Source organism: Thalassophryne amazonica, chromosome 12 (genome assembly GCF_902500255.1).
Source record: "Thalassophryne amazonica chromosome 12, fThaAma1.1, whole genome shotgun sequence".
Lineage (NCBI taxonomy): Eukaryota > Metazoa > Chordata > Actinopteri > Batrachoidiformes > Batrachoididae > Thalassophryne > Thalassophryne amazonica.
Genome location: NC_047114.1, coordinates 6,529,035 through 6,601,123, shown reverse-complemented (window position 1 = coordinate 6,601,123; position 72,089 = coordinate 6,529,035). Strand labels below are relative to the sequence as shown.

General features: G+C 42.9%; 2 protein-coding genes across 3 annotated transcripts; both read left to right on the top strand.

Moving 5' to 3' along the window:
• The first annotated feature begins 9,779 nt into the window (after positions 1 to 9,779).
• LOC117521899 (E3 ubiquitin/ISG15 ligase TRIM25-like) lies at positions 9,780 to 11,695 on the top strand. Its single transcript, XM_034183258.1, is given in 2 exon segments — positions 9,780 to 10,565; positions 10,567 to 11,695. Coding segments are annotated over 2 exon segments (1,650 nt in total). The 5' UTR covers positions 9,780 to 9,792; the 3' UTR covers positions 11,444 to 11,695.
• Positions 11,696 to 29,613: 17,918 nt separating this feature from the next.
• lactb2 (lactamase, beta 2) lies at positions 29,614 to 71,731 on the top strand. Of its 2 annotated transcripts, none has more exons than XM_034183692.1 (8): positions 29,614 to 29,812; positions 51,161 to 51,321; positions 54,452 to 54,572; positions 57,035 to 57,213; positions 57,315 to 57,463; positions 57,852 to 57,939; positions 71,535 to 71,607; positions 71,651 to 71,731. In XM_034183692.1, exons 1-7 carry the CDS (start codon positions 29,691 to 29,693, stop codon positions 71,573 to 71,575), a joined length of 861 nt encoding a protein of 286 aa, XP_034039583.1. In that variant the 5' UTR covers positions 29,614 to 29,690; the 3' UTR covers positions 71,576 to 71,607; positions 71,651 to 71,731. The 2 variants fall into 2 exon arrangements, with proteins under 2 accessions (XP_034039583.1, XP_034039584.1); XM_034183693.1 differs by having other exon boundaries at positions 71,535 to 71,604; positions 71,652 to 71,717.
• The last annotated feature ends 358 nt before the right edge of the window (positions 71,732 to 72,089 follow it).

Here is a 72,089-nt window from a genome sequence, read left to right as displayed (position 1 = left end):
ATGTGATTCAACTAAATAACACTGGAGCTGACACAACAGACGCAGTAGCTATCATTACCCGGGGAAACGGGGCTATGACTGTAACACAGGAAGCACCGCGACCCGTGCCACAGAGCTCCGCCGTGCGCGTTCACCCATTACAGACCCACTCCTGCAGCTCCCGTTCAAACCTCTTATCCGGTCGAAGTGCGACGCGAAGCCGTCGCCAGTCACACTCCACCACGACCCACGGATAAGGCACAAACACAGGAACACGGCTGCAAGAGAGCACGAATCAGTATTCAGTAATGGGTTCTCAAACACGCACCATCCGGGCGGAGAGCACCCGCAACTGATCCGGATAACTTCTGAACGTCTGCTGCCGCCTTCCCGGCGCGTTACCGTCTCTGCTACCGCTGGGTCCGTGATGTTTGGCCAGAGACTACTGTTATGTGTCGGACGCAGCCCGGAGAACCGACCAGCGTTTGAAGGACCCAGTATAAAATAAGCAGAGCACGGTACAAAGGATAGCAGAATTTAATGAACATAACAGTGCTGTGATAAATATAAAAGTGCGCGGTCTGGCGTGGCGGATTTGCGGTGTGCTCCCAGCAGCACAAAACGGTCCGGAGCCAGAACCAGTTCGGACCCAAGGACCCCGCCGACACCCCCCAGGTGGCCGCGACAAACCGAGTCTGTGAAAGAAGAAATCATCATGTGAGTCCACACTCAAAACACAGAGGGACCGCTCAAAGGTGTACAAACAGCAAACACTTCCTGGCTTAATTACTAATCAGCTTCCCACCCTGCAGGCATAGAACACCCTGTTCACAAAACTCCACAGCAGTGGAAGCTGATTAAACGACTACATACAGCTCAATATAATAAGGTGTGAGGGACACCATATTTACTGACTGTATAAATGTTAGTCACAAAATCTAACGTACCTCAGGAAGTGTGCTGACGAGCGTGAGACCTCACCCCCTCCTCTTTCACAGACCATGCATCAAACCTGGACGTTCTCTGCATCCACTGATGATGAGATGGCTCTTGAGACGACGATCTCACCCGTCTGGTCACAAGGTCGAGTCTCTGGCAAATACACACTGTGTACTCCAGTCTTAAATGCCACCATGTTCCAATCCATGTAGATGCACCACAGCTGTGAGTCCTGACGAGCCGCAGGTGATCAGCCTCAGGTGATCAGGGTGAGGTCCTGATAAACTCAGCTACACAGCCACTCAGTCCCAAATGCAAGCCACCTGGAAGGAAAAACAAAAGACAGAAACAAAAAGGCAGCCAGGCCCCCCCAGCCATACAACACACACAGGGGGTCGTTTTGACCGTTGGGGTTTTACATAATTATTGTATGGCCTTGCCTTACAATATAAAGCGCCTTGGGGCAACTGTTTGTTGTGATTTGGCGCTATATAAAAAAAAAATTGATTGAATTGATTGATTATATTGTGCGCACTTTTGATTATATTGTCTGCACATTTTGTTATATTGTGCGCACGTATTATTATATTGTCCGCACATTTTATTATATTGTCTGCACATTTTGTTATATTGTCTGCTCATTTTATTATATTGTGCGCACATTTTGTTATATTGTGTGCACGTTTTATTATATTGTGCGCACATTTTGTTATATTGTCTGCTCATTTTGTTATATTGTTCTCATGTTTTATTATATTGTCCTCTCAATTTGTTATGTTGTGCGCACGTTTTATTATATTGTGCGCACATTTTATTATATTGTGCGCACGTTTTATTATATTGTCCACTCATTTTATTACATTGTCCACTCATTTTGTTAAATTGTGCGCACATTTTATTATATTGTGCACTCATTTTGTTATATTGTGCGCACATTTTATTATATTGTGTGCTCATTTTGTTATATTGTGCACACGTTTTATTATATTGTCCTCTCATTTTATTATATTGTGTGCACATTTTATTATATTGTCCACTCATTTTATTATATTGTCTGCTCATTTTGTTATATTGTGCTCTCATTTTATTACATTGTCCAATCATTTTGTTAAATTGTGCGCACATTTTATTATATTGTCCGCTCATTTTGTTATATTGTGTGCACGTTTTTTTATATTGTGCGCACTTTTGATTATATTGTCTGCACATTTTGTTATATTGTGCACACGTTTTATTATATTGTGCACTCATTTTATTATATTGTCCACACATTTTATTATATTGTCCACTCATTTTATTATATTGTCTGCTCATTTTGTTATATTGTGCGCTCATTTTATTACATTGTCCACTCATTTTGTTAAATTGTGCGCACATTTTGTTATATTGTGTGCACGTTTTATTATATTGTGCATTTTATTATTTTGTTATATTATATAATAACAAAACGTGCACACAATATAACAAAATGAGCGGACAATATAATAAAATGTGCGCATAATTTAACAAAATGAGTGGACAATGTAATAAAATGAGTGCACAATATAACAAAATGTGCGCACAATATAACAAATTGAGAGGACAATATAATAAAACGTGAGAACAATATAACAAAATGAGCAGACAATATAACAAAATGTGCGCACAATATAATAAAACGTGCACACAATATAACTAAATGTGCGCACAATATAATAAAATGTGCGGACAATATAATAAAACGTGCGCACAATATAACAAAATGTGCAGACAATATAATCAAAAGTGCGCACAATATAACAAAACGTGCACACAATATAACAAAATGAGCGGACAATATAATAAAATGTGCGCACAATTTAACAAAATGAGTGGACAATGTAATAAAATGAGCGCACAATATAACAAAATGAGCAGACAGTATAATAAAATGAGTGGACAATATAATAAAATGTGTGGACAATATAATAAAATGAGTGCACAATATAATAAAACGTGTGCACAATATAACAAAATGAGCATACAATATAATAAAATGTGCGCACAATATAACAAAATGAGTGCACAATATAATAAAATGTGCGCACAATTTAACAAAATGAGTGGACAATGTAATAAAATGAGACCACAATATAACAAAATGAGCAGACAATATAATAAAATGAGTGGACAATATAATAAAATGTGCACACAATATAATAAAATGAGCAGACAATATAATAAAACGTGAGAACAATATAACAAAATGAGCGGACAATATAATAAAATGTGAGAACAATATAACAAAATGAGCGGACAATATAATAAAATGAGCGGACAATATAATCAAAAGTGCGCACAATATAACAAAACGTGCACACAATATAACAAAATGAGCGGACAATATAATAAAATGTGCGCACAATTTAACAAAATGAGTGGACAGTATAATAAAATGAGCGCACAATATAACAAAATGTGCGCACAATATAATAAAATGTGCGGACAATATAATAAAACGTGCGCACAATATAACAAAATGAGCGGACAATATAATAAAATGAGCGGATAATATAATAAAATGTGCGAACAATATAATAAAATGTGCGCACAATATAACAAAATGAGCGGACAATATAATAAAATAAGCGGACAATATAATAAAACGTGCGCACAATATAACAAAATGTGCGGACAATATAATCAAATGTGCGCACAATATAACTAAACGTGCACACAATATAACAAAATGAGCAGACAATATAATAAAATGTGCGCACAATATAACTAAATGAGCGGACAATATAATAAAATGAGCGGACAATATAATAAAACGTGCGCACAATATAACAAAATGTGCGGACAATATAATCAAATGTGCGCACAATATAACTAAACGTGCACACAATATAACAAAATGAGAGGACAATATAATAAACGTGAGAACAATATAACAAAATGAGCAGACAATATAACAAAATGTGCGCACAATATAATAAAACGTGCACACAATATAACAAAATGTGCGCACAATATAATAAAATGAGCAGACAATATAACAAAATGTGCAGACAATATAATAAAATGTGCGGACAATATAATAAAACGTGCGAACAATATAACAAAATGAGCAGACAATATAATAAAATGTGCGCACAATATAACAAAATGAGCAGACAATATAATAAAACGTGAGAACAATATAACAAAATGAGCAGACAATATAATAAAATGAGCAGACAATATAATAAAATGTGCGCACAATATAACAAAATGTGTGGACAATATAATCAAATTTGCGCACAATATAACAAAACATGGACACAATATAATAAAATGAGCAGACAATATAATAAAATGTGCGCACAATATAATAAAATGTGCGCACAATATAACAAAATGAGAGGACAATATAATAAAACGTGAGAACAATATAATAAAATGTGCACACAATATAATAAAATGAGCAGACAATATAATAAAATGTGAGAACAATATAACAAAATGAGCGGACAATATAATAAAACGTGAGAACAATATAACAAAATGAGTGGACAATATAATAAAATGAGCAGACAATATAATAAAATGTGCGCACAATATAACAAAATGTGTGGACAATATAATCAAATTTGCGCACAATATAACAAAACATGGACACAATATAATAAAATGAGCAGACAATATAATAAAATGTGCGCACAATATAATAAAACATGCACACAATATAACAAAATGAGAGGACAATATAATAAAACGTGAGAACATTATAACAAAATGAGTGGACAATATAATAAAATGAGCAGACAATATAATAAAATGTGCGCACAATATAACAAAATGTGCGGACAATATAATCAAATTTGCGCACAATATAACAAAACATGCGCACAATATAATAAAATGAGCAGACAATATAACAAAATGAGCAGACAATATAATAAAATGAGTGGACAATATAATAAAACGTGCGCACAATATAATAAAATGTGCGCACAATATAATAAAACGTGCGCACAACATAACAAATTGAGAGGACAGTATAATAAAACGTGAGAACAATATAACAAAATGAGCAGACAATATAACAAAATGTGCGCACAATATAATAAAACGTGCACACAATATAACAAAATGTGCGCACAATATAATAAAATGAGCAGACAATATAACAAAATGTGCAGACAATATAATAAAATGTGCGCACAATTTAACAAAATGAGTGGACAATGTAATAAAATGAGCGCACAATATAACAAAATGAGCAGACAATATAACAAAATGAGTGGACAATATAATAAAATGTGTGCACAATATAATATAATGTGCGCACAATATAATAAAACGTGCGCACAATATAACAAAATGAGCGCACAATATAACAAAATGAGCAGACAATATAACAAAATGAGTGGACAATATAATAAAATGTGTGCACAATATAATATAATGTGCGCACAATATAACAAAATGAGCAGACAATATAATAAAATGTGCACACAATATAACAAAATGATTGCACAATATAACAAAATGTGCGCACAATATAATAAAACGTGCACACAATATAACAAAATGTGCGCACAATATAATAAAATGAGCAGACAATATAACAAAATGTGCAGACAATATAATAAAATGTGCGCACAATATAATAAAATGAGCGCACAATATAATAAAATGTGCGCACAATTTAACAAAATGAGTGGACAATGTAATAAAATGAGCGCACAATATAACAAAATGAGCAGACAATATAACAAAATGAGTGGACAATATAATAAAATGTGTGCACAATATAATATAATGTGCGCACAATATAATAAAACGTGCGCACAATATAATAAAACGTGCGCACAATATAACAAAATGAGCGCACAATATAACAAAATGAGCAGACAATATAACAAAATGAGTGGACAATATAATAAAATGAGCGGACAATATAATAAAATGTGCGCACAATATAATAAAACGTGCGCACAATATAATAAAACGTGCGCACAATATAACAAAATGAGCGCACAATATAACAAAATGAGCAGACAATATAACAAAATGAGTGGACAATATAATAAAATGTGTGCACAATATAATATAATGTGCGCACAATATAATAAAACGTGCGCACAATATAACAAAATGAGCAGACAATATAATAAAATGTGCACACAATATAACAAAATGATTGCACAATATAATTAAATGTGTGCACAGTATAATAAATATATGGTCAATATTCCTTAAAAATGAATGATCATAATCACACACGTGTGTGTGGTTTTTTTTTTTAAACTGATGTGGTCAAACTGCAGTAATGTTCAGAAGCAGAAATCACATGAAGCAGCTGAGAACTCTGAACTTTACCAGGCTGTTATTTTCCAAAGAGATTTATTTTAAATGGCTTAATGTAGTTGTTTTATGTTCAAGCATAAAACGTGACTGAGAAGACGAAAAACAGATTAAATGAACTCTATGTTGTGTGGGCCGCTGAAGAGGAGGTACTGCTGGCCCACCACCACCAGTCGGCGCCCTGCTTGGAGTGCGGGCTTCAAGCATGAGAGGGCGCCGAGACAGAGTGACAGCTGTCACTCGTTTACACCAGCTGTCACCAATCACCACCATCTCTACAAAAGCCGGATCATTACTCCACCTCCTCGCCGAGAAATCAACTACCGTCGAAGGTAATTCTCTGCATTTCATACTTTCTGAAGACTAATTGTTGTTCTGTGTGCAGCCGTATTCCTGAAGTCTGTAATTGGATTGGCGTGCAGTGAGAGTCTGCGACGTCTTCGCCTCTCACTCCATCCAAGGAGCTACTGTCAGGAGCTGCACGGGTGATTCTGTATCGGAGGTGGAGGTTTTCCCTCCGGGAAGATCTGTAGAAGAAGGATTACTGGGTGTGTGGATACACACTCACCATAACTGTTTTGTCATCTTCTGCCAGCAGTACCAGGGTCTGCAACCGAAGACGGTGACCACCTGGGGACTCAGGACTTGGCGGCTCCGGTGTTCTTCAGGCCGTTGGTGGTGGAAGCTGTGTGGGTCCCGGCTCTCCGATCGCCAGAGGTCTCCTATCTTCGAGCCTGCCCGCACGTCACCTTGTGTACAATTGGCATTATCTGTATTTAGTTGTGCGATTCACAACATTAAATTGTTACTCTTTGTCTTATCCATTGTCCGTTCATTTGCGCCCCCTGTTGCGGGTCCGTGTTACGACCCTCTCCCAACACTCTAGTCAGAATAAAAATACAAGCTGGTGATTTTTATTTTTCAAAGTTATTAGGCTGCAGCTCTGTTTCATTTGTTTCAAAATAACTTACCTCTTATTAATTTCAAAAAATCCTGACAGTCAAATCAGTCTGCATTGTTCAGTTTTTCCTGCACGTTGGTATATTTTTTCCTTCTTTATGAGAGTTTAGTGTTTGTTCTACAAAGTTTGACAAAATAATAAAATGTTAACACTTTTCTTTATAGCAGTTCAGTAATTTCAGAAATGCAAATGAAAACAGCCACAAATCAGAAGCAAGTTGGGACTGTATGTAAAATGAAGATAAAAATGTTGCACTATTTCCAGTTTCTCCACTCAAACCCACGGAAGCCAAAAGTTCTTCCAGAGTTTTGTCTTGGTGGCTTCCCTCACTTGTCTGCTTCCAGCATGATCATTTTGTTTTTGAGAACTGCCTCCCTGACACAGATTTACCATAAAGTACCACACTGTTTGTATTTCTAAATGATTGATATAAATGGAAATATTCATCATGTTTTCATCCTCTGACATTTCTCAAGAAAACTGGCTGTAAAAATTATTCATTAATTCTTACATTTAGAATAAACTGCCCTGTCCCAATGTTTTTTTCTTGGAAAATGCTGCAGGCCTTAAATGTAGTAATGGATATATATTAACAAAATAAATTTAAAAAAAAGCTGATCACACAAAACATGAAATATGTTGGTTTCATACAGTCTGCAGTTACAGAAATAGAAGACAAAGTAAATATCAGGATCATTATGTATCCAACACCACCACATTTTGAAAAAGTATAAGACCACAGGCCTATTTATGTTTTGTGTCGTTTAGTGAAGTTTTTTTCATTGGATTTAGGCAATAAGTGCCTCCCTATATTACCACAGATGAACTGTTCCTGTTGCCATATCTTTTGAAATAAAACTGCAGAACACAAAGTAATCAAAAAAAGAATGGGGAGAAAATCAAATCAAATGCAGTCTATTGCCTAAAAACTAAAAGAAGGAAAAAAAAATGGGAGCGGTACAGGAGGTATTTCTTCGCTCCTCTTGGATTCACCTGACCACACCTCCCTTCTGGAACTTTCATCCATTGTTAACCTAATTACCTCACCTGTGTATTTAAGGCCTTCACTTTCTCCACTCCTCTGCCAGTTTGTCGCGATGCATGTATCCACACTCCAGCCTCCTGATTCTGTCTTCTTTTTGCCTCGGTGTGCTTTGACCTTGCTTTGCTTACTGGACCTTGTTTTTGCCTCTGCCTTTGATAGAGTATCTCACCGTGTTTTTGAACCCAGCCTGCCTCTTGACCACGTTTTTGCCTGGCATTTATCTGTACCTCTGCTTCACTGCCTGTCACCCTGTGTACGGTACCTCTGCCTGTGAAAACAATAAAGCTTATTTTCTACTGATAACACCTTGTGTTCCAGACTGCATTTTGTGCCCTCCCACCTTCTCTGTCTTGCATCCTCGAGCCTTGACATATATATATATATATATATATATATATATATATATATATACACACACACACACCAGGGTTATAACAGCGTGCCTGAAAAAAATGACGCTGCAGTTGAGTCGCTATGCTGTTTTTGAGGGTATGTAACGGAAAGTGATCATTTCTCTACATTGATTGTGGGCTGGTTCTGATTTAGAAGCAGCGTCTCCATAATTTATTCATCAACCTCTGTCAAAGCCATTTAAAGATGTCAGTCATGACAACCGGGACTCTTGTCTGTTGTTGTGGGCAACAAAACAGAATCATCCACCATTTAATTTGTTTTTTTTCTTTTGGTCCTCATAATGTGCCATTTCCATGGAACAGCACACGAAGGTTCTTTGCAGGAGAAAAGTGTGTGTCGCTACGCAGGTGTGCATTTTGTAGGGGAGAACGGGGCCATTCTCCCCTGGAAAATTTCTCTAACTCTCTGAAACACTCTTTCCTGCATTTTGAGGGCCAAATTTTGTGAAGTAGTATTCAATCAAGTAACAGCTCAAAAAACAGTTTTAATAACACTAACCCAAGTCGATATCGAATCACATGAAATCAAATCGAGTTGAATCGAAATAATCAATTATAAATCTTAAGAATCGGAATTGAATTGATTGTCGAAATTTTAATCAATTCCCCGCCCTACTGCCTGATACAGTAAAAAAACCAAAAAAAAAAAAGGTTTTGCTGTTTATTGATAACTTCCCCCTGTAATGGTGGAGGTGAATTCATTTCTAATTTCTCAGTTCAAAATGATTTAAGCCATAAATTTATGCATTAATTAGGGGTGAGGTCGCTCTGAGTGACAAAGCCCGACTCTGTTCTACCAGTAGATGGTGGACGTACTCACAGTCAGAGCTGTGCATATATTTACATACATGTCTAAATAGAACCACAGTTTGATCAACTTCATACCTTGAATACGTATGTTCATAATCTCGATTTAAGCGTAAATCTGTGCGTACAAACAGTTGATAAATGAGGCCCTGGTGCTTTTGGTCACATGCTCTGAATATTCCTGCTGTCTTGTCTGAGCATGTTTTTATTTACTGTAACTGTCTGATAAGACACTGGAGGTCAGAAAGTGAACAAACAGGAAAGATCAGTGCTGTCTGACGTCAGAGCTCAGACTGAAGTTTCAGAGAAACTGAAAGTATTTGACACTGAGAGCTGAAATGGCGCAGCAACATCAGCTACCCCAAGGACAGCTCTGCTGTTCCATCTGCATGGATCTCCTGAAGGATCCAGTTTCTATTCCCTGTGGACACAACTACTGTAGGACCTGTATTCAAAGGTTCTGGGATGTAGAAGATCAGAAGATAGTCCCCAGCTGTCCTCAGTGCAGACAGACCTTCATACCGAGGCCTGTCCTGGGGAAAAACACCATGTTAGCAGATTTAGTGGAGGAGCTGAAGAAGACTGGACTCCAAGCTGCTCCTGCTGATCCCTGCTATGCCGGACCTGAAGATGTGACCTGTGATTTGTGCACTGGGAGAAAACTGAAAGCCCTCAAGTCCTGTCTGGTGTGTTTGGCCTCTTATTGTGAGAAACACCTCCAGCCTCACTATGATGCAGCTCCTTTAAAGAGACACAAGCTGGTCGAACCCTCCAAGAAGCTTCAGGAGAACATCTGCTCTGCTCATGATGAGGTGATGAAGATGTTCTGCTGTACTGATCAGCAGTGTATCTGTTATCTCTGCTCTGTGGATCATCATAAAGACCACGACACAGTGTCAGCTGTAGCAGAAAGGACCGAGAGACAGAGAGAGCTGGAGGGGAGCCGACAACAAATCCAGCAGAGGATCCAGGTCAGAGACAAAGAGGTGAAGGTGCTTCAGCAGGAGGAGGAAGCCATCAATCAGTCTGCTGATAAAGCAGTGGAGGACAGTCAGGAGACCTTCAGTCAGATGATCCGTCTGATTGAGAAGAGAAGCTCTGATGTGAAGCAGCAGATCTGAAGTGAGTCGAGTCAAAGAGCTTCAGGAGAAGCTGGAGCAGGAGATCACTGATCTGAGGAGCAAAGATGCTGATCTGGATCAGCTCTCACACACACAGGATCACATCCAGTTTCTACAAAATTACCCCTCAGTGCCACGTCTCAGTCAGTCTACAGACTCGTCCAGCATCAGAATCCGTCCTCTGAAGCACTTTGAGGACGTGACGGCGGCCGTGTCAAAGGTCAGAGAGGAACTACACAACATTCTGAGTGATGAATGGATGAACATCTCACAGACCATCACTGAAGTGGACGTTTTACTGTCAGAACCAGAACCAAAGACCAGAACTGAATTCTTAAAATATTCACGTAAAATCACACTGGATCCAAATTCAGCAAACAGACGTCTGATTTTATCTGAAGGAAACAGAAAAGCAACAAAAGTGAATCAGGATCAGTTTTATTCTGATCATCCAGACAGATTAACTGGATGTTCTCAGGTCCTGAGTGCAGAGAGTCTGACTGGACGTTGTTACTGGGAGGTGAAGTGGAGCGGAGACGTTTCTGTATCAGTCACATACAAGAACAATAAGAGAACAGGGAGCAGAGAGGAATGTAGATTTGGACTCAATGACAAGTCTTGGGCTTTAGATTGTTACTCGTGTGAGTTTTCCTTCCTTCATAACAATATCAGATCTCTAGTCCCTGGTCCTCGGTCGTCCACAGTTGGAGTGCATCTGGATCAGCGTGCAGGTGTTCTGTCCTTCTACAGTGTCTCTGACACCATGACTCTCCTCCACAGAGTCCAGACCACGTTCACTCAGCCGCTACATGCTGGACTTTGTTTTTTTTATTTTGAATCTTCTGCTGAGATCTTTGAGCTCAAATAGACTGAGATCATGTCACATTAGATTCTGTATTTATTATTTCAGTATTTTCTCTTTCAGAGATGATCTGTTTCTTCATGTGTTTTTTGAGGACGTCTGTATCAGGGAAAAGCTGATCACATTATATTGAGCTTTAAGCCCCGGTCACACGGCACTAACAAAGGACAACGAAGCCCAAACGAAACAAGAAATCTGGACTTTTTTTGACTTTCTGAGGCATCATTTAATCTTTGTTCCTGCAGCTGGTGCTTCGTCAGAATTTTTAAACTGCTGAAAATGTTGGGAAAGTGTAGGAACACGGACCCACAACAGGGGGCGCAAATGAACGGACAATGGAGGAAGTCAAATAACAACACTTTACTGTTGTGAATGAGCACAACAAACACAGCAGATTACAATAGTCAATTCACAAAAATGTGTTGCGTGGGTAGGCTTGAAGATAAGAGACGTCTGTCCAAAGCAGAACCGGAACCACACGATTTCCTCCACCACCGAACCCCGGGAATACTGGAGCCGCCAAGTCCCGAACTCCCAGGTGGCCACTGCCTCTGCTTGTCGGATCTGGTACTGCTGGCGAGGAACAAAAACAGTTAGATGTGGGTGCGTCTGCACCCAGCAACACGTATGGTGGAAAACCACCTCCACCTCTCGTCGAAAAAAGAAACAGAATATCTGCTGTCCAACACACACAAGCAACAGATATTCACAGTCAGCTGAGAACGTTACCTCCTCGGTAGAGCGATATCTCGGCAAAGAGGTGGAGATGTCGTCCTGCTGATATACCACTGCTGATCAGATGATTGGTGACAGCTGTTGTAAGTGATAAGTGACAGCTGTCACCCCGGCTGCTCCTGTGAGGCGGCAGCGCCCTCTGATGCCTGGAGCCCGCACTCCAGACAGGGCACCCTCTGGTGGTGGTGGGCCAGCAGTACCTCCTCTTCAGCGGCCCACACAACAGGACCCCCCCCTCAACGGGCGCCTCCTGGCGCCCGACCAGGCTTGTCCCGGTGGCGGCGGTAGAAATCGGCCAGGAGGGCCGGGTCCAGGATGAAACTCCTCTTCACCCAGGAGCGTTCTTCCGGTCCGTACCCCTCCCAGTCCACCAAATACTGGAAGCCCCGGCCCATCCTACGGACATCCAAGAGCCGGCGCACAGTCCAAGCCGGCTCGCCATCGGGGCAGGAGGCGGCACCGGACCCGGAGCACAGAGGGGTGATGTGTGATGCGGCTTTATCCGGGACACATGGAAAACAGGATGGATCCGCAGTGAGGCCGGAAGCTGAAGCCTCACTGCGGCTGGACTGATGACCTTAAGGATTTTGAAGGGGCCGATGTAACGGTCCTGTAGTTTGGGGGAGTCCACTTTGAGGGGAATGTCCTTTGTGGACAACCACACCTCCTGCCCTGGCCAATACGCAGGGGCCGGGGTCCGCCGACGGTCTGCATGGGCTTTTGCCCTCGTCCGGGCCTTTAGCAAAGCAGAACGGGCGGCGCGCCACACCCGACGGCACTTCCGCAGGTGGGCCTGGACCGAGGGCACACCGACCTCTCCCTCAACCACCGGAAACAACGGGGGCTGATACCCCAGACACACTTCAAAAGGGGAGAGGCCGGTGGCTGAAGACACCTGGCTGTTATGGGCATACTCGATCCAGGCCAAATGGGTACTCCAGGCCGCCGGGTGCGCGGCCGTCACGCAGCGCAAGGCCTGTTCCACCTCCTGATTTACCCGTTCTGCTTGCCCGTTGGTCTGAGGATGATACCCGGACGAGAGACTCACCGTGGCCCCCAGTTCCCGGCAGAAGCTCCTCCAGACTTGCGAGGAGAACTGGGGACCGCGATCGGAGACGATGTCTGTTGGAATCCCATGCAGCCGGACGACGTGGTGGACCAGGAGGTCCGCTGTCTCCTGGGCAGTCGGAAGCTTCGGGAGGGCCACGAAGTGGGCCGCCTTGGAGAATCGGTCCACTATCGTGAGGATGGTGGTGTTGCCCTGGGACGGCAGGAGGCCCGTGACAAAATCCAGGCCGATGTGGGACCAGGGGCGATGAGGCACAGGCAGCGGCTGGAGCAGTCCCGATGCCCTGCGGTGGTCAGCCTTGCCCCTGGCGCAGGTGGTGCAGGCCTGGATATAATCCCGGATGTCGGCCTCCAGGGACGCCCACCAGAAGCGCTGCCGGACAACTGCCACGGTCCTACGCACCCCTGGATGACAGGAGAACTTGAAGCCGTGACAGAAGTCCAGGACTGCAGCCCTGGCCTCTGGTGGGACATAAAGTCTGTTCTTCGGCCCAGTTCCGGGATCCGGGCTCCGTGCCAGGGCCTCCCGGACGGTTTTCTCTACGTCCCAGGTGAGGGTGGCCATGATAGCGGACTCCGGGATGATAGGTTCCGGTGGATCCGGCAACTCCGTTTTGACTTCGTCTTCATGCACCCGGGACAAGGCATCCGATCTCTGGTTTTTGGTCCCGGGGCGGTAGGTGATCCGGAAGTCAAAACGGCCGAAGAACAGTGACCAGCGGGCTTGCCTGGGGTTCAGCCGCTTGGCGGTCCTGATATACTCCAGGTTCCGGTGGTCAGTGAAAACCGTGAATGGCACGGACGTTCCCTCCAACAGATGTCTCCACTCTTCAAGAGCCTCTTTCACCGCAAGGAGTTCTCGATTGCCGACGTCATAGTTCCGTTCAGCCGGGGTCAACCTGCGTGAAAAGTAGGCACACGGGTGGAGTACCTTATCGGTCTCTCCGCTCTGGGACAGCACGGCTCCTATCCCTGAGTCAGAGGCGTCCACCTCAACCATGAACTGGCGGCTAGGGTCGGGCTGCACCAAAACTGGCGCAGTAGAGAACCGTCGTTTCAACTCCTTGAACGCGGCTTCGCACCGATCCGACCAGGTGAAGGGGACTTTTGGAGAGGTCAGGGCTGTCAGGGGGCTAACTACCTGACTGTAGCCCTTAATGAACCTCCTATAGAAATTAGCGAAGCCGAGGAACTGTTGCAGCTTCCTACGGCTTGTTGGTTGGGGCCAATCTCTCACCGCCGCAACCTTGGCCGGATCAGGGGCAACGGAGTTAGAGGAGATGATAAACCCCAGGAAGGACAAAGACGTGCGGTGAAACTCGCACTTCTCGCCCTTCACAAACAGTAAATTCAGATCAAAAAATTCTGGCCAACACTTTGGCCAGAAGACTTAATGTATTTATGTGCAAGCTGATTCACCCAGACCCAGACCACACGTCTTTCATTAAAAAAATCTCCTTTAACAGTGGAATATCCGGATAAAATGCTGAAACCGACTTCTTCTGAAACTTCTCTGTTCTCTCACGACGTCCTGGATCAATAGAGCCTGAAATGTGGAGGTTTTCAGCTTGAAACAGGCTGACGACGGCGCCTGGGAGTGCTGCACGACATCCAGCACCGTGGGAAGTCCTTAAAGCGACAGTATCACCTCAAAATCTCTCATCAGCCATTAAAATTTTCACCGAAAACCAGCTTAATTTTTCGAACCGTGTCCACGTCGATGTGCCTCACAGGTTTAGAAAAAATTTTGATCAAACAAAGCACCAGTCTCTCAGCAACTTCTCAGACAAAGGAATTCCGACGAGGGGCTGGACGACTCCTCCCACAAGGAGTGCTCACAGGCGAATGACGTCACCGACAGGCGTGGAAAAACTCACGCATGCGCACGAGGGTTCAAGCATGTCTGACGTAAAAAACATATGAATGAAATCCATATAGTTTTTGAAAAAAAATAAAAAGGACCTATACTTTATTGACAGACCTCGTATATTCTAAATTAACTAATGTTTATTTTCAACTTGCTGGCCATCCTGGAGCTGACCTCTAATGAGCTACAGGGGTCAATAAAGAATTACACAGGGGTTAAAATTTTAAAATGCTCCAATCATGTTGAAAACTATACCACATTATTTGTCTGATCATAACAATTCCAAAAAGGTATAGTTTGGACTATCTATCACTGAATGTTCTGGAGTTATGAGGTAAAAAAGTCAAAAATGGTAACAAAGGTCAGTTTCAGTTTGTACAGGGGTCAAAAGTTAAAGTTGCTCCAGTTTTGGTAAAAAATGATGTGAGAGATATGAGAGATATTACGAGGACGGCTTTCTTCCACCTGCAAAACATAGAGAAGATTCATCCCATCCTGTCTATGGGTTAGGGTTAAGGGTATTTATTGATTTATTCCTAGATAGAGTGAATTGCAGTAGTCCAGACATGACGAGATAAAAGCATGCAAGACGCGCTCAAAATCTGAGATGGATAAAATCGATTTAATTTTGGCTAAAAGACAAAGATGATAAAAACTAGATTTAACAACCGCGTTGACCTGCTTGTCAGGTTTAAAATCAAAGTCCATAATGGTGCCAATTTTGGTGGCTGTGGGTTTTGTGTGTTGGTTCAGAGGGTCCAGGTCTAAAGGAGGTGTAGAACTGACACTGGGCCCAAACACAATCACCTCAGTTTTGGTTTCATTCAAATTAAGAAAATTTTGTGCCAACCAAACCTTGACGTCATTAAAGCACTTGAGCAAGGGTGTCAGGGGGCAGCTGCTGTTCTTTTAAATTGGCAAATAAATTTGGGTGTCATCTGCATAAAAATGATAAGAAATGCCATGTCTTTTCAGCACCTGACCAAGAGGAAGAAGATACAGGGTAAAAAGAACAGGCCCAGAAATAGAACCCTGGTACACTCCACAGTTCAAGGGGGAGAGGACAAGGTGGAGACCCCCAACCTGACAGTAAACGAGTGGTCTGTCAGCTATGAGCGGAACAGTCCAGGGCTGTCCCACTGACACCCACACAATTTTCGTAGAGAGATAAAAGAGTTGCATGGTCAACCATGTCAAAAGCAGCAGTCAAGTCTAAAAGCACTAAAATGGCAGAATCACCAGAATCAGTGATTAAAACAGGTCATTAAAAAAACCTTTAAAAGTGTAGACTCAGTGCTATGAAAGGATTTATATCCTGACTGGAAAGTATCCAAAATGCTGTTTGAATGTAAAAACACTTGTAATTGTGCAAGAACAGTTTTTTCCAAAATGTTCGACCTAAAGGGAAGCTTAGAAATAGGCCTGTACTTTGAAAGAACAGAGCTATCAAGTCGTGCTTTTTTAAAAAGAGGCTCAGTTATTGCCTGCTTACAGAATACAGGGACCTTTCCTGAGGCACGGCTGCTATTGATAAGGGCAACAACATCAGGACCAGTAGTTCCCCAGACCTCTTTAGAGTCGTGAGGGGACACAGTCTGAGGGACAAAAAGAAGGTTTGAACTGTTAATCTTTGTAAGATATAAAAGAGATACGGGTTCAAACCGGTCTAGCACAGAAGAACAGGTGTGTGCTACAACTGAGAGGGCTGACAATGATCACATGGATCATGTGATCTCATCAGTAATGAGCATTGATTCAGGTTCCTCTGTCTTGTTCTCACCATAGTGTTCCTCCATGTAATGTATCAAAGCAGTCTTATTAGTCTTAGCAAGGGATCCATTTGTTGTTTTGAGTGGGTAGGAGACTGGCACAAATGAATGTGAAAGGACAGTCTTCATGTTGATGTTGCTGTTTCTTCCAATAATCAGGAGACAAACAAACAATTTTATGTCACTCTGTATTTCTTTACCTCACTTTCTTGTCTTGAGCTTCAATTGCTCAGAACAGGTTTGTAGCTTCATCTTGGGGATTGGCTCATGGAAGTCAACTTTTGTGGATTGGATGCCCCACATTCTTGTGCATCCAGGAGATCTTTTGCAACAGCAGGTATAGCAACGATCCCAGAGCTACTATTGACGAGTTCACGTCTGTCAGATGTGAAAGGATGTTGCATCTGATCAATGCACTCAGTCACACTTTGGGCCGCTGTTTCATTCAAGCACCGTGCTGTTTGGTCAAGGTCCATAACGATCTACCATCGTTATGGAGGCCTGACATCTTCTCACATTCACAGGCAATGGCAGCACGCTCATTTTGCCTTATGGTTTAAAGTAATAGCAGTTTTGGAGTCACAATTACATATTTGTTCTATGACTTGATCACAAGCTGTGGCTGAAAATATGTATCATGTTTGCTGTTGCACCCTTCACTCTCCAGACATCACAAAATGGTTACAGTGGTATATAAAAGTTTGGACAACCCTGATGATTTCCATGATATTCCTTTATAAAATATAACTCCCATCCCAGAGATGGCAGTTGTATTTGTGTTGGCGACCCTCCTGTCCTGTGCGCCAACAGCATTTCTTGTATATTCATCCATGAATTGTTCTGTGAATTGTTCTGTAATTTATGTTTGTAGCATGGCCCAAACAGAGGGTCACCCCTTTGAGTCTGGTCTGCTTGAGGTTTCTTCCTCAGAGGGAGTTTTTCTTTACCACTGTTGCTCTGGGGTTTGGTAAGGTTAGACCTTACCTGTGTGAAGCGCCTTGAGGCAACTCTGTTGTGATTTGGCGCTATATAAATGAAAACAAATTGAAAAATTGAAATTATAAATCATTGGTTGTTTGGATCAGCCATTTCAGTTAAATATATCATATAGCAGATGAACACAGTGATATTTGAGAAGTGAAATGAAGTTTCTAGTATTTACAGAAAGTGTGCAATAATTCTTTAAACAAAATTAGGCAGGTGCATAAATTTGGGCAACCCAACAGAAAAAAATACATCAATATTTAGTAGATCCTCCTTTTGCAGAGATAACAGCCGCTAAACGCTTCCTATAGCTTCCAATGAGAGTCTGGATTCTGGTTGAAGGTATTTTGGACCATTCTTCTTTACAAAACATCTCAGGTTTGTTGGTTTCTGAGCATGGTCAGCCTGCTTAAAATCACACCACAGATTGTCAATAATATTCAGGTCTGGGGACTGAGATGGCCATTCCAGAACATTGTACTTGTTCCTCTGCATGAATGCATTTGTAGATTTTGAGCAGTGTTTAGGGTCGTTGTCTTGTTGAAAGAACCAGCCCCCAACTTCAACTTTGTCATGGATTCATGAACATTGTTCTCAGGGAATCTGCTGATATTTACTGGAATCCATGTGACCCTCAACTTTAACAAGATTCCCAGTACCTGCACTGGCCACACAGCCCCACAGCATGATGGAACCACCTCCAAATTTTACTGTAGGTAGCAAGTGTTTTTCTTGGAATGCTGTGTTCTTTTTCAGCCATGCATACCGTCCCTTGTTATGTCCAAATAACTCAGTTTTAGTTTAATCAGTCCACAGCACCTTATTCCAAAATGAAGCTGGCTTGTCCAAATGTGCTTTAGCATACCTCGAGTGACTCCGTTTGTGGTGTGTACACAGAAAAGGCTTCTTCTGCATCACAGCATCATACAGCATCTCTTTGTTCAAAGTGCACTGTATAGTTGAACGATGCACAGAAACACTATCTGCAGCAAGATCATGTTGTAGGTCTTTGGAGCACGTCTGTGGGTTGACTATGACTGTTCTCACCATCTTTCGCTTCAGCTTTTCTGAGATTTTTCTTGACCTGCCACTTCGGGCCTTAACTAGAACTGTGCCTGTGGTCTTCCATTTCCTCACTATGTTCCTCACAGTGGAAACTGACAGTTGAAATCTCTGAGATAGCTTTTTGTATCCTTCCCCCTAAACCATGATGTAGAACAAGCTTTGTTTTCAGGTCATTTGAGAGTGGTTTAGAGGCTCCCATGTTGCCACTCATTAGAAGAGATGCAAAGAGGAGAAACATTTGCAAATGGCCACCTTAAATACCCTTTCTCAGGATTGGATTCACCTGTGTAAGGAGGTCAAGGGTTAGGCCAATTTTGTGTTCCAATAATTAGTGCTAAATGTATTCAAGCCAATAAAAAGACAAGGGTGCCCAAATTTATGCACCTGTCCAATTTTGTTTAAATAATTATTGCACACTTCTGTAAATACTAGAAACTTCATTTCACTTCTCAAATATCAGTGTGTTTGTCTGCTATATGATATATTTAACTGAAATTGCTGATCCAAACAACCAATGATTTATAAATTAAAATCATGTAAATCATCAGGGTTGCCCAGACTTTTACATACCACTGTAAAGTTATCAGTGTTGGGAAAGTGTAGTGACACGGACCCACGACAGGGAGCATAAATGAACGGACAATAGATGAGCCAAAAATACAACACTTTACTGTTGTGAAATGTGCACAACGAAATACAGACAAATGCAGAATTTGGATTATAGTCAAATGTACAAAGGTGATGTGTGGCCAGGCTCGAGGATAGGAGACGTCCGTCCAGAGAAGAGCCGGATCCCACACGATTTCTACTGCCACCGAACCCGGAGGATTCTGGAGCCGCCAAGTCCAGAATCCCCAGGTGACCACCGTCTCCGGCTGTCGGATCTGGTACTGCTGGCAGGAAACAAAAACAGAAAATGAGGTGAGTGTGGTGACACTCAGCAACTCCTCGCACACAGTTCAGATAATGCAGGTGGGAATTACACCTCCACCTCTGCAAATACGAACACAGTCTTTCTACGGATCTGATACAGACGCTTGTCTTCACGGGTCGGGAAGGGTGCGGCTTGTCACCCTGTCGTCCACGACCAGCTCAGCCTCCAGCTGACACAAGCTACCAGGAACTCCTGTAGAGAATCAGACAACGATTTCGTGCGATACAGCACAGATTAAGGCTGAGGAAATTACCTCCAATGGTAGGCGATATCTCGGCAGCGGGGTGGAGATGTCGTCCGGCCTTTATGGAATGGTTGAGGATGTGGAGATAGGTGACAGCTGTCATGGGTTGATGAGTGACAGCTGTCACTCCCGGCTGTTCCTGTGATATGACAGCGCCCTCTCGTGCCTGAAGCCCGCACTTCAGGCAGGGCGCCCTCTGGTGGTGGGCCAGCAGTACCTCCTCTTCAGCGGCCCACACAACAGGACCCCCCCCCCCCCTCAACGGGCGCCTCCTGGAGCCCGACCAGGCTTGTCGGGGTGTCGTGTGTAGAAGTCGGCCAGGAGGGCCGGGTCCAGGATGAAGCTCCTCTTCACCCAGGAGCATTCCTCAGGTCCATACCCCTCCCAGTCCACCACGTACTGGAACCCCCGGCCCTTTCGACGGACGTCCAGCAGCCGGCGCACCGTCCAAACCGGCTCCCCGTCGATGATCCGGGCAGGAGGCGGCGCCGGTCCGGGAGCACAGAGGGGTGAGATGTGGTGTGGTTTGAGTCTGGAGACGTGGAATACTGGGTGGATCCGCAGTGAAGCGCCAACTCCCAGCTTCACTGCCGGACTGAGGACTTTGAGGATCTTGAAGGGGCCAATGTACCTGTCCTTCAGTTTCGGGGAGTCCACCTGGAGAGGAATGTCCTTTGTAGATAACCACACCTCCTGCCCGGGCTGGTATGCAGGGGCCGGGGAACGCCGGCGGTCTGCATGGGCCTTAGCCCTTGTCCGGGCCTTCAGCAAGGCAGATCGGGCGGTGCGCCACACCCAACAGCATCTTCGCAGGTGGGCCTGGACCGAGGGCACACCGACCTCTCCCTCCACCATGGGGAACAATGGGGGCTGGTACCCCAGACACACCTCAAACGGGGAGAGGCTGGTGGCAGAAGACACCTGGCTGTTATGTGCGTACTCGAACCAGGCCAGATGGTCATTCCAGGCCGTCGGGTGCGCAGATGTCACACAGCGAAGGGTCTGTTCAAGTTCCTGGTTGGCCCGCTCTGCCTGTCCATTCGTCTGTGGGTGATACCCGGACGAGAGGCTCACGGTGGCCCCCAGTTCTCTGTAGAAACTCCTCCAGACCTGTGAGGAGAACTGAGGACCACAATCCGAGACAATGTCAGTTGGTATCCCATGCAGACGCACGACGTGGTGGACCAGGAGGTCAGCTGTCTCCTGGGCTGTTGGGAGCTTTGGGAGGGCCACGAACTGGGCCGCCTTGGAGAATCGGTCCACTACCGTGAGGATGGTCATCATGCCCTGGGACAGTGGGAGGCCCGTGACAAAGTCCAGGCTGATGTGGGACCAGGGGCGATGAGGCACAGGTAACGGCTGGAGGAGTCCTTGTGCTCTGTGATGATCGGCCTTGCCCCTGGCGCAGATGGTACAGGCCTGGACATAATCCCGGATGTCAGCTTCCATAGACGCCCACCAGAAGTGCTGCCGGACCACTGCCACGGTCCTTCGCACCCCTGGGTGACAGGAGAGCTTGGAACCGTGACAGAAGTCCAGGACTGCAGCTCTGGCCTCTGGTGGGACGTAGAGGCGGTTCTTCGGGCCCGTTCCTGGGTCCGGGCTCCGTGCCAGGGCCTCCCGGACAGTCTTCACCACGTCCCAGGTGAGGATGGCCACGATAGTGGACTCAGGAATGATGGACTCCGGTGGATCCGACAGCTCCGTTTTGACTTCGTCTTCGTGAACCCGGGACAAGGCGTCCGATCTTTGATTCTTGGTCCCGGGGCGGTAGGTGATCCGGAAGTCAAAACACCCGAAGAACAATGACCAGCGGGCTTGCCTGGGGTTCAGCTGCTTGGCGGTCCTGATATACTCCAGGTTCCGATGGTCTGTGAAAACCGTGAATGGTACCGCAGCTCCCTCCAACAGATGTCTCCACTCCTCAAGAGCCTCTTTCACCATGAGGAGTTCCCGATTGCCCACGTCATAGTTCCGTTCAGCCGGGGTTAACCTGCGTGAAAAATAGGCACATGGGTAGAGAACCTTGTCGGACTCCCCACTCTGGGACAGCAGGGCTCCTATCCCTGAGTCAGAAGCATCCACTTCAACCACAAACTGGCGGCTAGGATCGGGCTGGACCAGAACTGGTGCAGTCAAAAACCGACGTTTCAACTCCCGAAACGCGGTCTCGCACCAATCCGACCAGGTGATGGGGACTTTAGAGGAGGTCAGGGCTGTCAGAGGACTAACTACCTGACTATAGCCCTTAATGAACCTCCTATAAAAGTTTGCAAAGCTGAGGAACTGTTGCAGCTTCCTACGGCTTGTGGGTTGGGGTCAATCTCTCACCGCCGCAACCTTGGCCAGATCAGGGGTGACGGAGTTGGAGGAGATGATAAACCCCAGGAAGGACAAAGAAGTGCGGTGGAATTTGCACTTCTCGCCCTTCACAAACAGCCAGTTCTCCAACAACCGCTGCAGGACCTGACATGCTGGACATGGGTCTCAGGATCCGGGGAAAAGATGAGTATAGCGTCTAGATACACGAAGACGAATCAGTGCAGGAAGTCCCGCAAGACATCATTTACCAAAGCCTGAAACGTTGCAGGGGCGTTAGTGAGGCCGAACGGCATGACCAGGTACTCAAAAAGGTTGAATGCCGTCTTCCACTCGTCTCCCTTCTGGATCCGAACCAAGTGATACGCGTTCCTAAGATCACGTTTGGTGAAGATTTGGGCTCCATGCAGGGGCGTGAACACTGAATCCAACAGGGGCAGAGGGTATCGGTTGCGAACCTTGATCTCGTTCAGCCCCAAAAAAGAAACCGGCACCCATGGGGGAGGTGGAGTTCTGGATCAGCCCGGCAGCTAACGAGTCCCGGATGTAGGTCTCCATTGATTCGCATTCAGGACATGAGAGGTTGTATAGCCTGCTGGACGGGTATTCAACGCCCGGGATCAAATCAATGGCACAATCGTATGGCCGGTGAGGGGGAAGAGTGAGTGCCAGATCTTTGCTGAAAACGTCAGCAAGATCGTGGTACTCTTCAGGCACCGCCGTCAGATTGGGGGGGACTTTAACCTGCTCATTAGCAGTCAAACCGGGGGGAACCGAGGATCCTAAACACTCCCGGTGGCAGGTTTCGCTCCACTGAGCCACAACCCCAGACGGCCAATCAATCCAGGGATTGTGTTTTATCATCCATGGGAAGCCCAAAATTACGCGGGAGGTAGAAAGAGTTACATAAAACTCTATCTCCTCCCGATGATTCCCAGGCACTACCAGACACTACCACTCCCAAAGAGAATCTCAACATCTCCAGCTCTGCCTCCTGTTTTTTTTTTTTTTTGTTAGTGCCACCGTCTCTAAGCTGTACTTTGCCCTTCACTCTTGTTGATATTCTTCAGTCACAAATCACTCCTGCCACCTTTCTCCTCCCACTCCACCCTGCCTGCACTCTCTTCTTCACCTCTCTACCACACTCTCCATTACTTTGAACAGTTTACCCCAAGTATTTAAACTCATCTACTTTCACCACTTCTACTCCTTGCAAGCCAACCTGGTCTCATGGAAAGTCATGATTCAGCAGCATGAAATATACATGAATCTAATGGTTTGTGATATTGTGATGAAAAGTGCCTCATTTTTGTCACGGCAGCACAAATTAATTCTAATTCATTCTGTGATGGCTGCACGAAATTAAAAGTGATGCGGGGGGGGGGGGTCGTTGTGGTTATGGTTAGGGTGGGGGGAAGGGGGTAGGAGTAGGGTTAGGAATAGTAAGTTAAAAAACACCCCGTCACGAAAATTTGACTCATGTCGTCACGGGAGCACGAAAAAAAAAAAAACGTGAGACTGGGTTGTGTAACCGCACTATTCCACTGGGCTCACTCTCATTCACACACATGTACTCAGTCTTGCTCCTACTGTCCATCACCATTGCGAACAAGAAAAGACTCAGAGCTGATCCTTGGTGTAATCCCACCTCTACCTTGAATGAGTCTGTCATTCCTACCGTGTATCTCACCGCTGTCACACTATTCTTGTACATGTCCTGCACTACCCTAACATACTTCTCTGCCACTCCAGACTTCCTCATACAATAACACAGCTCTTCTCTTGGCACCCTATCATAAGCTTTTTCTAAATCCACAAACACACAATATAACTCTTTCAGGCCTTCTCTGTACTTCTCCAACAGTATTCTCAGAGCAAACATCAAGTTCAAGTTCAATTGGATTTGCCATTTGCAGTATTAAAACCACATTGGAAAAATGGTGCAAAAGTGTTGTCTTGTGTTGGAAGTCTCACAGGACATTTCTCGGATACTCACTCGACTGAAAAGCCACCAAAAGCCGCCTGAATCTTCCGAATGGTTTCCAACATGGAAGTGCTTTTTGTTGTGCACCATGAGCAGCTCCATCCCGACGTGCGAATTCCTCCGCACGTCTTTCATTACAAAATCTCCTGTAACAGTGGAATGTGCCGCAAAAGTGCTGATATACACCTCTTCCACAATTTTTCTGGTAGTCAGATGATGTCCCGGATCAACACAGCCTTCACTTTGGAAATGATCTGGTCGTTTCAGCCTGTCGATGGCCGCTCAGAGCGCGGCATACCCTGCGCCGTTGTGGGCCGTCTTTAATCCGGTTGTAATGACCCTTAATCTGTGTGACGCCCAGAGTATCTTCACCGAAAGCCATCTGAATCTTCCGAATGGTTTTCACCTGGCTGTCTCTCACAGTTTCTGGAAAAATTTGATTCAGCGCTGCTCCAATCGCTCAGCCATTTTCTTGACAATGAAAATCCAACGAGAGGGGTGGAGCAGTGCTCACTCAAAGCCTGCCCACAGGCGAATGATGCAACCGACAGGCGTGAAAAAACTCACGCATGCGCACGAAGGTTCAAGCTTGGCTGATGCAAGCGCACATGATTCAAATCCATATAGTTTTTTAAAAAAATAAAAAGGTCGGATAGTTTTCTAACAGACCTCGTATGTAACTTCCGATCAGACTGACTGGTTGCAGGGATGAAAAGAAGTATCGTGCACCTGTTTTGTTGAATGATCTCCCTGCGTCAATAAAACAGTCAGATTCTGTAGAGACTTAAGATGCATCTGTTCTCCCTCTCATATGGCTAACATAATGGCATAGTGTGGTACCAGGCTTCCTATCCTTTATAAATTAATTTTATTAGCAACGCTGCCATACAAGGCACTCACTACACACCGGGAGCAATAGGGGATTAAAGACCTTGCCCAAGGGCCCTTAGTGATTTTCCAGTCAGGCGTGGATTTGAACCGAGTATATTCTGGTCTCAAGCCCGACACCTTAACCACTAGACCAGGGGTATTCAACTCCAGTCTTCAAGGGCCGGTGTTTGCACCTTTTAGATGTGTCCCTGGTCCAACACACCTGAATCAAATAGCTGAATTACCTCCTCAGTATGCAGTCACGTTCTCCAGAGTGCTACTAATGACCTCATAAATTGACTCAGGTGTGTTGAAGCAGAGACACATCTAAAATGTGCAAGACACCGGCCCTCAAGGACTGGAGTTGAAGAGCCCTGCACTAGACCATCACCTCCCCAGGTCTTGGGACAGGCCTGGAACAGGTCTCGGCCTCAACTCTATCTAAATTTTGGGTCTGTTCAGTGAAAGCTTAGGGCTAGCGGCCGGCGACCACCTTAGTAATTTCTCTGTTTTCCTGTTGATTTACTGCTGATGAATTACACCTTAGGTGTAGTTTTTTTTTTTTCCAGCTGACTGATTCTGCTCTTTTTCTCTCTGTCTGAGGTATGAATGACAGATTCAAACTGAAGGGCCCAGATGGACTGTGCAGTGGAAGGCCTGTGGCGGCACTGGCAGGCGCTGCATGCTGCAGTCTGCATTTGTGTGGATGATCAGTGGAAACAGGAAACAGCTTCATGGAAAAGGCTGTGAGTACTTATGTGCATCTTATTTCTTAGTTTTTATTTTTAATAAGTTTGCAAAAATCTCAAATAAAAGTTTTCTCACATTGTTTGAAATTTGAAATGTTCAGTTTTAACACACAAACAAAGCCACAGATGTCACAAGTTTTGAGGGAGCGTGCAATTGGCATGCTGACTGCAGGAATGTGCACCAGAGCTGTTGCCCGTGAACTGAATGTTCATTTCTCAACCATAAGCCGTCTCCAAAGGTGTTTCAGAGAATTTGGCAGTACATCCAACTGGCCTCACAACCACAGACCACATGTAACCACACCAGCCCAGGACCTCCACATCCAGCACGTTCACCTCCAAGACCAGAGGTGTCAAGTAACGAAGTACAAATACTTCGTTACTGTACTTAAGTACACTTTTTAGGTATCTATACTTTATTCCATTACTTATTTTTCTGCCTACTTCTGACTTCTACTTATTACATTTTCACACAAGTATCTGTACTTTCTATTCCTTACATTTTTAAAACAGCCACATCCACCGGCGCGGCTCCACCTGAAGCCCGAGGCGCCAGCGCAGTTCCACCGGCGTGGCTTTACCGAGGTGCCAGCGCGGATTTATCTGACCATGGGTCCGAAGAAGGCACTGACGGCGGAGGAGGGAGACGATATCAAGAAGTCCCTGGACTTTTTGTCTGAGGAAATCTCTGTTGTTAAAATGCAGCAGAAATCCATTATGGAGCTGGTGGAAGAAGTGAAGGCTCTCTGGATCCAGAATGCCAAGAAAGACCGGCATCTGGTGCAACTGGAGAACCGTGTTGCGGAGTTGGAACAGTACACAAGGATGAACGACGTTATTATTACAGGAATTCATATTAAACCTCGATCCTACGCACGGGCGGTGTCAGAAGACAGCGGAGGGGAGGCCAGCAGTGGTTCGTGGATTGAAGCAATGCTTCGACCTATTGTTTCATCTATTCTTTCTTTCTTTCGCTTAATTTTCCCCCGCTAAAACCCTAAAGAGCATACTTCTGTGAATATTATTTACCTTTTCTATGTTAAACCGACCTGTTATGGTCTTCTGAAACAGTTGATAGAGGTATTTTATAACTTAAAAACGGGAGCGACGCTAACGTGTTAGCATGTCTATGGCATTTTCAATGTTAAAAGTTAGCATGAAGCAGTTCCAGCTGTCTTCACGTTCGGGTGCTTTTGTTTTCAAATTGGAATATTTCTTAAATTTATTTTTGTTTATATATTAATAATCTAATGATTATTATATACAATTTCAGAGAAAGAGACAAGAAGAACCTGAATAGAAACACAACAGAAAATAAAATATAAAAGCAACTAACAATGAACATACATACATACATACAGAAATAAATGTGTTTCCTGTGAACACCTAGTGACTCTTCCACCTCCATTTCATCCCTGTTTTATTTAAGTTTAATGACAGTTTGTTTCGGTCAAACCATATTTTCAATGTGTTAATTTCTTCAGTGATTTCCTCCAGAACTATCTGACAAACTAGAAAACTGCTGCATCCTAGTAAGAGCAGAATACTACTGGAATGAATCTGAATAAGGAAAGTTGTTTTTTTTTCTCACTAAATGGATGCTGCACTCACTGCAGTTTATTGTCTGGAATAGTCTCAGATTGCATTTCAGAGCTTCTAGAATTGAAACATTTTCGTGCAGGTGATGTTGGGGGTAATTTTGGGTTTTGGGTCTTGGGCCACATGTAGAACGAATCAGTTTTTAAATTAAGCTTTCAATTCATATAGTGGCATCTACTTTTTTTTTTTTTTTAAAGGTTACTTTATACTTTTATACTTTAAGTAGGTTTTGGAGCACATACTTTTCCACTTTTACTTGAGTAAAGAGGTGAAGTTGATACTTCAACTTTTACCAGTGTTTTTAAACTGCAGTATTTATACTTCTACTTAAGTAACAAATGTGTGTACTTTTGACACCACTGTCCAAGACCGTCTGAGACCAGCCACTCGGACAGCTGATGCAACAATCGGTTTGCAGAACCAAAGAGTTTCTGCACAAACTCAGAATCCATCTCAGGGAAGCTCATCTGCATGCTCGTTGTCCTTATCGGGGTCTCGACCTGACTGCAGTTCGTCCTCGTAACTGACTTGAGTGGGAAAATGCTCACATTCGATGGTGTCTGTCTGCTGATCAGCTCTATGTGAAGGAGATGTGCTGCACTGTGTGAGGCAAATGGTCACACCAGATACTGACTGGTTTTCTGACCCCCCCCCCCCCCCCCCCCCCCCCAATAAAGCAAAACTGCACATTTCAGAGTGGCAATAATCTGTGCAATAATCATGCTGTCTAATCAGCATCTTGATATGCCACACCTGTGAGGTGGGACAGATTACCTCAGCAGTGCTCACTAATTTAGACAGCTTTGTGAACAATATTTGAAAGAAATAGGTCTTTTGTGTATATAGAAAATGTTTTAGATGTTTGATTTCAGCTTATGAAAAATGGGAGCAAAAATAAAAGTGTTGCATTTATATTTTTGTTCAGTATATAATGTTTAATGTTTTGCAAAATATTCTGGGTGATTTGGCTGCAAAGACATTCTTTGTCTGGTCTGAACTCAACTGGACTGAATTTATTTAATTCAATTCAGTGCACATCGGTCTGCTCTGTGTCAGCCTGCCATCAGATCTCAGAAGCTAAGCAGAGCAGGATCTGGTTAGTACTTGGATGGGAGACCTCTTCGGAACACCAGCGGCTCTCTGTGTGTTTCTCCAGGTAAACTTAGAGTTGTATCAGGATGGGCATCCGGCGTAAAACCTGTGCCAAATACCAATGTGGATCTGGCTTTATCCGCTGTGGCGACCCCAAAAACAAACAGGAGCAGCTGAAATGACAACACAATTCAATGCACATACTGAATTATATACATTAACAAATACATGGATATCATAATGAAGTGAAAACATTTGTTTCCATTGTGATGCATACATAAAACAAAAACTAATAGTGTACAAACAGTGAAAACAAATACAAGATAAATGAATAATTATAACAATATTTAAAATAATTTAACAATACAAGTACACAGAGTGCCCTGTGATGGACTGGTGTCCTGTCTAGTGTGCCCACCTCATGCCCTATGACTGCTGGGATAGGCTGCAGCCCCCCGTGACCCTTAACTGGAGTAAGCGGGTATAAAAAATGAATGAATAAAAGTACACATAGTTATTATAAAAACTAAGGTTCTTGTGTATAATACCAGAGAATTAATGATGATGATGACATTATTATTATTATTATTATTATTATTATTATTAACACAACAACAATAATAATACTACTACTAATAATAATAATTAGTATTATTATAATAAATTATTATTATTCTAACTAGATATATTGCAAAAATTTAAATACTGAATTAACAGAAACATGTAAATAGGACTACAGTAACAGTGAAGACGGTTAATTTAAAATTATGACTAAATAAACTCTCAACATCAACAAATTATCACTTTGGACAGTACTTTTATTTTGAAAAGTGCTTGCACGCCAGTCTGTGTTCGCGTCAACGCGTGATTTATCGCGACATTTGTCCTGTCTCTTGCTTTGAGCAAGTTGTAGCGAGTTTTGTTTATCACCCGGTTAACTCTTGGTTAGTTAGTTAGTTGTGTTTGTTTTAGATATGAGTTACGTTCTTCCTCGCGTCGAGCAGCTGTCTGCTCGTGTTGTTCGGGTTTTGGGCTGTAACCCGGGACCGATGACACTTCAGGGAACCAACACCTACCTGGTAGGAACTGGAAAAAGGTAAAGTTCAGTGATTATTTGTTAATGACTTTCACAAAATGGCTAATATATCGTCTTACACCCGGTGTTTGAGGGGAAATACGCGACAATAAAATATCAGAGTACTGTACGCCAAACTCCGTTCAATTTTCTGCAAATTCAGAGTTTCTGTGCGAGTAATAAACAATAAAACGAGCATAGAACAAAAATAATAATAATAAACGATCAGTAACAAGGATTCATACTTTATTTCGGCTCTTTGCTGTTCTAAAATATTTAAAGTATGGTTGGAATAAGGTAGTGTTTTTGAAAAATGAGTTAAAACGCGGCAGCAAAGTGTATTAGTGGTTAGCACTGTTGCCTCACAACAAAAAGGTCATGGGATTGATTCCCACCTGTGGCCTTTCTGTGTGGAGTTTGCATGTTCTCCCCATGTTTGCGTGGGTTCCCTTCCGGTGCTCCGGCTTCTTCCCACATCCAAAAGGTGGATTGGAAACTTTTAAATTGTCCGTAGGTGTGTCTGTGTTTCTTTGTGTCTGTGTCCCTGCGACAGACTGTCGTCCTGTCCAGGCGTCCTGTCCAAGGTGAACCCCACCTTAAGTGGTTGAAGATGAGTGAGTGGGTTAAAACACTAACAATCATGGTGTTTGAAAACATGCAATACTCAACAAAAATATAAACGCAACACTTTTGGTTTTGCTCCCATTTTGTATGAGATGAACTCAAAGATCTAAAACTTTTTCTACATACACAATATCACCATTTCCCTCAAATATTGTTCACAAACCAGTCTAAATCTGTGATAGTGAGCACTTCTCCTTTGCTGAGATAATCCATCCCACCTCACAGGTGTGCCATATCAAGATGCTGATTAGACACCATGATTAGTGCACAGGTGTGCCTTAGACTGCCCACAATAAAAGGCCACTCTGAAAGGTTCAGTTTTATCACACAGCACAATGCCACAGATGTCGCAAGATTTGAGGGAGCGTGCAATTGGCATGCTGACAGCATGAATGTCAACCAGAGCTGTTGCTCGTGTATTGAATGTTCATTTCTCTACCATAAGCCGTCTCCAAAGGTGTTTCAGAGAATTTGGCAGTACATCCAACCAGCCTCACAACCGCAGACCACGTGTAAGCACACCAGCCCAGGACCTCCACATCCAGCATGTTCACCTCCAAGATCGTCTGAGACCAGCCACTCGGACAGCTGCTGAAACAGTCGGTTTGCATAACCAAAGAATTTCTGCACAAACTGTCAGAAACGTCTCAGGGAAGCTCATCTGCATGCTCGTCGTCCTCATCGGGGTCTCGACCTGACTCCAGTTCGTCGTCGTAACCAACTTGAGTGGGCAAATGCTCACATTCGCTGGCGTTTGGCACGTTGGAGAGGTGTTCTCTTCACGGATGAATCCCGGTTCACACTGTCCAGGCCAGATGGCATACAGCGTGTGTGGTGTCGTGTGGATGAGCGGTTTTCAGAGGTCAATGTTGTGGATCGAGTGGCCCATGGTGGCGGTGGGGTTATGGTATGGGCAGGCATCTGTTATGGACGAAGAACACAGGTGCATTTTATTGATGACATTTTGAATGCACAGAGATACCGTGACGAGATTCTGAGGCCCATTGTTGTGCCATACATCCAAGAACATCACCTCATGTTGCAGCAGGATAATGCACGGCCCCATGTTGCAAGGATCTGTACACAATTCTTGGAAGCTGAAAATGTCCCAGTTCTTGCATGGCCGGCATACTCACCGGACATGTCACCCATTGAGCATGTTTGGGATGCTCTGGACCGGCGTATACGACAGCGTGTACCAGTTCCTGCCAATATCCAGCAACTTCGCACAGCCATTGAAGAGGAGTGGACCAATATTCCCCAGGCCACAATAGACAACCTGATCAACTCTATGCGAAGGAGATGTGTTGCACTGAATGAGGCAAATGGTGGTCACACCAGATACTGACTGGTATCCCCCCCAATAAAACAAAACTGCACCTTTCAGAGTGGCCTTTTATTGTGGACAGTATAAGACACACCTGTGCACTAATCATGGTGTCTAATCAGCATCTTGGTATGGCACACCTGTGAGGTGGGATGGATTATCTCAGCAAAGGAGAAGTGCTCACTATCACAGATTTAGACTGGTTTGTGAACAATATTTGAGGGAAATGGTGATATTGTGTATGTGGAAAAAGTTTTAGATCTTTGAGTTCATCTCATACAAAATGGGAGCAAAACCAAAAGTGTTGCGTTTATATTTTTGTTGAGTGTATATCAAAGTGTTTGTGTGTTTATTTATTTATTGTGCGTTTTGGGGAGTTACAGTCATTCCAGTAGTCATTTTAATTCAGCATTTTGCTTTTGATGTGCAAGTGTGTATAGGGAAGCCCGATGTACGTGCAAGCCTAGACCATGGGCCATGTCATCAATATCCCTTTGGATGTTTGAGACCATAACCTACAGTAGTGTTCAGAATAATAGTATTGCTATGTGACTAAAAAGACTAATCCAGGTTTTGAGTATATTTCTTATTGTTACATGGGAAACAAGGTACCAGTAGATTAAGTAGATTATCACAAATCCAACAAGACCAAGCATTCATGATATGCACACTCTTAAGGCTTTGAAATTGGGCTATTAGTAAAAAAAAAAGTAGAAAAGGCGGTGTTCACAATAATAGTAGTGTGGCATTCAGTCAGTGAGTTTGTCAGTTTTGTGGAACAAACAGGTGTGAATCAGGTGTCCCCTATTTAAGGATGAAGCCAGCACCAGTTGAACATGCTTTTCTCTTTGAAAGCCTGAGGAAAATGGGACGTTCAAGACATTGTTCAGAAGAACAGCGTAGTTTGATTAACAAGTTGATTGGAGAGGAGAGAACTTATACGCAGGTGCAAAAAAAACAGAGACGCGTGGAAGAAAACGGAAAACAACCATCAAAATGGATAGAAAAATAACCAGAATGGCAAAGGCTCACCCATTGATCAGCTCCAGGATGATCAAAGACAGTCTGGAGTTACCTGTAAGTGCTGTGACAGTTAGAAGACGCCTGTGTGAAGCTAATTTATTTGCAAGAATCCCCCGCAAAGTCCCTCTGTTAAATAAAAGACGTGCAGAAGAGGTTACAATTTGCCAAAGAACACATCAACTGGCCTAAAGAGAAACGGAGGAATATTTTGTGGACTGATGAAAGTAAAGTTGTTGTTTTTGGGTCCAAGGGCCGCAGACAGTTTGTGAGACGACCCCCAAACTCTGAATTTAAGCCACAGTTCACAGTGAAGACAGTGAAGCATGGTGGTGCAAGCATCATGATATGGGCATGTTTCTCCTACTATGGTGTTGGGCCTATATATCGCATACCAGGTATCATGGATCAGTTTGGATATGTCAAAATACTTGAAGAGGTCATGTTGCCTTATGCTGAAGAGGACATGCCCTTGAAATGGGTGTTTCAACAAGACAATGACCCCAAGCACACTAGTAAACGGGCAAAATCTTGGTTCCAAACCAACAAAATTAATTCCTCGCAGATGTGAAGAAATCATGAAAAACTGTGGTTATACAACTAAATACTAGTTTAGTGATTCACAGGATTGTAAAAAAGCAGTTTGAACATAATAGTTTTGAGTTTGTAGCGTCAACAGCAGATGCTACTATTATTGTGAACACCCCCTTTTCTATTTTTTTTTTTTTACTAATAGCCCAATTTCATAGCCTTAAGAGTGTGAATGCTTGGTCTTGTTGGAGTTGTGAGAATCTACTGAATCTACTGGTACCTTGTTTCCCATGTAACAATAAGAAACTACTCAAAACCTGGATTAATCTTTTTAGTCACATCTTCTTCTTCTTTGTCTTTCGGCTGTTCCCGTTAGGGGTCGCCACAGCAGATCAATCATTTCCATCTCACCCTGTCCTCTGTATCTTCCTCTGTCACACCAACCACCTGCATGTCCTCTCTCAGCACATCCATGAACCTCCTCTTTGGTCTCCCTCTTCTCCTCCTGCCTGGTGGCTCCATCCTCAGCATCCTTCTCCCTATATACCCTGGGTCCCTCCTCTGCACATGTCCAAACCATCTCAGTCTCGCCTCTCTGACTTTGTCTCCAAACCGTCCCACCTGAGCTGTCCCTCTGATATGTTCATTCCTAATCTTGTCCATTCTTGTCACTCCCAAAGAGAATCTCAACATCTTCAGCTCTGCCACCTCCAGCTCTGCCTCCTGTCTTTTTGTTAGTACCACTGTCTCTAAACCATACAACATAGCTGGTCTCACTACTGTTTTGTAAACTTTCCCCTTCACTCTTGCTGATATTCTTCAGTCACATAGCACTACTATTATACTGAACACAACTGTACATCTGCTGTGAGTGCAAAAATGTTGCTTATGGTAACCCAAACAACATAGGGTTTTTTTTGTTTGTTTGTTTTGTTTTGTTTTGTTTTTTTGCACAAATGTGAATTTTTAGTGAGAATCGCTCACCCAAACTGTCAACATGCATCATGGTATTTTAAAAAAGAAAAGAATGAAAAATCAAAGTAACACAGAAAGCATACAGTTTACTTTTCAAAGTACTTGAATCAGTATTCATGGATTTTATTATTAAGGAAGTTTAAAATGGTAATCAGTTTCTCCATTTCAACATCACTGACATCCTCTTCAGAAGCTTCTTAACTGTCATCATTATGTAAAGTATTACATCCAGGGATGTTATGACAATTATTTCTGGCACATTTGCTCAGATCTGTGCATGAAACATTGTTTTGCAGACATGTACCAAGGTCTGCATCTCTGTATTTAGGTTTTTTTTTTTGTTGTTTTTTTTTTAAGTCACCAATGCAGTACACAGCAGTAGGGCTGTCACAATTATTACAATATTCGTCAGTCGCGATTACTTTTCATATTCGCGATTATTTTTCATATTCACAATTACCGTGAATTATTTTATCCACAAAGCATAAAACGACTCAGATTCTGACATTGTGCTGCAGCCTCGCTCTCGTCTTAAGGCGGGACAATAACAAGGAGGCTGACGGCCGATTAAAACAGTGCCGTCTTCTTCAAAAGCCGTCTAAAATGCGGAGCTGTCGGTGTGTGTGTCTGTGCCTGTGTGTGTGCGCGCGCGGAGTTAACAGGCCGTAGACTGTGAGGGAGGGGGTGGGTGAGGGAGATTCCTGAATGCAGGCGCGACACGTTCAGTGCGCAGCGAGCGCGGAGCAGAGAGAGGATTTTAACCCGAGTGAAAATGTTAACAAAACGAAAACGTGAAGCTGCCTTTACTTCTCTCTGAACTTTCTCTAAAGGTGTGATTCTGCCGTTACCGTCCTGTTTATACCATGTGCGCGTCGTATGCTGAATTTATGAGATCATGAGATGAAATAAACGGTCAAATATCTTTAAAAACATATTTAAAAAATGAGAATATATGAATGAACTGAGCCACAAAAAACAATGTTCAGACGCACAGATCACAAAAAGCAGGTGAGAACTCTGAACTTTAACAGCTGTTATTTTCCAAAGGTATTTATTTGTTCAGTCTTGAGCTTAATGCAGTGTTTAAGCACAAAACGTGACTGATGAGGAGAAACAATTTCAGAAATGCAACAGAAACAACCACAAATCAGAAAAAGTTGGGACTGTATGTAAAATGAAGATAAAAATAAAAATGTTGCACCATTCCCAGTTTCTCCACTCACAGAAGCCAAACGTTCTTCCAGAGTTGTGTAATCATACTACAATAGTAGAATATAAAGAAGGGGGAAAAAAGAAAAAAATAGACAATATATTCGGCAATCGCAATTATTTGTCTGACAATTAATCGTCTCCAGAAATTCCTAATCGTGACAGCCCTACACAGCAGAGGTGGTGGTCAAGTGCACTTGGTTTCAGTGCAGAAGTTTCCCGGTCTCACAGACCGAAAAGTCCCTCCCATGAAAATTGGCCTGTCCTGCCTTCACCGAGCATTCATCATTTTGGACCACAGCAGCATGTCTTGAGTCTGACTCTACACCCAAAGCGATCAAAGGGAATAATGTGATTATTAACCATCAGATGACAAAGTAAAACCTCTTAAATCATTCTATAGTCAGTTTTAAGCAGAAACTAGGCCGTTTTAAGCAGAAAATGAGGCGATAATCAGTGAGTCGTTACTGACGCTCTGAAATGATGGAGGCGCAGCAGCTGCTGTGAGCTCTGATCGGTCCTCCGCCTTTTATTACGAAATAATGCTGAATTTATGTGGAAATGATTGTTGTAAAAAAGCTTCAGATATCTGTTGCTGAGATGGATGATGATTGGGGTGCAGTTTTAAGCAAAAACGAGGTGATAATGAATCGCTGGTGATGCTCAGACATGACGCTGCTGAGCTCCGACATGACGCATGCGCAATGAAGGCAGGGCGGACCGATTTTTGGAGGGGTCCGTTCGGTCAGTGCCACCGGTTCAAACCCCAACCCTGCCACATTTCTCCATCAGGACGGGCAGCCGGCCTAAAAATTCTGCTGTCTCCTGTGACAACAAGTTCTATTACACAATTGTGCAATTGCACAAAATCACAATTACCATGAAATGAATTAGTCTTGAGATGCTGCATTCCAATTATGCAACTGTTTAGCAGTATAAACAAAAAAAATTGGCCAGAGGTTCCCTGTGAGGCGAAGCATTACAATTACCATGAATTCAAATGGCCATGAGATACGGTATACCAATCATGTAATTGCTGGAGAATAAGTACATAAAATACATAAAGTACAGCCGAGTGTGAAGCGTCCGGGATGAAAATCAGCACCTCCAAATCCGAGGCCATGGTTCTCGACCAGAAAAAGGTGCTTTGTGTTGTGTGGGCCGCTGAAGAGGAGGTACTGCTGGCCCACCACCACCAGAGGGCGCCCTGTCTGGAGTGCGGGCTCCAGGCACCAGAGGGCGCTGCCACCTCACAGGAGCAGCCGGGGTGACAGCTGTCACTTATCGCCTACGACAGCTGTCACCAATCATCTGATCAGCAGTGGTATATCAGCAAGACAACATCTCCACCTCTTTGCCGAGATATCGCTCTACCTAGGAGGTAACGTACTCAGCCGACTTTGTTGTCTTTTTGACATTAACACTTTGTTACTTTTGTGCGTTAAATAGCAGACATTCTTCCGACGAGAGGTGGAGGTGGTTTTCCCGCCATACGGGTTGCTGGGTGCAAACGCACCCACATTTAACTGTTTTTGTTCCTCGCCAGCAGTACCAGATCCGACACGCGGAGGCAGTGGCCACCTGGGAGTTCGGGACTTGGCGGCTCCGGTATTCCCGGGGTTCGGTGGCGGAGGAAATCGTGTGGTTCCGGTTCTGCTTTGGACAGACGTCTCTTATCTTCGAGCCTGCCCACGTGACACATTTTGTGAATTGACTTCTTTGTCTATTGTTGTAATCTGTTGTGTTTGTTGTGCTTATTCACAACAGTAAAGTGTTGTTATTTGACTTCCTCCATTGTCCGTTCATTTGCGCCCCCTGTTGTGGGTCCGTGTTCCTACACTTTCCCAACACTTTGCCCTCTTCAGGTCGGTGGAGTGTCCTTGCCTCAAGTGGAGGAGTTTAAGTATCTCGGGGTCTTGTTCACGAGTGAGGGACGGATGGAGCGTGAGATCGATAGACAGATCAGTGCAGCATCTGTAGTGATGCGGTCGCTGTATCGGACCGTCGTGGTGAAGAGAGAGCTGAGTAGGGGGGCAAAGCTCTCGATTTACCGATCGATCTACGTTCAGATCCTCACCTATGGTCATGAGATTTGGCTCATGACCGAAAGAATGAGATTGCGAGTACAAGCGGCCGAGATGAGTTTCCTCCGCAGGGTGGCTGGGCGCTCCCTTAGAGATAGGGTGAGGAGCTCGGTCACTCAGGAGGAGCTCGGAGTCGAGCCGCTGCTCCTCCACATCGAAAGGAGTCATTTGAGGTGGCTCGGGCATCTTATCCGGATGCCCCTTGGACGCCTCGCTGGAGAGGTGTTCCGGGTACGTCCCACTGGGAGGAGGCCCCGGGGAAGACCCAGGACACGCTGGAGGGACTACATCTCTCGGCTGTCTTGGGAACGCCTTGGGGTTCACCCGGAGGAGCTGGGGGAGGTGTGTGTGGATCGGGAGGTCTGGGCGGCTTTGCTTGAGCTGCTGCCCCCGCGACCCGACTCCGGATAAAGCGGAAGAAAATGGATGGCTGGATGGATGGATGGATGTACATAAAAATAACTAAACGAATGAATGAATGAAGACCTTCATGTCCTACATGTCTAGCAGCAAAGCATAAAAAAATCATTGTAGTATTACTATGAATTTGAATTATGAGGCTCAGTAGAAATGATGTCGATTGATGCATCAAGTGTTGGTTTCTTCTAATTTTACATAACCAACAACAGAATTTACACAGACAAAAACAGCATAATTTTCATTGTTTGTATCACCATGAATACATGTTATATTAATGCTTCCCTATCTTCAAAAACAGTCACCTAAGTGGACAAAGACAGAGATACACAGTCAGTGAGTCTAGTGTTGTAATGTAACAAAGTACTTCTACTTTGTTACTGTACACAGTAACCTTTGCAGAGTAAAATTTACTCTGCTGGGATAACATTTGGTCCCAGTCCAAATAGAGTTAAATTTACTCTATCACAGTGCTAAATCAACTCTATCACAGTGTAAAATCAACTCATATTGGAGTAGAAACACTTGATTTGACAAGACAGTAGAGCTAATTTCACTCCATAATAGAGTGTATTTTGCTCTATTTAGACTGCATGGGACCAAATGTTATCCCAGCAGAGTAAATTTTACTCAGCAAAATTTACTGTGTACTTAAGTAAAATTTGGATGTTTCTGTACTTCGTTATTTACATTTCTGGCGACTTTCACTCTTACTCCACTACATTTCCTCAATAAAATGTACAACCCCTGTTCCAATGAAGTTGGGACATTGTGTAAAATGTAAATAAAAACAATACAATGTTTTGCAAATCCTCTTCAACCTATATTGAAGTGAATACACCACAAAGACAAGATATTTAATGTTCAAATTAATAAACTTTATTGTTTTTGTGCAAATATTTGCTCATTTTGAAATGGATGCCTGCAACACGTTTCAAAAAGCTGGGACAGTGGTATGTTTACCACTGTGTTACATCACCTTTCCTTCTAACAACACTCAAGAAGCATTTGGGAACTGAGGACACTCATAATTGAGCATCCCCAAAAGTCTCAGCCGTTCACAAGCAAAGATGGGGTGAGGATCACCACTTTGTGAACAACTGCATGAAAAAATAGTCCAACAGTTTAAGAACAATGTTTCTCAATGTTCAGTTGCAAGGAATTTAGGGATTCCATCATCTACAGTCCATAATATAATCAGAAGATTCAGAAAATCTGGAGAACTTTCTACTCGTAAGCGGCAAGGCCGAAAACCAACATTGAATGCCCGTGACCTTCGATCCCTCAGGCGGCACTGCATTAAAAACCGACATCATTGTGTAAAGGATCTTACTGCGTGGGCTCAAGAACACTTCAGAAAACCATTGTCAGTTAACACAGCTCGTCGCTACATCTACAAGTGCAAGTTAAAACTCTACCATGCAAAGTGAAAGCCATACATCAACAACATCCAGAAATGCCGCCGCCTTCTCTGGGTCCGAGCTCATTTGAAATGGACAGATGCAAAGTGGAAAAGTGTGCTGTGGTCTGATGAGTTCACATTTCAAATTGTTTTTGGAAATCATGGATGTCATGTCCTCTGGACAAAAGAAGAAAAAGCCCATCCAGATTGTTACCAGCACAAAGTTCAAAAGCCAGCATCTGTGATGTTATGGGGGTGTGTTAGTGCCCATGGCATGGGCAACTTACACATCTGTGATGGCACCATCAATGCTGAAAGGTACATCCAGATTTTGGAGCAACGCATGCTGCCATCCAAGCAACGTCTTTTTCAGGGACGTCCCTGCTTATTTCAGCAAGACAATGCCAAGCCACATTCTGCACGTGTTACAACAGCGTGGCTTCGTAGTAAAAGAGTGCGGGTACTAGACTGGCCTGCCTGCAGTCCAGACCTGTCGCCCATTGAAAATGTGTGGTGCATTATGAAGAGCAAAATACGACAACGAAGACCCCGGACTGTTGAACAACTGAAGTCGTATATCAAGCAAGAATGGGAAAGAATTCCACCTACAAAGCTTCAAAAATTAGTGTCCTCAGTTCTCAAATACTTATTGAGTGTTGTTAGAAGGAAAGGTGATGTAACACAGTGGTAAACATACCACTGTCCCAGCTTTTTTGAAATGTGTTGCAGGCATACATTTCAAAATGAGCAAATATTTGCACAAAAACAATAAAGTTTATCTGTTTGAACATTTAAATATCTTGTCTTTGTGGAGTATTCAATTAAATATAGGTTGAAGAACAAGAAACTTTATTTATATAGCACTTTTCACAGATAAAAAAGTGCTTCACAAAAGGTAAACAAAATACACAGCCATGTTAAAAAGAAACTGATTAAGAGAACAATCAACTAAAATCTTGACTAAACAAAAATGTCTTTAGCTGCCTTTTAAAAGAATCCACAGAGGCGGTCGCACGAAGGGACAGAGGGAGATTTTTCCAAAGTTTAGGAGCCACAGCTTGAAAGGATAAGTCTCCTCTGGTTTTAAAGCAGGTTCTTGGAACCGCGAGGAGGTTCTGCTCCGAGGACCGAAGGGAGTGACCAGAGATGTAGGGGCTCAACATATCTAACACATATTTGGGGGCCTGACCATGCAAGGCTCTAAAAGTCAAAACCAAAATTTTAAAATCGATACGAAATTTGATGGGAAGCCAGTGGAGGGAGGACAGAATGGTGGTAATGTGAGTCCATCTGCTAGATCTTATTAAAAGTCTTGCTGCAGATTTAAGGCAGATTTGTTAAAATAAGTAAAAATCGAATTGCAATAATCTCAATGAGAAGAAGTAAAAGCATGAATCACAACTTCCAGATCAGAGTTAGGCAGAATTGGCCTCAACTTGGCAATATTTCTCAAGTGTTAAAAGCAGTTTTTGACCAAGAGTCTAGAATGGCTATCAAGAGACAATGACTGATCAAACCAAGATTTCTGATGCTCGACTGAACAGAGGAGCCCAGAGAACTGAGGTGGATCACAAAGAAATTTTCTGCTCTGGAGCAATAATCAGAGTCTTAGTCTTTCTACAACGCAACTCCACATTACATGGAGAAATGTGGCAGGGGTTGGATTTGAACTGCACTGAAACCAAGTGCATTAACCACTTGTGGCCACCACCCCTCCACCCAATTGGCCACCACCCCTCCATTTCTCTTAAACATCTTTGTTACTCGTTACTACAATATACAAGTAAAGAAAACTTGATTGGGCAATCCTGTTTGCAGAGGTCAAAGTAAGCCAGAGCGCAGCTGTACACTGGGAAGAGATACAGTCCTCTACAGCCGGAGCGCAGCGCCTTCCACCCCTGCAGCATCAAGTGCTGTGTTTGACATAAAACAAGTTAAGAGACAAAAAAATAAAAGATGTCAGGTTGAATCTGTGCCCCCGTTGAGGAAGAGTAAGACTGTGAGGGTGAAAACCATCTGCGTTTTGAACTCCAAATGCGCACAGGCTGATGCACATACACATAAACACGGGTCGGCTCCCACTACAGTGCAGCGCACGATCAGAGTTAAGGGGGAACTTCAGTGCCAACAAAACTGGCCGACATGGCTGTTTCTTTTCATTAATTTTATTTGAAATGTTTGCGGAGAAGCGCTGTGTAAAAGCGCTGCCATGTTTTGGATGTGAAAGTGCAAAGAGCGCCACGTTTGGTTGCTTTGCAGTGGTTGGTGGTGATGATGCTTAAATTTGGCACAACTGTGTAGCTATAAATGATTGTTCTGTTTGACAAGAGCCTGGCTGTTGTGTTTAACAGAAAAGCTGTGTACATCCAGCTGTTGCTCACTCATCCCGTCACCAACACCAACTGCTCTGCCAGAGGCGGATCCAGCCTTTTATTTAGGGGCTGCGGCCCCCTCCTGGTTTCTCCAGACACCACACTGACTTCTTTTCATGTCATTGTTTCACTCTCCACTCGTTTTGGATTTTACTTTTACTCAGTACTTTTACTTAAACTACATTTTATATGAGAAATTTACTTTTGTTAAGTACAGTAAATGTCAGATACTTTAAGAGTTTGCACACACACACACACACACAGCTGCTGTAAGCAGGTGGTTTTAATTTGACAAATCATGACAGTGGCTGACGACATTAAAACCACTAATCATTTCACTCATGGTACCAACATGAAACTTAAGTCACTCATGGTAATGGCAACATAAGACTTACCTAAACTGACTAAACCAATTGAGTTACAAAAACACAATAAATTAATAACACTAACAACTCCAGTAAACTAATATAAACCACAATAACAACATTTAAAACCGCAAAACCCTGAACTCCCATGATGCATTGCAGCACAGCATTGATTGTGTATTGGTTAACTAAAATTGCTAATTTCTCCAAAAACATTTGTCCTATCAACTTTCCACTTTTGCAGCCTTCATCCTTGACCCAAAATACATACGCATACCAAACTGCAAATGTCAACTCTCTACGGTTTTTGTGCGATCTAAGCCATACACACACACGCACACACACACACAGAGGCCACTTGGCTGTTATAATATAGGAAATGAAATGAAACATTAAGCTCACTTACGTATAGAAGCTGCAGTTTTTAGTCTTGTAGTTCTTTTAACCCATTGAGTTGGTAAAGCGTCAGTAGCATGTCTTGGAGGGAGTGCCAAGATGGCGCCGTTGTGTCTGGCTGCTTGTCTGCTGCTCTCCAGTCTGTTTGTTATTTTATTGTTATTAATTTATGCTGTTTTTGAGTCAGAGGCACTGCGGGTGTATGATCGCCAAACTCTGCTGGATCTCCAGCCCCCGGTTCGTGGTGCGATGTGGTTATTGGCGGGTGGACATTTTTTTTCCAGAGGTGCCGGCTTTTCTGTGCCGTGCTCCTGCGCTGCCTTTCGGCCGAAAGCACAGTTGTCGCCGCGGGAGACGAAGTGGACGTCTGTTGAAGCTGAAGCTCTGTTTGGCTTGCTGTTTGGCTTCCGGACGAGCTGTGCACAGAATTCTGGCAGGATCTGTGCTGTCCTGGCACCTTGTGGATCCGGTTAGAGCCTGTGTGGTGCCGCTGGTTGACTCTGAGGACTGTCGGCCCAGCTGTCCACGTCTTCGCCGGATTGATCTGCGCCAGTGGCGCTCTCTGAACCTGGGCTTGCTTCGCCGGGTTCCGAACAGTGAGACTGTCATCCCCACTGACGTCCTTACCCTGGGTCTCCTGAACATCAGATCACTGTCTTCGAAATCATTGTTGATTAATGATTTAATCATGGATCATCATTTAGATATGATTGGCTTGTGTGAAACCTGGCTCAAACCCACAACTCTCCTTCCTTTGAATGAGGCCTGCCCACCAGCGTACACATTTAGTCACGTGTCTCGTGGTGTGAAGCAAGGCGGGGGTGTGGCTTTTATTTACAAATCTATGTTTTCTTTATTAGCTGTTGGGGGTCACAAATATAATTCCTTTGAGCATCTGACTCTCCGTTATGCCCGTGATGTTAAGTACTGTCAGGGTCATAAAACTGGAGCTCAGCTATGTTGTTTTGTCACTGTTTATAGGCCCCCTGGCCCATATTCTGACTTCTTAGATGAATTTGGTGCGTTCATCTCTAGTTTGTCAACTAGTGCAGATAACATTTTGATTATTGGTGACTTTAACATTCATATAAATAAGCCCTCTGATCCCCTTAGCAAATCATTCATGCAAATTGTGGATGCTTTAGGATTCCAGCAATGCATTCAGGACCCAACACACATTAGTGGAAATACCCTGGATCTGGTTCTTGCACTTGGGTTTTATGTGAGGCGCCTTGAGATGGCTTTTGCTGTGATTTGGCGCATTATAAGCTAATTAAATTAAATTCAAATTGTGTAATCCACCATCATCGGCTATTGGAGGTTTATTGATGTTGTTATTATTATTATTATTATTGTGATTACTACTGAAATCTACCGAGTTGTCCGGGTGTTGAGTACTGTAACTTCTTGCAACTTCTGCTTACGCTCCTTCCATATTATTCCATTTTGGGATGTATAGGCAGTGGGCCGTGTGGAAATATTGTGTTATTGCATGGCCTACAAAAAAGGGTGGGTACAATTTGCAGGATTTTATTGAAAATATTACAGGAAATGTTCAATGACTTTTCACACGCAATATCTTGGTACGTTATTTAGTAATTTGGATTTTTAAATCATTATTTTGAAGATCTAAATGTCCACTCACCAGTGATGCCGGTAACACATTCTAATCTGACCGCTTTTGACACAGCTCCCCACAACAGCCCTAGATTCAAGGTCCACTTTTGGAGACATTATTTTATACTATTACTACTACTACTTCATAATAATAATTTCAACAACTAAAATGTTTAAAAGAATTAAATTGATAGAATTTAATAGTTACATTTATAACAATGTAGGTTAGAAACAGGGTTGAGTATCAGGAACAGGTTCTTTTCGAGAATCTTGAAGAAATGATTCGATCCACCGACATCAACAGCCTTTTTGCTTAACGATTCCTTTATCGGTCCTTCAGAGCAGCTGTTGTTTTTGAGGGTGTTTGTCGGGAAAATGATCATTTCTCTACGTTGATTGCAGACCCTACAGCGGGTCTGTAATCAACCGCTTCTGCAGTGTGGCTCTGCTTTGAAGCTTGAAGCAATGAAGCAGTGCTCTGACCTGCTGCTTCATTGGTTCATTGCTTTGCTGTTTTTCAGAAACGGCAGCTTCTTATCCCCTCTCAAAACCATTAAAATATGTCAAACATGAGTGACTTTTGACTAACTGGGGCTCTTGTCTTGTTGCGAGAAAGAAACAAGAATCGTCCTCCATTCCGTTCGCACAGCTCCAAACGCTGCACGGCTCTCTGCGAGTCAAGTTAGAAAGGTAGAGTCCAGTTGGAATTAATAATATCAAAGCGAATCACCGTTAAAATCAAATGATACCGCTTTCCAAACATTGTAATACAAACAAACTGCAATCGGTCAAAACGTTTTTTTTTTTTTTTGGTTTGTTCCCCCCACCCCCCCCCAAAATGAGACGTCCTGCGCTGATGTGCAGCAGCTGGCTGAGCTCAGCTCAGAGGTATGGAGTGACATTTATGCTAAAATGTCTGAATGGAAATGCTTTTGACAAAAACTACAGATTGTTTTTTTATTTATGTCCAGAGATCAAGGATCCAGTGACCAATTTCGTATTTATTTACTTTAAGACTCAATAAAATGTTAACATAGAAAACCTGTAAAGCCTACTTTTAGTACACAGAAAATTGAAAAGAGGTATCGATAAGGGAATCGATAGGAATCTGATCAATAAGCGGAATTGATAATGGCCTTGATATTGCTAAAATATTATCAGTACCCATCCCTAGTTAGAAATGGTAAGTTTTACTGTTACAGTGCTGTCAGCACTTAAATATGAGGTCAAGAAAGTTGTCTTTAGTTTATTTTATTTATTTTTTTTATTAAACAAGTATTTATGTTCATTGAAGTCAAGAAAGAGTGACTGTAAAGTGAGTATTGGCAAAACTGGTTATCATTTTCATGTTGGGGGGGGGGGGGGGGGTTGTCAGCAGCTGCTGAAAGTAACTAAAAAAGTAACTAGTAATCTAACTTAATTACTTTTAAAATTGAGTAATCAGTAAAGTAAAAAAGTTACTTTTTCAAGGAGTAATCAGTAATCTTATTTCTTTTTCAAAGTAACTGTGGCAACACTGCCGCTCACACACTTTAGAGATTGTGCACTATCAAAAACTTATCACAACATTGAGGAAAGCAAATGGATTATTATCTACTTGCAGCCTTGCATGATTAGAGGCATTTTGTCATTACATGACCTGAAGTGGCTTTGAACGTGTGTGTTTCAGTTACTGCTCTGAATTAAGATAATGTATGAGATCCCTTGAACATGCAGCCTGGTGAATGTATAAAGTTTGGCCAAGATTGTTGGAACTTGTTCAGTTATTGTTCTCAAAGAATTTGTTATCCTTGAACAGTAGAATCTCTGTAACAAAAAATTGTTATAAACATACACACACACACAGCTTCATAACAAAAAATAATTTTCCAGTCCTTGGTTTAATTTTCTTTTACATCTATTTCAAGATAGTTAGGACAGAAATCCTAATAATGTACAGTGATACCTGTACCAAACAGATTTTGTGTTAAAGAGGTACCTATTTATTCATTATTTTTGAAAAAGGGAAATTATGTAGTTCAGTCAAAATTACCTGGAAACAAGTGAACAAAAAATATTTGTGCTTCAATAAGGGACAATGGTACTAAATATTTCAAATGATATATTTTTTTTACTCTTTCCTATTTTGCACACTAAAATAATCATGCCATTTTAGACAGAACCTCTACCAGTTATTAATGTTATAAAACCTGAATCTCTACAATTTGTAACTAAGAAATGCTCAATTAGTTAAGTTTGTGCATGACATCTTTAAACTAAAGTAGCAGAAGAGCAATAAATAAAACCAACTAAACTGCTTCAGTGATATTAAATTGTGGTCTAAACTTTAAAAAATCTTTGATATTTGCACAAGTCTTCAGCATACATTATAGTAATGATTAGTCTGCCATTGACTTTAGGAAGATGTGGATTTTGATAGTAAAACAAAACAAAAGCTATTAAGATGGGTAATCACTTTTTTTCAGATATTGTTCTTCAGTTTGTTTGAACTACACTGTATTTAAAATGTATTGACTATACATGTAATATGTGTACAGTACTGTTCGCCAAAGTTATTTCTGTTAGTCACTTCATTAACCACATTCAGATATACTGGTAATTTTGATACTCATAATGTAATGAGCCTTTTGCCTTGATAATAGGAACAATAGATAGCTGAAGATCATGTTATGCATTTAAATCACTTCTTCCAAATGTCAGCCTGGGATTTGAACCGAGGATCCTCTGGTCTTGAGCCCAACGCTTAACCACTAGACCATCACCTCTCCTTTGTGGGAGGTGATGTAGCCCTTATGGGGAACACACAGGAGATACATGTGTTAGTTGCATGAACAGAAAATTATTTCATGGTGTCACAAAAATACTTGTTAACTTTGCTTAACATAAGTTGGGGGAACTTTGGACAGTGGGGTGACTTTGGACACTATGGAAAAATTAGTCTTTTATGTATCTTCTTTTACCAAATCATGTTTTTCAAAATATTCTTATTAATATTCTTAAAAACATATTTTGGTCAAGAATATACATGAAAGAATTGGTTTTCCGCTGTATCCAAAGTTACCCACTGTCCAGAGTCACCCCAAATTATGGTACATGAATATGCATTTAGACAAATAAGGTAAAAGGGGCATTAAGGGGCCTTTTCTGTTAGGGACCCCAATAAACAATCAGTTGTTGTCAAGTGTTAAACAAATACTGTTTTAATCATCCATGGATAAAGTAGTAAATTCCATTTCACACGGCGTCTTCAGTATCTAAGTCAGGACACCTGACATAGATAAACTTCATTGTTTATTGAAAATCCCCAAATAAACATGGTCCCTAGTGCCTTTATTTACCCTAAATAGTATCTTTTACCATTAAAAGGTAATTAAGAATGTAATCATAGGTCTTGGGTGTCTTATATAGAAATACTTCAATGTATAAACTGTTTTTAACAAGTTTTAATAGACAGACACTTGAATTTATAACATAGTGCATCAATAGCATGTTACTTTTGTAAGTGTAAATACACCTTTTTAAAGGCTTTTTTTTTTTAAAGAAAAATCAATATTTGTAAAAGTATAATTTTAAAGTCAATTGCAAAAATCCCAATTTGTTGATGTATGGTGATATTTTGGGACAGTGGTTCTCACTAATGCTCAAAATTTACGCTTGTGAAAAACAGTATGTTGTTCGTGGTACTATTGGCTTCTGTTTACCAACATTTCACACCAACCCCAGACATAGCTTATGGAATCAGAACTCCAAAGGGGTATTCATTGTACGCCCCCCCCCACCCCATTTTAGGGCCTGAGATTTTAATTGGCATTGAATGTAGTAAAAGCTGTAGAAAGGCCGTCCCCTTAAAATGTGTTTATCCTCCATCCATCCATCCATCCATTTTTTTTCCGCTTTATACGGAGTCGGGTCGCGGGGGCAGCAACTCAAGCAAAGCCGCCCAGACCTCCCGATCCACACACACCTCCCCAGCTCCTCCGGGAGAACCCCAAGGCGTTCCCAAGCCAGCCGAGTGATGTAGTCCCTCCAGCGTGTCCTGGGTCTTCCCCGGGGCCTCCTCCCAATGGGACGTGCCCGGAACACCTCTCCAGTGAGGCGTCCAGGGGGCATCTGGCAAAGATGCCCGAGCCACCTCAACTGACTCCTTTCGACGTGGAGGAGCAGCGGCTCGACTCCGAGCTCCTCCCAAGTGACCGAGCTCCTCACCCTATCTCTAAAGGAGCGCCCAGCCACCCTGCAGAGGAAACTCATCTCGGCCGCTTGTACTCGCGATCTCGTTCGTTCGGTTATGAGCCAAATCTCATGACCATAGGTGAGGATCAGAACGTAGATCGATCGGTAAATCGAGAGCTTTGCCACCCCTACTCAGCTCGCTCTTCACCACAACGGTCCGATACAGCGACCGCATCACTGCAGATGCTGCACCGATCCATCTATCGATCTCACGCTCCATCCGTCCCTCACTCGTGAGCAAGACCCCGAGATACTTAAACTCCTCCACTTGAGGCAAGGACACTCCACCGACCTGAAGAGGGCAAAGCACCTTTTTCCAGTCGAGAACCATGGCCTCGGATTTGGAGGTGCTGATCTTCATCCCGGACGCTTCACACTCGCCTGCAAACTGCCCCAGTGCATGCTGAAGGTCCTGATTTGACGAAGCCAACAGAACCACATCGTCCGCAAACAGCAGGGACGTGATTCTGTGGTTCCCAAACCGGACCCCCTCTACACCCTGGCTGTGCCTAGAAATTCTGTCCATAAAAATAATGAACAGAACCGGTGACAAAGGGCAGCCCTGGCGGAGGCCAGTGTGCACTGGAAACAGGTTTGACTTACTACTGGCAATGCGAACCAAGCTCCTGCTGCGGTCGTACAGGGACCGGATAGCCCTTAGCAAAGGACCACGCACTCCCCACAGGGTGCCCCGAGGGACATGGTCGAACGCCTTCTCCAGATCCACAAAACACATGTGGACTGAAGTTGGGTACCAGAGCTCAAGCTGTGCTGGAGGTTTCTTCCTGTTAAAAGGGAGTTTTTCCTTCCCACTTTCGCCAAGTGCTTGCTCACAGGGGGTCGTTCTGACCGTTGGGGTTTTTACGTAATTATTGTATGGCCTTGCCTTACAATATAAAGCACCTTGGGGCAACTGTTTGTTGTGATTTGGCGCTATATAAATAAAATTGATGATGATGATGATGACTGGTTGGGGGAACTCCCATGAACCCTCGAGCACCCGATGATGCGTGTAGAGCTGGTCCAGTGTGTCGCGACCAGGACGAAAACCACACTGCTCCTCCGGAATCTGAGGTTCGACCATCGGTCGAATTCTCCTCTCCAGTACTCTGGAATAGACCTTACCGGGGAGGCTGAGGAGTGTGATCCCCCTGTAGTTGGAACACACCCTCCGGTCCCCCTTCTTAAACAGAGGGACCACCACCCCGGTCTGCCAGTCCAGAGGCACTGTCCCCGATCACCACAGATGTTGCAGACACGTGTCAGCCAAGACAGTCCCACAACATCCAGAGACTTAAGGTACTCAGGACAGATTTCATCCACCCCAGGAGCCTTGCCACCGAGGAGCTTTCTAACCACCTCAGTGACTTCGGCCTGGGTAATGGATGAGTCCGACTCTGAGTGCCAGGTCTCTGCTTTCTCTTCGGAAGACGTGACGATGGGATTGAGGAGATCCTCGAAGTACTCCTTCCACGGCCCAACAACATCCCCAGTCAGGGTCAACAGCTCCCCACCCGCACCATAAACAGTGCTGGTGGAGAGCTGCTTCCGCCTCCCGAGGCATCAGACAGTTTGCCAGAATCTCTTCGAGGCCGACCAATAGTCCTCCTCCATAGCCTCCCAGACCCCCGTTTTTGCCTCTGCGACCGCACGGGCTGCGGCACGCTTGGCCTGCCGGGAACCTGTCAGCTGCCTCTGGGGTCCCAGCTACCAACAAAGATAAGTAGGACTCCTTCAGCTTGACGGCATCCCTTACTTCCGGTGTCCGCCACCAGGTTCGGGGATTGCCGCCGCGACAGGCACCAGAGACCTTGCGACCACAGCTACGAGCGGCCGCATCGACATTGGAGGTGGAGAACATGGTCCACTCAGACTCCATGTCTCCAACCTCCCCCGGGATCTGGGAGAAGCTCTCCCGGAGGTGGGAGTTGAAGACCTCGCTGACAGAGGGTTCCGCCAGTCGTTTCCAGCAGACCCTCACGATACGTTTGGGCCTGCCAGGTCTGACCGGCTTCCTCCCCTCCCAGTGGATCCAACTCACCACCAGGTGGTGATCGGTCGACAGCTCTGCCCCTCTCTTCACTCGAGTGTCCGAGACACGTGGCCGAAGGTCAGATGATACGACTACAAAGTCGATCATCGACCTCCGGCTCAGGGTGTCCTGGTTCCACGTGCACTTATGGACACCTTTGTGCTTGAACATGGTGTTCGTGATGGACAAAGTGTGACTAGCACAGACGTCCAACAACTGAACACCACTCGGGTTCAGATCGGGGAGGCCGTGCTTCCCGATCGCCCCCCTCCAGGTCTCACTGTCGCCGCCCACGTGGGTGTTGAAATCCCCCAGGAGAACAATGGAGTCCCCAGTCGGAGCACTATCTAGTACCCCTCCCAGGGACTCCAGGAAGGTCGGGTACTCTGCACTGCTGCTCGGCCCGTAGGCCGAGACAACGGTGAGAGACCTGTCCCCGACCCGAAGGCATAGGGACGCGACCCTCTCGTTCACCGGAGTGAACTCCAACACATGGCAACTGAGCTGGGGAGCAATAAGCAATGCGACCCCAGCTCTCCGCCTCCCCCCGTGACCAACGCCAGAAAAATGAAGCGTCCAGCCCCTCTCCAGAAGTTGGGTACCAGAGCTCAAGCTGTGCGTGGAGGTGAGCCCGACTATCTCTAGTTGGTATCTCTCAACCTCCCGCACAAGCTCAGGCTCCTTCCCCCTAGCGAGGTGACATTCCACGTCCTGTGTTTGTCGATGTGTAAGACTACAACGTGTGTCTCACGCTGTGTGTTGCAGACGGGTGTTGATAGACACTGGAGAACCGGCTGTCCCTGAATACATCAGCATGCTGAAACTGGCCTTGAAAAAGTTCAACACCAGCATCCAGGAGATCATCCTCACACACTGGCATCACGACCACGTAGGCGGCGTCGCCGATATCTGCCGGGACATCACAGGTGAGAGTGGAATAAATCTCCACAGAGGAACTAACTGATACCTGTGTGAACTGGTTCTTTAAACCAGAGTCACAAAACAATTACAACTGCTCGGGGTCTAGACCAATTCTCCCTACTGCATTTAGGTACTTGCAAATCGCCATAGGGGCGTACTATTTGTTTTTGCCTGAATTTTCCAAGGTTGGCGGAAAACCACATTTCCAGCTCCGGTTCCTTTGTAATCCGCAGTGTGTTCAGAAAGCACACAAAAGGCAGTAAGAAATACAAACCCTGAAACACAGCCACATCCCGCTGACTTAGCTTCTCCTGTGAATGGATAAAAACTTAGAAATCAAATCCAATAAGAATCACCCAGATAAAGGTGTGTTCTTTTATTTATTTATTTTGTGATTAGTTAAACTTGATTCACTTAAAAAAAAAAAAAAAAAAAAAGCATGCGTGTTCTCTTTTCATTTGTGAGGTGCAGCGAGCAGCCAGAGCATCCACACACAGTGCTTTGTATTTTTAAGAATACACAAACACTCTGTTTTGCTTTAAATACACAATATGTCTTTTTCAATCATCAACAATGCGCGTCATGAAGCCGTTAACGAAGACTTTAAAACAACCAGCGAACTCGCTTAAGGTGCCAATACACAATCTGCCGTACCAGAGAGTAAACCCATTGCAAACTGTTGTAAACTGTGTGTGGCTTCGTGCAAGTGCGCAAAGAAAATTTTGAAATGTTCGAAATCTGGCACGCATTAATTATATGCACAAACAATTTAAAAACACTGAGTAGGAGTGCGAGTGATTGCGGCAGTGCACTGCATCACAGCGTAGCTCATAATTTTACAGCTACTCATAAGAAGGAACGAAATGCAACCTGTTTTACCAAACTATTACAACATAAACCTTACATTCTCCACCTCATGAAGAGAGAAAAAGCTGCAGCTGTAGAAAATTCCTCTGTGTTTCCGGAAGAGATTAGAGGTGTTTTTATCAGCCAAACTCTGACAGCAAATGATTAATCCACTACGAAATAATTATTTTATGTACCGCAACGGACAGCAGCACAAAGCGTGGCATACAGCATCCAACCCACTTAAAGGTGCACCTTTTTAGACATTTTAAAGACATTTTTTGCAAATAATAATAACCACATTCTGCTACTTTAGAAAAAATGTTATTTTTTTAATATAATTTGTTGTTTCTGTTGACTTACTATTCATAATATTAAAGAATAAAATAATGCAGTTTGAACCATGCTGACTTTTGGTTTTGACTGACTTTGTCTGAGTCCATTGAATCAAATGTGCGCAGCAGAGCTGGCTGAAGCTCCACAGCTATGGCCAGAAGTCTTCTGGCCTGTTTAAATGATTTCCATCTTGCTGGCAGTCTGCGGATTCCAAACCTGTGCAATATTTTTATTTATTTATTTAGCAGGGGTGGTGACTAAGTGTTTAGAGCACTTGGATTTAGTGCGGCAGATTCATATCCCACCCCTGCCAAATTTCTCCATGTAATGTGGAGTTGTGTCAGGAAGGGCATCCGGCGTAAAACTTGTGCCAATTCAACATGCAGATCCACCTCGGATTTGCTGTGGCGACCCCATGTGCAAACAAGGGAGCAGCCGAAGGGACTGACTGCACTATTGAGGAGAAAACATGATACAGTAAAATAAGGAAAAAAAGTATTTGAACATCCTGCGATTTTGCAAGTTCTCTCACTTAGAAATCATGGAGGGGTCTGAAATTTTCATCTTAGGTGCATGTCCACTGTGAGACACAATCTAAAAAAAAAAACAAAACTGGAAATCACAGTGTATGATTTTTTTTTTTTTTTTTTTTTTTATCTGTATGTTACTGCTGCAAATAAGTAATAAGTAATAATCAATGTTAATATTTGGTACAGTAGCCTTTGTTTGCAATTACAGCGTTCAAACGTTTCTTGTAGTTTTTCACCAGGTTTGCACACACTGCAGCAGGGATTTTGGTCCATTCCTCCATACAGATCTTCTCTAGATCTTTCTGGTTTGGAGTTGCAGCTCCTGCCAAAGAATTTCTGAGTTCAGGTCTGGAGACTGGCCAGGCCACTCCAGGACCTTGAAGTGCTTCTTACAGAGCCCCTCCTTAGTTGCCCTGGCTGTGTGTTTGGGGTCATTGTCATGCTGGAAGACCCAGCCATGACCCATCTTCAATGCTCTTACTGAGGGAAGGAGGTTGCCAAAATCTTGCAATACATGACCCATCCATCCTCCCTTCAATACGGTGCAGTCGTCCTGTCCTCTTTGCAGAAGAGCACCCCCAGAGTATGATGTTTCCACCCCCATGCTTCATGATTGGGATGGTTTTCTTGGGATTGTTCTCATCCCCTAAACTTACTAATGTAATCTTTGTGACTGTGGTCCCAGCTCTCTTCAGGTCATTGACCAGGTCCTCCTGTGTAGTTCTGAGCTTTCTCAGAATCATCCTTACCCCACAAAGTGAGATCTTGGTTGGAATCCCAGACCGAGGGAGATTGACAGTCATCTTGTGTTTCTTCCACTTTCTAATAAATAATCATGACAGTTGTTGTCTTCTACCAAGCTGCTTGCCTGTTGTCCTGTAGTCCATCCCAGCCTTGTGCAGGGCTACAGTTTTGTCCCTGGTGTCCTTAGACAGCTCTTTGGTCTTGGCTATGGAGGACAGGTTGGAGTGTGATTGATTGTGTGAACAGGTGTCTTTATACAGGTAACAAGTTCAAACAGGTGCAATTAATACAGGTAAAGAGTGCAGAATAAGAGGGCTTCTTAAAGAAAAATTAACAGGTCTGTGTGATCCAGAATTCTTGCTGGTTGGTAGGTGTTCAAATACGTTTTTGCAGCAGTAACATACAAAATATTATTAAAAAATCATACATTGTGATTTCCGTTTTTTTGTTTTTTTAGATTATGTCTCTAAGTATCTGGGTGACACACAAACACTACAGTTTATGTCTGCATTTAAATATATTTAAGCAGCATGAAGCACATGAACTTATAGATCTCGGTGTTTCAGAATTGCTATAGACCCCTAACAGCTGCTCAAGGTCACTATAGTAACAATTATTATTATATTTTTTTTTTAATGGAGTTTTACAACTTAACATTTTTCTGTTTAACTGGCTGCAGGTCCTGAGGTCCGGGTCAGTAAACTGTCTCGCTCTGATCAGGCCCGGGAGGAATTCGGAAGCAAGAGCCTCACTTATTTGAAAGATGGAGATGTGATCAAGACAGAAGGCGCCACGCTCAAGTCAGTTCACTGTCAGCATCATTTCACCTCATTTATTGGACGAATGATAAAGGGGGCTGGCGGGGGGGCATTATTCTGCCTTTAGGTGACAGATATTGTGAACTGAACACAAAAGTCAGGACTGGAACCTGGGCACTCTGAGGTTTGTCACAGGCACCATTTATTTATAGCTAAATGTATAAGGGCAGATTATGTGGAACAAAAATGTTGAATATCAGAATTTTACTTGCACAAATGTTGACTGTAAATTATTGTTTCACCTGCTCATGGTAGCACATCATTTATGGTCCTGTGTTGCCATCTGTCTGTCCATGTGTCAGAATCACTCAGAGTTGGGGAACCTCCCAAAGACAAAGTGATAGTTTGACTTGCTTTCTGGGGTAATTAGTTAAAGATATCTATGGGTAATAGTAGACAAGAATATAAAGTCAAATGTCACCTTTCTGTTAGCCACGTCATTCTTTTTGACCTTGGGCCAGCTTGACAAGTCAAACTCAAGGTCATAACTGTTTAACTCAAACAGTTTGGAGCCTGTATGGAGTAAAGATAGTGGAACGTTTGTGGTAATCGGGAAAAATTGGTTTGACTTTGAACAGAATTGATTGAATATCAAGACGTCGGAGAACCAGATATCAATCAATCAATTTTATTTATATAGCGCCAAATCACAACAAACAGTTGCCCCAAGGCGCTTTATATTGTAAGGCAATGCCATACAATATAACTGTTAGGTTATATTGTATGGCAATGATGTCATATCCTCCAAGATATGACATCACTGAATCACAGAGAATTAATGTGCATGAATAGGTGTCAAACATATTAGTTATGGGTGTTAAACTCTCATGAATACCCCTTCCAGTAATTTTGTCATCAGTCAATCATTCATGTTAGAACCATTTTTATTGGAGGCCAAAATTTGTCCATTGGGTATTGCCAAGGCTTTGCGTCTGTCCGTCCATCTGTCTGTGCTCAGAATAAGTCCAGTCCTATTCCTGCCATGGTCTTCACATTCACAGGGAACATTCTTGGGACACAGACCTTGGACAAGTTCAAAGATGACTAACCTTGACCTATTTTAAGAGATCAAAAGGTCACGTTCTGTTTGTTATTTTTATGCTCATATGGCCGAGGGTATTTTAGCGTTGTGCTATATTTAAATGTAGTCCTTCCAAAAGTCTTCAAGGCATATCAGCTGTACCTCTCAGGGAACTCTGGTTACGTTTTTGTTTTTGTTTTTGTACTTTTAGCTGTCATGTTAATAACCTAACAGTTATATGTCAAAAATGTTAATTTTGTAATGGTAATTAATGATTTAATCTTATATTAAAAAAGAAATGTTAATATTTTGTTCTATAATACCTGTAAATATGCTCAGTAGCAATTTGAATGTGGATTATGGGAAGAAAGAAATAGGTGTATTCAAAAAGTATCTTACCTTTGGCCATGAAAAATACAATTACTCACCTAGAGATCTGAAATCCAAATCATCTTCAAAGTAGTTTCCTTGGGACTGCACACACTTCTCCCAGTAGTTCTGCCATTGTTGGAAGTATTCCTGGAAGGCCTCTTTGGAATGCTGTCCAGCTGGGCCATCGTGTTCTGCATGATCTCCTCCTGCAGCTCAAATGGAGTGCGTTTTAGTGTTGTTTTGATCTTTTGGAGGGGGGGCAAAATCAGAGGGAACCGTGTCAGAAGAATAGGGAGCCTGACGCATCACAAGACTGCTTGAAGAAGCTTGAATCAGTTGAGCAGAATGGGGGGGCATTGTCATGAGAAAGCTGCCAACTTTTCACCGCCTACACATCCAGTAGTGTGTTTTTTTTTTTTTTTTTTTTGTTTTGTTTTTCCCCCCACTGGGTGAAGGCCGAAGGGGGATTTTGAAATTAACCCCTCTCACACTTTTAGGAGGAATTTTGGGAAATGTGGTACAAGTCCTTGTTATAGGTTGGTAATACGCATATTGTAATATTGTACAAGATTGACACATTTTGGCAGAGTTATGGCCCTTAACAAACCTAAACAGTGCCTGTTTCATGAGTTGGTGTCTGCATTCAGACATCAACTATCATATACCTTGAAATGTCATCAGAATGTAGCAAGCACTTGAACCAAAGCAGCATTTGCCAGCGGGTGATACTGTGCCTTTAGAGCATTGTTTTTTTTTTTTGTTTGTTTGTTTTTGGGTTGTTTTTTTTTTAGAAAAATAACTTTGGAGAAACTTTTGTTCATTATTTCTATCAATTAGAACATTTATTCACCAGTTTCATATCTGAGGTTTGGGGATGCAGATAATGAAGTTGGTCAGTGCCTCTGCAGACATATCACTAATTTGCATTGAAGCATTTTGCATGTGAGTACAACAATTTCATCCTCATGCCACATAAATACATAATGAAAAAAACTTCATGAAGATGGTAAACGTGCAAGAGCTGTTTGTGCTTTTGTTATTTTTTTCCCAGAGTGCTTTTCACCCCAGGTCACACTGATGACCACATGGCCCTCCTCCTGGAAGAGGAGCTGGTGATCTTTTCTGGAGATTGCATCCTGGGTGAGGGCACAGCAGTCTTTGAGGATCTCTATGAGTACATGAAATCCTTGAACATTCTGCTGGAATGCAGGTCTAACCTGATCTACCCAGGTGAGCCAAACCATGGGGACATTATGAATTCTCACCAGCAGCATTTGAAAAAAGAATTTATGCACAACTTGATTTTTGGAGGAAATCTGTTGTTCACGCAGGTCACGGCGGCGTGGTACACGATGCTGACTCGAAGATCCGAGACTACATCAGACACCGGAACCAGAGAGAGCAGCAGATCCTAGAGGCCATTCAGTTTGGACAAGGGACACCCTTATCCTCCAAGGAACTTGTCAAGATGATCTATAAGGTCTGGACAAAAGTTGTGGTTAGTTGTATGATTTGTGCTTCAGGTTCACATCAAGTTCTCTGCAAAACTCCCAAAAGTTTGGGAAAAACTCGTTTAGCAGGTAGCATGCCAGTATGATGGCTGTAATTCAGTCTTTTGCAGATTACAGCTTAATTTTTATTCTTCGGGGGGTATAAAAATGATCAGCGTGTCCGTTTTCACCTGTTAGTGAGGTATCTCAATAACCAGTTGACTAATGTCATTCATATTTAGCATAAGAGTGCACTTGAGAAACACTTTGTATTGCTGATTTGCGGGACCGGTGGGGGGGTGTATGTCATCTCCTGATGACTCTTGTAAAACCATTTGATTCCTAACAAATAGGTACTTCTCATTGCTTGTTTTCCAGGAAACCCCTGAATACCTGCACAAGGCAGCTGAGATCAATGTGATCCATCACTTAAAGAAACTGGAGAAAGAAGGAAAGATTGGCCTGGGTACGTTCTCTTTTGTTGTCAGTGTTCACATTATAATTTACATTTTTTAAAGTATAAATTCCAGATCAGCAGAGCTTATTTTCTCTCACTGACTGATAGGAGTGGGCGGTACACCCGCATCATAGTCCTCATCCTCACTGGTGTGATAGTGCACCGCGATATGGATTACACTGAGAACTTATTTCCCCTATAATAGTACAAAACCTCTGCCAGGCCAGAAATGTTTGGCATTATTTTTAACCGGCATCATTAAAATAAACAAATATCCATTCATTTGAAAACCAATAATCATTTCACAGCAGTTCTGATCAGCAAAGCAGCGCCGAGGCTGTGAGGGTCAGAGCCTGAGACAGAGGTCGTCTGTGCGGCCATTAATTGTTTTTTTATTGCAAGTAAAAATGCCTGTTAAATCCTTTTTTAAAGCACCTTGACAGTTGCACAAATTTGATCCCTGCACTAAACTGCATGTACTGTGCACAAAGAAAAGTTTGAAATGTTTACAGATATATTATCTCACTCATGAGAAGGAATTAACCACCAATCCATTCACCAATCCATTACTCTATATATATATATATATATATATATATATATATATATATATATATATATATATATAGTGAGGAAAATAAGTATTTGAACACCCTGCCATTTTGCAAGTTCTCCCACTTAGAACCCTGTACTAGCAAGGTGTATCTAATAAAGTGACCTGTGAGAGTATGGTTTCTGTGTCTGTGTATATATATATATATATATATATATATATATATATATATATATATATATATATATATATATATATATCCTTCGGTTTTACAAGTTCTCCCACTGAGAAATCATGGAGGGTCTGAAATTTTCATCTTAGGTGCATGTCCACTGTGAGAGACATAATCTAAAAAAAAAAAAAAATCCAGAAATCACAATGTATGATTTTTTTTTTTTTTTTTTTTTTTTATAATTTATTTGTATGTTACTGCTGTAAATAACTATTTGAACACCTGTGAAAATCAGTGTTAATATTTGGTACAGTAGCTTTGGTTGCAATTACAGAGGTCAAACATTTCCTGTAGTTCTTGACCAGGTTTGCACACACTGCAGCAGGGATTTTGGTCCACTCCTCCATACAGATCTTCTCTAGATCTTTCAGGTTTGGGGTTTCAACTCCCTCCAAAGATTTTCTATTGCGTTCAGGTCTGGAGACTGGCCAGGCCACTCCAGGACCTTGAAATGCTTCTTACGGAGCCCCTCCTTAGTTGCCCTGGCTGTGTTTTTGGGGTCATTGTCATGCTGGAAGACCCAGCCATGACCCATCTTCAGTGCTCTTACTGAGGGAAGGAGGTTGTTTGCCAAATTCTCGCAATACATGACCCCATCCATCCTCCCTTCAATACGGTGCAGTCGTCCTGTCCCCTGTGCAGAAGAGCACCCCCAGAGTATGATGATTCCGCCCCCCATGCTTCACGGTTGGGATGGTTTTCTTGGGGTTGTTCTCATCCTCTAAACATGGTAAGTGGAGTTGATTCCAAAAAGTTCTTTTCTGGTCTCATCTGACCACATGACCTTCTTCCATGCCTCCTCTGTATCATCCAGATGGTCACTGGTGAACTTCAAATGGGCCTGGACACGTGCTGGCTTGAGCAGGGGGACCTTGCTGCCCTGCAGGATTTTAAACCATGACAGCATCATGTGTTACTAATGTAATCTTTGTGACTGTGGTCCCAGCTCTCTTCAGGTCATTGACCAGGTCCTCCTGTGTAGTTCTGAGCTTTCTCAAAATCAGAACCTTAACCCACAAAGTGAGATCTTGCATGGAATCCCAAACCGAGAGAGATTGACACTCATCTTGTGTTTCTTCCACTTTCTAATAAATAATCAGAACAGTTGTTGTCTTGTACCAAGCTGCTTGCCTGTTGTCCTGTAGTCCATCCCAGCCTTGTGCAGGTCTACAGTTTTGTCCCTGGTGTCCTTAGACAGGTCTTTGGTCTTGGCTATGGTGGACAGGTTGGAGTGTGATTGATTGAGTGTGTGAACAGGTGTCTTTATACAGGTAACAAGTTCAAACAGGTGCAATTAATACAGGTAAAGAGTGCAGAATAAGAGGACTTCTTAAAGAAAAATTAACAGGTCTGTGTGAGCCAGAATTCTTGCAGGTTGGTAGGGGATCAAATACTTATTTGCAGCAATAACATACAAATAAATTATTTTAAAAAATCATACATTGTGATTTCTGGAATTTTTTATTTTTTTTTATTATGTCTCTCACAGTGGACATGCACCTAAGATGAAAGTTTCAGACCCCTCCATGATTTCTAAGTGTGAGAACTTGCAAAATCTCATGGTGTTCAAATACTTATTTTCCTCCACACACACACACACACACACACACACACACACACACACACACACACACACACACACACACACACACAGAGTGAGGAAACACATCAGCTTGGGACTCCGACGAGGGCGGTCACTTCTCCTCCACTGTCCCTTATCTCTTAACCTTCAAGTCCCTACTTCACCAGACTGTGAATTCTTCAAATTATATTGGATACTGGATCTATTGGATTAACCATGGAATTGATCAGCTGGTCTCTGAACGCTAGTGACACCATCTTTTCTACAAGAAGGACAGGGCCGGGGGATTCTACCTGCCCAGATGGAAGTATCCTGTGGGCTATGTTCTCGACTCCTGTGGGGGTCATGGCGTGTTGCATGCTTTGCACCTTTCTCTGTTGAGGACATCGAGGATTTATTCACTTTTGGTCTTATGGTAGCAGGGCTGGTACTTTCTGGCTTATGTGCTGCCCTGATCTACCGGAAAATTGGCAAGACAGCGGCATCAAGAACCACGGCCCCTCGCTTGTTTGTCATGATTAAGGAGTTGGGCAAGGCAATGCATTCTCAGACTGCGATGACTCTTGAACTCAGATGCAAATTTGGATGACATCTTGGAGCAGATGCGCGCCTTGCAGATAAAGATGAAGATTTTGGAGGCTGGGGAATATTCTTAATTCATAATTAGGAATATTCTTAATTCATAATTGGGATTTGGTTGTTCAAGTGAAGCTGTAAAAAGTGTTTTTCACTGCTCAAACCACAACACGGCAGGCTCATCAGCCTGAAGGACAAATTGCCCTGCTGTTTTCCTCCAGAGGAGTGTCTTCGGCCTTGGTGAACATTTGGCTGTTTATCTCAACTCACAAAGACAATAAATTGTTTCACAGGACTGAAGCATGCTCCACTCCCTCTCCCGCTTCTGCTCACATCATCCCTTCCCTTCTGCGGGACTGGTGTGGTTTTAGCTGCAGCAGGTCCCCGTTCCTCCCCCCAAGCTGACGGTGGCGTGACTCAGGGTTGCTGCGTGGCCTTCACCCACTTGCCTCAATTCGGATAACGGACTTCTTCAAATTTAGTGCACATGAACAATGTCAAATGTGTATGTGCTGTCTTTAATTCTGATGTGTGCCATTATTACGCTAAACAAGTAATAATTGTGGACTAATTGCTGTCTGAGGTAACTGGAGTGCAAACATAATTTCTCCACTGAGATCAATAAAGTATATCTCATCTCATCTCATATATATTATAAATAATTACCTTTGACAAGATTCCAAATGCATTCTCCACTGCACGACATGCACAATACAACCGGTAGCTGAAGATCATTTCTCTGTGATTCTGGGAGAGATGGTTTCATCAGCCAGGTTCTGAGAGCAAATGAGTCATCGGCTACAAAATTATTATTTTATATAGCGCGGCGACAAGCAGGACAAAGCGGGATGCATTGGCACAACGAATTGTGCGGCAGTCAGGTTCGTGCATGTGTCAGTGTGGCTTTACAGATGTATAACTCAGCCCAACATATAATTTAACAGCCATGGATTTGGTTACATTGTGAGTCTGTTGTGTGAGCCAATGAGTTTTTATGCTACAGGTTCGTTTAAGCCTGAATGTGTAATTAAGCACGGCCACAAATCTTTTAAACATATAAAACTGTGTAAAAAAAAAAAAAAAAAAAAAAAAATATATATATATATATATATATATATATATATCTTTGCGTCATTACGTTTTTCACCCAGATTTTGATTTTAAAGGAGCAGATTTGAAAATGAAAGTAGTCCAGGTTAAACTCTTTCTCAAAGTAGAAGGTTCTCGGAGAATACATTCCTCCTTTAAGGTCACGCGTTTCACAAAATATATTCCGGATCAAATTCAAGATAAAAGCCCTCATTTTTTAGGACATTGCCCATCTTCTTCCCAGGTTTCGTCTACATGCTCTCACAACATTTTGAGTTAAATGTTACTATGTCACGTCTTGGGTGGTTGGCTCTCACTGCGGTATTGTATCACTTCCTGTTCCGGAGCACAGCAGTGTTTTGCTGTATCTGTTAGCTGTTTAATCTGCATAGTTAGATTGATCTAGATAACGATTTGTTTCACAGTGTAATCTTCACATGCCTTAACTAAAGCACTCCCTCTGCTGAATCACCTCTAAATTATTTACACATTATTCACTTTGTGTGTTTTTAGGAATCTGCTAGCTTAGCGCAGCTACTAGCTCTTAGCCGGTTTAGCATGGCAGCTTCTCCTGTCTCTCCCGCACTTCTCTGCTCTGGGTGTGAAATGTTTAGTTATTCCTCGGCCTCCTTTAGCAGTAATGGTAGTTGCTTAGCCGCCGTTAGTTACTCCCTGGCAGATCCCGAGCAGCCGGGAAAGCAGGCTGACTGGGTGACTGTGAGGAGGAAGCGTAGTTCTAAACAGAAGCCCCGTGTACACCGCCAACCCGTTCACATCTCTAACCATTTTTCCCCACTCGGCAACACACCCGCCGAGGATCAAACTCTGGTTATTGGCGACTCTGTTTTGAGAAATGTTAAGTTAGCGACACCAGCAGCCATAGTCAATTGTCTTCCGGGGGCCAGAGGAGGCGACAATGAAGGAAATTTGAAACTGCTGGCTAAGGCTAAGCGTAAATTCGGTAAGATTGTAATTCACGTCGGCAGGAATGACACCCGATTACGCCAATAGGAGGTCACTAAAATTAACATTGAATCGGTGTGTAACTTTGCAAAAAGAATGTCGGACTCTGTAGTTTTCTCTGGGCCCCTCCCCAATCGGACTGGGAGTGACATGTTTAGCCGCATGTTCTCCTTGAATTGCTGGCTGTCTGAGTGGTGTCCAAAAAATGAGGTGGGCTTCATAGATAATTGGCAAAGCTTCTGGGGAAAACCTGGTCTTGTTAGGAGAGACGGCATCTGTCCCACTTTGGATGGAGCAGCTATCATTTCTAGAAATCTGGCCAATTTTATTAAACCCTCCAAACTGTGACTACCCAGGGTTGGGACCAGGAAGCAGAGTTGTAGTCTTACACACCTCTCTGCAGCTTCTCTCCCCCTGCCATCCCCCCAATACCCCATCCCCGTAGAGACGGTGCCTGCTCCCAGACCACCAACAACCAGTAAAAATCTATTTAAGCATAAAAATTCAAAAAGAAAAAATAATATAGCACCTTCAACTGCACCACAGACTAAAACAGTTAAATCTGGTCTATTAAACATTAGGTCTCTCTCTTCTAAGTCCCTGTTAGTAAATGATATAATAATTGATCAACATATTGATTTATTCTGCCTTACAGAAACCTGGTTACAGCAGGATGAATATGTTAGTTTAAATGAGTCAACACCCCCGAGTCACACTAACTGTCAGAATGCTTGTAGCACGGCCCGAGGGGGAGGAGTAGTAGCAATCTTCCACTCCAGCTTATTAATTAATCAAAAACCCAGACAGAGCTTTAATTCATTTGAAAGCTTGACTCTTAGTCTTGTCCATCCAAATTGGAAGTCCCAAAAACCAGTTTTATTTGTTGTTATCTATCGTCCACCTGGTCGTTACTGTGAGTTTCTCTGTGAATTTTCAGACCTTTTGTCTGACTTAGTGCTTAGCTCAGATAAGATAATTATAGTGTGCGATTTTAACATCCACATAGATGCTGAGAATGACAGCCTCAACACTGCATTTACGCTATTATTAGACTCAATTGGCTTTGCTCAAAATGTAAATGAGTCTACCCACCACTTTAATCATACTTTAGATCTTGTTTTGACTTATGGTATGGAAATTGAAGACTTAACAGTATTCCCTGAAAACCCCCTTCTGTCTGATCATTTCTTAATAACATTTACTTTAATGGACTACCCAGGAGTGGGGAATAAGTTTCATTACAGTAGAAGTCTTTCGGAAAGCGCTGTAACTAGGTTTAAGGATATGATTCCTTCTTTGTTATGTTCTCCAATGCCATATACAGTGCAGAGTAGCTACCTAAACTCTGTGAGTGAGATAGATTATCTCGTCAATAGCTTTACACCCTCATTGAGCACAACTTTGGATGCTGTAGCTCCTCTGAAAAAGAGAGCCTTAAATCAGAAGTGCCTGACTCCGTGGTATAACCCACAAACTCGTAGCTTAAAGTAGATAACCCGTAAGCTGGAGAGGAAATGGCGTCTCACTAATTTAGAAGATCTTCATTTAGCCTGGAAAAAGTCTGTTGCTCTATAAAAAAAAGCCCTCCGTAAAGCTAGGACATCTTTCTACTCATCACTAATTGAAGAAAATAAGAACAACCCCAGGTTTCTTTTCAGCACTGTAGCCAGGCTGACAAAGAGTCAGAGCTCTATTGAGCCGAGTATTCCTTTAACTTTAACTAGTAATGACTTCATGACTTTCTTTGCAAATAAAATTTTAACTATTAGAGAAAAAATTATTCATAACCATCCCAAAGACATATCTTTATGTTCGACTGCTTTCAGTAATGCTGGTATTTGGTTAGACTCTTTCTCTCTGATTGTTCTGTCTGAGTTACTTTCATTAGTCACTTCTTCCAAACCATCACATGTCTATTAGACCCCATTCCTACCAGGCTGTTCAAGGAAGCCCTACCATTAATTAATGCTTCGATCTTAAATATGATCAATCTGTCTTTATTAGTTGGCTATGTACCACAGGCTTTTAAGGTGACAGTAATTAAACCATTACTTAAAAAGCCATCACTTGACCCAGCTATCTTAGCTAATTATAGGCCAATCTCCAACCTTCCTTTTCTCTGAAAAATCTTTGAAAGGGTAGTTGTAAAACAGCTAACTGATCATCTGCAGAGGAATGGTCTATTTGAAGAGTTTCAGTCAGGTTTCAGAATTCATCATAGTACAGAAACAGCATTAGTGAAGGTTACAAATGATCTTCTTATGGCCTCAGACAGTGGACTCATCTCTGTGCTCGTCCTGTTAGACCTCAGCGCAGCTTTTGATACTGTTGACTATAAGATTTTATTACAGAGATTAGAGCATGCCATAGGTATTAAAGGCACTGCGCTGCAGTGGTTTGAATCATATTTATCTAATAGATTACAATTTGTTCATGTAAATGGGGAGTCTTCTTCATGGACTAAGGTTAATTATGGAGTTCCACAAGGTTCTGTGCTAGGACCGATTTTATTCACTTTATACATGCTTCCCTTAGGCAGTATTATTAGATGGCATTGCTTAAATTTTTATTGTTATGCAGATGATACCCAGCTTTATCTATCCATGAAGCCAGAGGACACACACCAATTAGTTCAGATAAAACTGAAGTTATTGTACTTGGCCCCACAAATCTTAGAAACATGGTGTCTAACCAGATCCTTACTCTGGATGGCATTACCCTGACCTCCAGTAATACTGTGAGAAATATTGGAGTCATTTTTGATCAGGATATGTCCTTCAATGCGCATATTAAGCAAATATGTAAGACTGCTTTTTTGCATTTGCGCAATATCTCAATTTAGAAAGGTCTTGTCTCAGAGTGATGCTGAAAAGCTAATTCATGCATTTATTTCTTCTAGGCTGGACTATTGTAATTCATTATTTTCAGGTTGTCCTAAAAGTTCCCTGAAAAGCCTTCAGTTAATTCAAAATGCTGCAGCTAGAGTACTGACGCGGAGTAGAAGGAGAGAGCATATTTCACCCATATTGGCTTCTCTTCATTGGCTCCCTGTTAATTCCAGAATAGAATTTAAAATTCTTCTTCTTACTTATAAGGTTTTGAATAATCAGGTCCCATCTTATCTTAGGGACCTCATAGTACCATATCACCCCAATAGAGCGCTTCGCTCTCAGACTGCAGGCTTACTTGTAATTCCTAGGGTTTGTAAGAGTAGAATGGGAGGCAGAGCCTTCAGCTTTCAGGCTCCTCTCCTGTGGAACCAGCTCCCAATTCAGATTAGGGAGACAGACACCCTCACTACTTTTAAGATTAAGCTTAAAACTTTCCTTTTTGAAAAACCTTATAGTTAGGGCTGGATCAGGTGACCCTGAACCATCCCTTAGTTATGCTGCTATAGACTTAAACTGCTGGGGGGTTTCCCATGATTCACCCAGTGTTTTTTTTATTCACCTCTTTTTGCTCTGTATGCACCACTCTGCTTTTAATCATTGGATATTGATCTCTGCTGTCTTCCACAGCATGTCTTTTTCCTGATTCTCTCCCCTCAGCCCCAACCAGTCCCAGCAGAAGACTGCCCCTCCCTGAGCCTGGTTCTGCTGGAGGTTTCTTCCTGTTAAAAGGGAGTTTTCCTTCCCACTGTCGCCAAGTGCTTGCTCATAGGGGGTCGTTTTGACCGTTGGGGTTTTTCTTTATTGTATGGCTTTTGCCTTACAATATAAAGCGCCTTGGGGCGGCTGTTTGTTGTGATTTGGTGCTATATAAATAAAATTGATTTGATTTTAAAATTGTTCTTTTTGGGTCCAAGGGCACAGACAGTTTGTGAGATGACCCCCAAACTATGAATTCAAGCTACAGTTCACAGTGAAGACAGTGAAACATGGTGGTGCAAGCATCATGATATGGGCATGTTTCTCCTTCTATGGTGTTGGGCCTATATATCGCATACCAGGTATCATGGATCAGTTTGGATATGTCAAAATACTTGAAGAGGTCATGTTGCCTTATGCTGACATGCCCTTGAAATGGGTGTTTCAACAAGACAATGACCCCAAGCACACTAGTAAACGAGCAAAATCTTGGTTCCAAACCAACAAAATTAATGCCTTGCAGTTGTGAAGAAATCATGAAAAACTGTGGTTATACAACTAAATACTAGTTTAGTGATTCACAGGATTGTAAAAAAAAAAAAAAGCAGTTTGAACATAATAGTTTTGAGTTTGTAGCGTCAACAGCAGATGCTACTATTATTGTGAACACCCCCTTTTCTACTTTTTTTTTTACTAATAGCCCAATTTCGTAGCCTTAAGAGTGTGCATATCATGAATGCTTGGTCTTGTTGGATTTGTGAGAATCTACTGAATCTACTGGTACCTTGTTTCCCATGTAACAATAAGAAATATACTCAAAACCTGGATTCATCTTTTTAGTCACATAGCACTACTATTATTCGGAACACTACTGTATACTTTATAAAAACAATATAACCCCTAATTGTCTTGTTTGTACAAGAGCTAAACCTGGACTAGATTTATTGCAAGTAAGACCAAGTAAGGTCTCACATACAAGCAATTTCATCTGGTGTCATTGGTGCATAAATAACAGTAATAAAATGAAAAAAAAAAACACTTCTGAAAGAAGTAAATTTGCTCTTTTAAAGATGAAACGCTGGATGGAAAAACTTTCTGAATCAGTTTTTCCATGCTTTACTGTTTGTCACTCTCACACTGTGGCTTATTTCAGCAAACTTTGGAAACATGAAGGTTTTCATCTGTAAAATAAAGCCTTAATGTGTCGGAGCTCTTTTTATTGGAAGACTATGATGGAGATGCTGTGGCTCAGCTCGGCTGGCTGTCGGCGGGGAGGGGCGAGCAGGCAGCAGTCCGTTCAGCACAAACAGCCTGGCTGGATAAAAAAAATATAATGCCACTACGCCGTTGTTCCATTGTCTGGGAAGAACCCTGGTTTTAGACAAACTTTGCAGCATCCAGTCACTTGTTCCACGTCTATCGCAGCAATCCCAAACCCCAAAACTCATGCTTCCTTTACAGTAGCCATGTTTGTTATTGTGTGAAGAAAACGGGATGGGGAGGGGGGAGCTACGGAAGGTCCTGGGGACAAAAACGTGCGCCGCCGCAAGAGGAGAAAAAAACTCACATTTTTTATTTTTTAAATCGTCCGCAACAAAAAACTCGAATGAATCGATAAAATTGATATATCGTCCAGGCCTAATGTCAGCAGAGACAAAAAGGCCCTGTTTAGACTTCCTACAGAGTACAGTTCTGAAACGCACAGCGCGAGTCCACTTTGGGAGTGTTGAACTCTAAACCTGAGCACCAAGTTAAGGCACAGGAGGCGCAGTTAGATTTACTCGGCTAATCAGTCATCAATCATGGGTGTGTTTACCTCCTGAGCTGCCTTGAGAAGTTTCTGCGGCTCCTCTCAAGGTGTGTCTCATTCCTGCCCCACCTCCTCTTCCTCTGATCACCTGATCTCCTCCGTATGTTACCAGGTGTAGGTGGCACCCTTCAGCTACCAGACCAGAAAATGGGTGTTCAGTAAACCTGCCTTTCTGAATATCGTGCCGTCTAACCAGCAGGAAAACTCTGCACTCAACTTTAGTCTGAGTTTTTACTGCTCTGTGGTGCAGTCGCTTTCTGCTGTCTGGTGATACTGATTCACCAACACTGCTTCCCGACCTCATCTGAGGAACAACATGCCGTTATGCGCAAAAATGACAACGTGCTAATGAAGAGAGAATTCCTGTGAGTTCAGTGGATGCTTCCAGGAAGCAGGTGCAGAGAGATGCGATAATATACAAATAATCAATGTTTGAGTTCAATGGTGCAAATTAAATATTTGTTCCATTGAAAGAATGTATAACATTCATTAACATTAATTTATAAACAACAGAAAAGGGACTTACATTTTGGTGTGGTGCTTTGATATCAACAGTTCAACACAAACTAGAAGTCCAAAATTGTTCTCAGTCAACTTGGAAAAACACTCTGACACGCCCCCCCCCCCCCCCCCCCACAAAAAAAAAGACTTCCTCAGGCCAGCGAAAAATCACATCAGAAATTTGTCTGGCTTTTCATCCTAACAGCTCTTCATGCCTACAGATGGCTTATGACGTAGTGGATTTGGGGGTTTTTGTGTGTCTTAGAAGAGGTAGCACAGTCAATTAGCTTGTTTAAATCATTATGTCAGCAATACAAACTCCATGTTTAGCTAAATGCCGCCCCCACTAGTCTGTGCATGGGCGGGGTTCACCCTGCCTTCACTGCGCATGCATCATTTGGGCCCACAGCAGCTCTTCTGAGACTAACTCTCTACACCCAAAGTGATCAAAGGGAATAATGGGATTATTAACCATCAGATGACAAGGTAAAACCTCGTAAATCATTCTAAAGCCAGTTAAGGTGCGTTTACACATAACCAAGACGCGTTACAAATGTAATTTTTCTGTCATTCGTGACACGTTCCTGACGTTCTTAATGTGACTTAACCCATCTGAATATGTTTCTTCATAGTGCGTGTTGGTGCGTGATATTCTTGATATTCGTGGAGCATGTTTTTGCCTGTCAAAAAAATCTTCCACAAATGTCACACATCACCCTCATTTCGTCTCATGTCGTGGAGGTCGCAACTGAGCGTATTGATCCGTCTTGATGAGTAGTGATCCTTAATAGAAAGTGACAAGGTGGTGGTGATGGTGGTGGAGGTGATGGTCTAGTGGTTAAGGTGTTGAGCTTGAGTTCACAAGATCATGGGTTCAAATCCCCGCCTGACTGGAAAATCACTAAGGGCCCTTGGACAAGGCCTTTAATCCCCTAGTTGCTCCTGGTGAGTGCCTTGTATGGCAGCACCCTGACATCGGGGTGAATGTGAGGCATAATTGTAAAGCGCTTTGAGCGTCTGATTCAGATGGAAAAGCGCTATAGTCCATTTTACCATTTCACAGAGAATCCGAACCCTGATTGTATGATCTCACTGGTGAGATTTTAGTTTTGATTGGATATAATCAATGGTGGGCACTGTTCAGCTAATCTGATAACTGATAATTATCGAAGATAATGTTTTTGTTAGCAGATTAGCTTTTCAGATAAGTTTTAAAACCATCATTGTACCAAATTGTACCATCAGACTTTGAGCGTCTGATGCACATGGAAAAGCGCTATATAAATGCAGTCCATTTAATAGAACATGACAACATTCGTAGTGGTTCCTGTGATGGTTCTTGGAGCCCAAATTGTCACGCGTTATTACGAAGTGACACGGAAACTGTCAAGTTTTGACACGACGTGTAACATGGCGTCACATTTCACTGCGAGCCACGACGAATCAGTTTTCTGTCACGTGCGCACAATTAAACTCGGCTCCAAATGTCGTTCCACAGTTCCTGCTGAAGTTCATCAGGATGCTCCTGTAGGTGTTCCACCTGCTTTTGTAACCGATGAGCGGGAAAACGAGTCTGAGCAACCAGAGGAGCGAAAGGAGACTCACGTGCAGCCAGACATCTCTGCACCTCCTCCAGTCCGGCGGAAGAAGAAGCGCGCACACAATTAAACCCTGCTGCACCGCATTCAGTTTGATTGCTGACACCAAGTCGGCTGAAAGTCTCATTTCAGTGCTCTTCAGCGCGCTCCTGCAGGTGTCCCACCTGCTGCATGTGCCTGATGTTTGGGAAAATGCGCAAGACGAGAGCCGCATGAAGCCACACATCTGGCTCTGTCCTCCTCCTCCTCTCTGCGCCACTCCATGGCACAGAGCCCAACTACGCATGCAGTCACAAAGTTCTGAAAAACTGGAGCGGTCTGAATTCGGTTGGATGAATATGGGTGTGTGTGTGGAGACAATTCACCTCGTTCACAACGCAGAACTTAATGATGCACTGTTACGCGCAATAGCGCGCAACAACGCGGAACACTATTCTTGACCGTGCGTAATGGTTCCTGATAGTTCTCCAGAAACACGTGCCATTAATCGTAACGTGGTAACAGGTTGCAGCAGTTCCTGAGGACACCTGACGCCTCTGCCCCAAATCATCACATTCATGATCAGCGGCCAAAAATGTGTACTTCGTGGCATTCGTGACTTGTCGTTATGTGTAAACGCAGCATTAAGCAGAAACTAAGCCGTTTTAGGCAGAAATGAGGCGATAATCGGTGAGTCGCTACTGATGCTTTGAAATGACAGAGGCGCAGTGAATGCAGCATCAGCAGCTCATGCTGCTGCTGCGCTCTGATCACTTCATCTTTTATGATGAAATAATGCTGAATTTATATGGTAATGATTGTTGTACAAAAGCTTCAGATATCTGTCGCTGAGATAGATGATGACTGGAGGCAGTTTGAAGCAGAAACGAGGTGATAATCAGTGAACCGTGGCCGATGCACAGAAATGATGCATGAGCAGTGAAGGCAGGGCGGGCTGATTTTTAGGGGGACCGTTCGGTCGGCGACACCAGTCGTCTAGTCTGAGTAGTCTGCCTAATACTCCAAGAATAGTTTACATTACAATTACAGTTTTTTTGTTCCTGTGATTTAGAAAAAGCTCACTGTGTTGTTAAAATTAAATTTCTAAAATGTGTTTTCTTTTTTCTTTTTAAGTGGCTGAATCCTCACAGAACAAATGGAAGAGTTTGCTGTGATCAGACGGTGAACAAATGAACAGTGTGTGTTTTTTTTTTTTTTTTTTTTCTTGGTAAAAAATGAAGTTCCATCTATAGACATTTTACAGTTTGTGTTAATTTAATGATCATTGTTTATTTGTCAATGCCTGAAACACTAGCACTATATATATATATATATATATATATATATATATAAATATATAAATTTGACTGTTAGCTGATTGTATACTGTAGCGCCCTCTACAGTCTGAATTTAATGACAGCAATTTGCCGTGTAAAGCTACAGTGTGTAGCATTTAGGTGTGTTGATTGGTGTATAATTTACTTTCAGCAACAAATTGATATTGTCATATGTGTAGTTTGAGTTCTTCATTTCCGCATGGGAGTGGGCTCCCTCATGGAGCCCACCATGTTCATGCAGTAGCCCAACAGGGACAAACTTCCTCCAACTTTTGAATTTTGCAAAAAGCAGAGTAAGTATGTGTAAGACTGAAAAAACAAACAAAAAAAATGAATCTGTGGTTGCTCCCTG

Coding starts and splice junctions, on each gene's coding strand:
- lactb2 (XM_034183692.1), top strand. CDS start 29,691: ATGAGTTACGTTCTTCCTCGCGTCGAGCAGCTGTCTGCTCGTGTTGTT. Junction 29,813..51,160: donor CTGGTAGGAACTGGAAAAAG/GTAAAGTTCAGT, acceptor TGTGTGTTGCAG/ACGGGTGTTGATAGACACTG. Junction 57,214..57,314: donor GTCTAACCTGATCTACCCAG/GTGAGCCAAACC, acceptor TTGTTCACGCAG/GTCACGGCGGCGTGGTACAC.